The sequence below is a fragment of the Semicossyphus pulcher genome, unplaced genomic scaffold (assembly GCF_022749685.1).
Source record: "Semicossyphus pulcher isolate SPU_LCO1_2020_fin unplaced genomic scaffold, fSemPul1.0.p SCAF_11, whole genome shotgun sequence".
NCBI classification, from domain to species: Eukaryota; Metazoa; Chordata; class Actinopteri; order Labriformes; family Labridae; genus Semicossyphus; species Semicossyphus pulcher.
The window spans coordinates 18,369,917-18,425,393 of NW_027211615.1; the positions used below are offsets into that span (position 1 = coordinate 18,369,917).

Consider the following 55,477-nt stretch of genomic DNA (forward strand, 5'->3'; position numbering starts at 1 on the left):
GGGAATCCTGAAACAATCTACAATGTATAACTAAATGTACTTTGTTTAACATTTCCAACTTCCTATGCTTGGGATACTTTTCTTTATTTACGGGGTCAAGGTCAGCCGCTGTCAGAACATATATATATCAAACCCTTATGTATATATTTTTTCAACAAATTCTCAAGGTTGTTTCCCACCTTCAGAGCTGCACCAATGTCCCTCCTGTTCGTTCTCCATACATTTTATTGCGCCATGGAAAGTTTTATTTGCTTTTGAGCAATTTGCTCTGGAAACCCCCCATAGATCCTCTGAGTAATGTACGTTTGTACAAGTACATATGACATGCCCGCGCATGGATACACACGCATGCACACACACGCACGTACATAGGTCTGAACGGGGTTCCCCTTTAGACACCGGATAAATAACTAACTTCAAACAGTAAACTAGGTGCTAATGAACTGGATCCTGACAGGGTTTGCTTTCCGCCAGCGGAGACCCAGCCCACAATGGATCCTTTCACAGGATCTCAGCCATGGAAAGTGTTGGTAAAGTAATCCCGCTAGAGTTTATGCGACCTTTTCTAACTCTCAGTACGTCTTTCTCCCCTTGGGCCTTTAAGGTCTGGCCAAGAACAACACTGACCTGCATCAGCTGATACAGGCAGAGGCTACCCACATTTGCATGTTTCAAAATGGCACCCATTCACAACCAGTTGGCAAATTGATGTAGGGAGGAAAGGAACACAACGCCCGGCTTCCTCTTACGCTGTACCTGTGAGATCAGTCAAAGCAACTTCAAGGCCGGTGTCAAGAGTTGTTTCTTCCATGTCGCTCTGCAGCACAGGAGCTTCCGTGCTTATGTGGTCGGATCCAGACCCAACATCCTCTGACCTCTGCGTACAGGGAGCTGCAAGAAAAGGTGATATTTTATCTTCAGCAGGCCGTGAGCAGGGTTCTCACTGTAGCCCTTTTCCCACTGATCAAAAAACCCAGTAATATCTGCTAACATCCGTCTTTTTTGCTTAGTAGGAAAGGCTGCAATTGGCATTCAGACCCGGGTTAAATGACCTTATCACCTCGGCTCCGATTGGCACGCTAATCTCCGCCCTCTTTCGGCGCGATGCTATGCTCCGTCTGTAACTTCTGCAACTCCTTGTCATCTCAGCTACAAATTCAGCCCGTCTCCGTCCAAGCAGCGTGTGAACATTGTTCCAAATTTCTCTGCGCCGAGTTTGATAAACAGACTGAATGAGTCATAGATACAATAAAGGCCTCACCACCGTAACATCTTCACTGTTTACTAACCCTGTCTCAGGCGCGTTTGTGACGTCAGACTGTGAGGCAGCAGAAAAGAGACCGACAGGAGTATATTTCACTGGCAATGGAAAGAGACACCTGCTTATAGATCGGCATTGTCCTCCCGGGTCTGAAAAACCTGCATGAACGCGCTAGTTTCGGTGGGAAAGGGGTTTATGAATCTGTGCGCTCTGACAAACCTAACAAAAGCACAGCATTGCAGATGGCTTCATACAACACGCTTAACAGCCACACACAGGTACAATAATGTCAAGTACTTCAAACTTTCAATAACATCTGCTTAAACTGGCAGCAAGAGATAAAGTGAATTTGATTTAAGTGCCAGCATTTCATCGTAACATATGCCAGCAAAAAGGAAAGTTACGTCCATCTGTGTGTCAACCTTTCTTTAAGTTTCAGACTAGCAGATTGTCTCCCTGAGGTGAATGATCACCATTTATCCCTATGGCTGCGTTCATCTATACCTTTAATGTTTCTGGGCAGTGAGGGGATGAAATACTGCCGGTGACAGGTAAAGCGATACACTGTAATGGAAGTTGTTTTACAGTAGCCACTTTTCATGAAGAAGTGCAATATTTAAACATGTGATATCCTGTTCCAAAACCACAGTTCAGAACAGCCTCTCCTCTAGATGTGAGGGTCAGACTGCGCTGACAACCTGTATTTATGGCTATCTGACCTGACACCATGAAAAGTTTTATTTCTATCAGATGTTTCCATGCTAAGAGAGGTGAACATAAAAAAGGAATATCACTCTTGGCTGTGGCTTATGGAAAGTTCAGCTGTAATTGAAAATGGATGAACTTTCAGCATGTTCTAACTCTCTTTTTTAAAAACTTGCTTGGTAACATTTTTATAAGGGTGAATGGAAACATCCACAGGCAAGACACCATTTACCAAAGCAGCAATGGCTCCACCCATATAAATAAACAATTAATTATAGCAATAGAAGAGCCTTTATGCGGAGCCTTCACTGCTGTACGCGGATTATAGAGTCTATCTTAGGAGAGGGCTGTAATATTTGTGCACTTTTATCAACACATAGTCTGTATTTAGTCAATCACTCTGCTCTCAGTCATAGTTCCTGTCCTGACCATCACACCTGGGGTGCTTGACTCTCATCACGACAAAATTTCCCATCATACTGACATTTGTAAAACAAATAACCAGCCAGGTGCAGGTTGTCCTTTATTGAGTTTTATTTTTATATTCAGACGCAAACTGGTGTGGGGTTTCATGCCAGGTAAGGAGGCGTTAGAATAAATCTGTTCTAATAAAAAAAGAAAGTAAGAAAAAAACATGATTTTGAGAGCGCGTAAACAGTTCAGAGGTGTAACACTTTGCAGGCCACACAGCAGTGTAGCATTTGTTCCCCAGAGCCCTGTGCTGTCAAGAGCCTCTCTTCCAGAGCTGGTTCTCAGGCCTCCTGACCCCCTCAGCCCGAGTCCCACAGGATAAGACCCGAGGTTTTGTTGGGCTGTGGAGGTGGGAACGTCCAAGGGATGTAGGGGCTGAGGTGAAGGGGATGTGGAACGCCGAGGTTACCTTATGAAAACAACACCTTTGAACACTGTTTACCTCCGAAGCCGTCATGAATGAGTGCTCCATCGACACGTCAAAGACGGTGGTGAGGTAAGTTAGGTTCTTGTTGCATTCATTACTCCCTCTCGCCTATCCCACCTACCCGCTACATCCCTAGAAGAAGTACCCCTCCACCCTAAAAGCATGGGTCTCGGCAGCATGAATGGGGCATTGTGATGCGTCTCCGTCACGGCAGTGAATGTTTTCACTTCCATTTGATCCGTCGGCGAGGCTGCTAATTGGGTAAGCGTGTTCCCAGGTCACCAGAAGGTTTCTCTTTCCATAAATACAGAAAGCCGGCGAAGGCTTCTACAGATGTTATTTCCCACCCGCTTCCAAGTAGGTTCAGACCCGCTTCAGGCTCTAGATGTAATTTATTGTGTCTAAAACCGTGGTCCAAAATTTTTCCTTCCCTCTCTCTCCTCATCACTCTAAAGAGTACATTTTATCATTCTCCCAGGCACTGTAGTAAAGTTGATATTTGTCCTTGCCTTTAGCTTGGACTGTGCTTGCTAGGTTGCCATTAGGACCACAGGTGTCATGATGACATGGACTCGGTGTAACTTTGTCTGTACTCTGTCCAGGCCTGACAGGTCCAAATGATGTTATTTTCCATGTGTCTGTCCACCAATGACACAGTTTATGAGCCTCAGGGTTTATTTGTTTGTTTTTGTCATGGAATTACATTTCCTCTCTTACACAAGACGACCTTGTGTGCCAGCACTACACACTAAGCTGGAACAGAGAGTTTAAAGAGACTCACAGGCAATTTTGCTACTCTTAATCTGTATGTCTGGGTGTGGTCGAAATGGTCAAGCGGTCAAAGAAACTGTCCTTGAACTGGAGCGCCTACGTCTGAGCCCTAGTGTTGGCAAGTAAAAACCATGCTGAAGTGTCCTTACCAACTCTTTTGCTGTTCCTCCTCAGGCGACTCCGACATCTGTCCTCCCTGGGGGAGAAAAACAAAAAGACAAGTTTACCACTTAATCAATATGTATATAATCAGTGTGACACCACGCTATCAAAAAAGTGATGGTTTGTGGAAGTTTTTATGGCATAATTTCGTAATCACAACCTAGAAAGCCTTGGCAGCAAGACAAATGACAATAATTGAGAGTGACTCAAAAACACTCTTTTATTGGTTTTCACCATGTTGCTTTAAATAGCGTTTTTATATTCTGATAACTTATGTGTAAATTGCCAGTTTCAGCTTTCTTCGAGTGATAAAAAAATATCGTGTGATGAAGGGAATTTTTAATTTGAATACAGGCTTAAATTTGACGATGACAGCAGCCTTATGGTTCTTAAACAGCTAACAGTTGCATTTTTCTACAGCAGCAGACAGCAGAGGCACCGTTCCCTTAAAACTGGTTCACAAACTTAGGACCTCTGGCTTTTCCAACTCCAGTACGGTCTAATGGCGCCACTATGTGGCAGCAAAAGGAATTTTACAGGACTCTGTTCACAAGCAGTCACAGGATTTTCTTTGTTGATCTGTCAGTGGATTTAAGAGAAAAATAGTCAAATAATTTTTACCTACAATATGTCTTACAACTAATAGCTTGTTGCCCATTCAGTGACCACAACAATGACAAATGAACAAAAAAGAAGCCCCCCCCCCCCCCCCCCCCAAATTAAGAAGGCCCCACCTTACCTACTTTTATATCACGTCTTAAAAGTTACTTTTATTCTTAAGCTTTTGACCCAGCATAAGAGTTGTGTGGTCTTTGTCTTTCTCCATAATTTTTATTGTCTTATTACTGTATTTTTTATGTGTTTTAATGCATTTTACTGATTTTATTTCTGCTTTTTAATTTCATTATGCAGCCCTTTGGTTTACTTTGAAGTTTTTTAAAATGTGCTATATATATAAAGTTGATTGGATTTGACTGGAAAAAAAATTTTTGGTCAAATTTTAAATGGCTTGAGTCAGAAAGGTGCAGCCACAATATCAAGGACATTAATAAAAGGTTCAAACATGTTTTCTGTTAGTTTCTCTTGCTGTTTGTTTCTCTTTCTCTTCTTTCTTGTGACTTAATCTATAATTCTAATCTGCGTTCAATCTGCTAAATCTTAATCATGCAATCTAATGATGTTTTCCATTACAATACATGAGGCTGAAGCCCTTTATCTAGTCATAGTATGCCTTTTTACTCAAGCAAAAGCCAAGCTAAAAACATGTAAAGTATCTTACCAATAGAAACCAGTGGGGGGCAGCCTTCACACACTGGTTCACCTCATGACCAGGAGGCTGTAACAGAAGAGATCCCATATCATGCACAGCCTGCTACACAAACACACCTACATTTAAAAAGATACAAAATGGCTTTAACTCAGTGTGGCTGGCTGATTGTCAGTATAGTACTATCTGTAATAAATAAAAAATGCTAACCATCAGTTTCACTGATTTGTTTTTGTTGTTTCATAAGCTCGCAATACTGTTCCTTGGAAAAGACAAACTCAAGTGATTCATCTTGATTTACTCATTGGGCGGGATGTGGGCACTACGGAAGGTGGGCCGATTCAATCAAGGTACACTATTATTCATCACGTTGTCTCTTTAAATACAGATAAACTAGGGCTACAGCCTTTATGTTCTTTTCCACAGTAACTATACCTCCTTTGAGTGTACCAACTTCATTCCTTTAGGTTATATTGTCACTTTTGGTCCTTGTAAACAGGCCAATTTCAGTAAATGTTAAAATTAACTTCCCCGTTTTGAAACACAGGAAAACCTTGTGTGAGTGAATGGCATTCATTTTTTGCTGTCTGTTAATTAGGTAAGGATTCCTACTGTCTTTGAGGGGTTTTTCCTATTGTTTGTAAGGAGTATTGTAACAGGTAGTAGGCATCCCAGTAAGTGTTTCTGACTTCAGCAAGTCATCCCTGATAATGACATCACCAGGGTTTTTTCATTTTTACTCTATAAAGCTTGCAAGGACACAGCAACCACTACTATTCCCAACAGCCAAGTAATACTCCAAATAATCAGTAAATTGAATTTTATAAGCACATTTGGTGGCCAACTCTAAATTATGCCTAACTTTAATTAACATTTTAAATTGTGTAAGGCTAATACGGCAAGTTTTCAATCAGTTAATGATTCAAGGACACGCCTGTAAAAGCCCTAACCAAATACAATTATACTTACTGTTGTAACTAAATTAGGCCTACATATATTTGGTGATGTCACATCATGTGCCATAATTAAAAAAGAACAAAATAGTTCAATTTGTAAAGAAAAACTATACTTTGGGCCAACTGTCCATAATTTTCTGGTGGTCCATTTTACATTTGGGTTCATTTAAAATGTATAGTACACTAAAAGCACTCTCATACAGAACATCTAGTTTCTGTTAAGAGTAGCATTAGCTCACCGCTATGCCGTCAAACTGGAACAAAAGAGAGTTAGCATAAACACGGTAACGGTATGTTGGACATGTTTATGCTAGCTAAGTTTGGGGAAACTTACTCCTGAGCTTACAGAGTCGCTCTGTCTGTCACATAACTAAAAGATAGATATTCGTCTGAATTGCTCATATTTTTCACTGTAATATATTAGCCCCGCACATTTTGGTCGAATTAATTAAATCCCAAACATTACACACCGTGTGAACACCGCTTGTGAACAGACCCACCTCTGCTTTGCTGACTTCCGGTAACGGTCCCGCCTCCTCTCCTCTCCTCTCTACCTGTTTGATGTCTCAACGGGGCGTGTTTTACTCCCGAAGGAGCCTCATTCCGGGTTCAATCCACCTCCCAAGATATTTCTAGGAATAACTCACCGAAAAGAAAACTTTTAACCAAGGTAAGAGTGGTTTCAGATTCTTGACTTCAACATAAGATAGTTTTATGGGCCATTAGTCAGCAAGATAAGAATGAAGTAGACTGATATTCCTGACTAAAATATCACATCACCTGATTCGGAAGGGTCCAGTTCGGACCTGTGTCAATCCTTCTGTGTCATATCTACAAGTTAAGAAGTTAATGGATAATTTTTATAACTTTATTATACCATTCTAGCTTTACTAAGGCTGGGCTTACAGTGTAGGCTACTGTCCTCTCTGAACACTGTAACATATCAATAGTGTTGTTTATGGGTTAATGGAAAGGCCTGATACTTGATACTAGTTGCCAAAGGGGTTCAATGTCAATTGTTTTAATTCAGACCATTAACCATAACTAAAGGTGTTGCTTTTGGATATAGTCACGTATTTGTGGAGTTGTATTGTAACGAAGCAGTTGTTGCATTTTTAATGGAGGGTTGATTTCTATTCCTGGTGTTGCATTTGTCTGGTTGTACCAATACTGGTTGTATATATATAATACCACTTTGGAAATTAAACATTAAAATGCAAACATTAAATACCCTAAACACAGTTCATGCTTCTGTTTCTGTTAAGGAGTTGGAGCTCTTTAAAACATTGCTCATTTCATATGAAAAACTTGATTTGGCATTTTCAATGAGCTCCACATTTTCGTAATCACTTTCAGGTCTTTTTTGCATCTAGTTTAATATTGTTGGAGTAAATTCATCACTCTCAAACACATCCCAACAAGCCTTCCCTCTGCAGAAATGCAAGCTTCGACTCAAACTTTTAACTGTAGCCTACAGCTGCATAGGGCGGGAGCAGCACAAAGAAACCAGAGCGTGTTCATTAAACCTAGGCTCCCGGCAACACAGTTTCACACAGTATACATTTCCACTGACCGCTGGAAACAGGTGTTTTTATTGATAGCCCCAGTATGGATTGGTGTATACTAGTTTGCATATATTATTCACCACATTTCAGATGTGAAAATAAATCAGACTGGTGCAGTGTGTGAGTGTGTGTGTGTGTGTGTGTGCGTGGAGACTGACGTTTTTGCATGGTCTCTCCTGCACCAGAGTCGTGTCCCTGCTCGTCACACATTCCACAGCTGTACCCACCCTGCACCTCCTCCGCTCTTCTCCCCTTTCTTACCTGCACGATTTCTTTCATCCACTAACTCTTTTTCATAATTTAAAATCAAACAATCCTCCATCTTCTCTGTGTGGAGCTGCTGTGTTATGCCTGCTGTGTGCTCTGCAGTATCATCATATTCTTCCTGCTGGCACCAGCGAGTTCATCTGCCAGCCTGTGAGTTCACTGATATCTTATTTATAAATGTTTCGGCTGAGCAGAGAACTTCAGGGGCTGCAGTATCATTGCAGAGATACTGCAGAAGAAGCGGGCTGAGAATCTGTTTATTGGAGGAAAAGAAGCGCTGAGATTACATTAGGATGTTCCCACAGGATGTTGAGAAACACTTAATTTGACTGACTCATGTTTTCATCCCAGGTGTTTCCTAATCTTCCAAACAAATAAAGCAACAGAATAATCAACATATTTAGTTGGAATTCCCCCAACATGTGATTAATTTACAGTAAGCTAACAGCAGTAGTTTTTCCCCTCCAATACTCCCTGTGGTGTGCCTCTGTGACTGCGATATAAGCCTTGGAGCATCCTGTCTATAATCCATATACCTTTTCACCTCTGTCTCTTTAGAGCATGGCCACGCTCACAGCTGCAGAATATGGAGAAACTTCATGGGAGCTGTCCGTGCAGGTGGATCAAAAAGCTGGAGACGAATCTATGAAATTTAAGCTGAGGGTGAAGGGAGACTTGCACATTGGAGGCCTCATGCTTAAGCTGGTGGAGAAGATCAGTAAGTGTCAGTCGACTGTGAGGGTGATATTGCATTCATGGTACATAGCATCTCATTCATGTAACATTTAAGCTAGGTGCAAAATCCAAAAACTTCTCCAGGGACGCTGCATACAAATTTCAATTGCCTCTACACACTCAGCCTCCCCCTGCTGCCGTAAGACGTCTGTGAGTCAGGCCACACCCATGTTTGCCCTGCATTTTTCTACACTGCAGTTCTATTGTCTTACCACAATACCTCGGCTTTTGTAGCCCTTAGGGGCCAAAGTTCAGCCGGGATGTGATCTGATATCTCTTTACGGTTGCCTGTAAACACTGAAGAGCTAATATAATATGAAGGTAACTTGAGGTGGTTTTTAAAGAGCATGAGACATAATAGATGACTAAGTAGCTTGTCATCAACAGACGGATTTCAGCCCAGCACCATAATATGATGTCAGGTAGACTCATAAAACCACACTTGAATCATGCTCAGCCGCCCACACATCAGTGGGTACGGGAAGTGTTTGTGTTGGTAGTGGTTGTTTTTGATATATTTTAACTACAAAGCCAGAGCCAGACCCCTATAAATCTGACTTGTAAATGTTTGCAATGCAATACAAACTTGTGATATGACGGTAATGTGGTAGTAAAAATGGTTGTAATTTTTATTCCTTCATGTGTCTGTGTGCAGAGGCCCCTCAGGACTGGTCAGATCATGCTCTGTGGTGGGAGCAGAGGAAATGCTGGCTGCTCAAGACCCACTGGACCTTGGACAAATATGGAATTCAGGTAATCTATACATGCCGAAGTGATTTAGTCATTTTTTTATAATTGAAGTAAACCTTAGTAGTCCATATTAATGGATTTCTACAAAGGTCAAAGACAATAGAATGAGTGTATACCCCATTGAAAGCCATAGCAATTAAGTTCTCTGTGCTTGCAGCTCCAAAAGCCAGAGGCAGAGAGCCATTCAGTGGTGATATTGCTACATCCCAGCCTGTAGCGTTTGTTGGGTCTATAATTTAAACACATCTTGTACAGCAAAACATTTTAAAGCCCCAAAAATGTTTAAAATGTAGAGAAAAGTATTGTGTGTTCCAAGTGTATTGTGAAAACAATCAGCAAAATATGGACAAACTGAGTACAATGCACAGTTATGATTCAAAGTTCCCCCTCTAAAATAGGCTCACCCTCAATTCTTGGTGTCAGTTACCTACATTGCATGTGTAGATATGACTTTATACATAATACCCTTTGTGTACACATTCCAAAGGTATTAAAAGAATTTCAATATGATATCATTGGACATAAAGGGACAGGGGAAATTCCCAAAATAAAGCGGCAAAAGTCTCTAAATCAAAACAAGAAAGAAAAGCTGTATGGATTTTCCAGGCGTGGTTCATTGTATTAATAAACATAAATTCTACACAGGCTGATGCTGACCTGCGATATACACCTCAGCACAAACCCCTGTTGCTGCAGCTCCCCAACATGAAAACTGTCAAAATGACTGTCAGCTTCTCCAATGTGGTCTTCAAGGCGGTGGCAGAGATCTGTCGAGTACTCAGTGAGTTTCTCTGTCGTTTCTTTGCATTGTCCCATTGTTGTTGCTACTTTTGTCATGTTTTTGTGTGTCTAAGACAGAAAAATCCTAAACTTTATCATCTTCCTTCTATATTCTGATCCCTCACATCGTCTCATGTTTGCTCCCTCTCAGACATCAGACGATCAGAGGAACTGTCCCTGTTGAAGCCTCCGGATGATCCCTCCAAGAAGAAGAAGAAGAAAGACAAGAACTCGGCTCATGATGACATCTGGGACATTGATTTACTCAGCGGGGGACCAGGAGGCACAGGTACTGAGAAACACGGGGCTGTTTTTAACAATGCTAAAAAACAAATCTTTCCCTGACAGCACACAAGATGCTGATCTAGTTTCATAAAAGGTATCCCTGCAGTATCTTCAGAAAGATTCAGGCTAAGACTTACATAATGAAAAGATAAAGATGCATCGGCTGGAAAGAAATAGGAATGTTTCCAATTATTAAACATGTCACAACAGTGGTATCATTTTTGCCCTATTTTGTTATATATATTACATAACATATATATTTATATGGTGCTATGTGTTGGGCGTGGCTGCTGAGGTGTATCAGTTTTATTATTTCATCTGCAGTCTATGGCAGCTTTATGGCATATAAGTAATTGTAAAAGAAAACATACAAAGCACAAAATACTCACAGAGGATGCTCTTATTTTGAAGGATTCATTTATTTAAAACAATGGACCCCAGCATATAATGGATTTTATTGATCCATAAAGGGATTCAACTGGTTTATTTATAGGTTATAATCTGGAAGATCTCAGTTTCGTTCTCTTTGGCGGCACCTATGGCGATAAACAGTAATTGTGGGAGCACACTTCCCAGATATCCAGACAGTGTTGCACGTGTGACGTCCACGGTTGGCTCTGGTTGTAACTCTTGATTTTCCTCGCTGACGGTCGCTTTCCTTTTTAGACTGTTTGCCTTCATCTGAGCGTCTAATTTGTTTCTTTTTTTTTGGATTTTCACTTATTTTTGAAGTTGTATCTGTAGTCATCGATCTTTTGTTTGTTTGTTCAGCCATAGTAGATTACTGTTTACTCGCAACACTTGCAGAGACCAGAAAAGCAGCCGCTTAGCTCCGCCTACCCTCTCTGGCAGACCAACCACTGCTGGCTGATGGAAAATGCGTCACTAACTGGGCGCCGCTTGTGATTTTTTCCGCGAAAGTCGCCACAGACACCCAGTCCATAATAATACTATATAGTGCAAAATCAGTGGGCCATTGGCTCTATCACTATTGTGTTAACTCATTCAGTGATAGATAGTGCCTTAACAGACATTTATTTACATGAAAATCTTGGAGATTATTATTAAAAGAAAAACATAACATCTTTGACCCACATGAGAAAAGGACGGAGGAGTTCTTTGCTTCCATTTTAAAAGGATCAAATGTCTCGCAGGAAGTGTTGTAAAAGCTATTACTACATGGGCTTTATCTGGCAAGAGAGAACGGGATTCTTGAAGTTAAGCCAAAGAGTGTGCCGCCTGAGTCAGGATCAAATGGCATCTCACTAAAAGCTTTAAATACTTATCCAGAAGGTGGCCAGGTACAGACACAGCCGGAACATGTACATGAGGTCAGCTGGCTAGGCATAGTCAATCAATGTTGGGATAAATCTTTGCCAATTTAGCTTTAGTGAAATGAACCCTGTGCACCACTTTCAGTTTTTTAAGCCAAGTTTAGTAGATGTGGATGATGTGTGTATCAAGTTTAAAATAGAGTCCCATTGGTCGTCTGTTAGAACGACTCCTAGATCAGAGTCCCAGGCCATTTTTAACTTTCCAACGGAGTTTGGAGTAATATTACTGATAAGCTGATAAATCTGGGATGTTCAAAATACGTGGTCGACGGGGGAGATGCTCTTATTTTTAAGGATTCACTTATTCTAACCAATGGACTCCAGTATGTAATAGATTTATTTAATCTATTAAGGAATTAAACTTGATTATTTACATTGTTTAACATTGGGGCAGTTCAGCCTGGGAGAGCAAAGATCCAGTTTAGGAGATAGAAGATAATTTCTCTGCATTTGTCCAGCACATATAAATAACTTAGCTGACTGCTGCATGCATTGTATTAAAAGCTGGTACAGAGCCATCGTTAATGATATTAGTTCCACCTGTCCTTTTCCTGCAAGTCTAAATATTTAATGTGAAACAATGTGTCTGAGTCTGGTGGATGTCCTGATTTGTTTCTCTATTAAGGTTTTACCGTAGGAACCTCTGATCTGGGATAACCTACTGTTTTGCTAAACAATATGACAAAATTTATAGCGTAGCATGTTACCAAAACATTTTCCTTCCTCCTATTGGCTTGTTTTTTATTTATTTGTCCTTATTAATTACACTATGACCGGTTAAAGATTTGACTCCTCTTGACAGGGCCGCAGGCTGGCTAGTTGGTTGATTTATAATTAGATGGGATTGACAATTTCTGTACCAATAATCGGCTAGAGCTAAATATAGAGAACGAGAAAGAGATTCATACTGTCTGTGATTAGATTTCTTCAGATTATTGTCCAGCCCTAGAAGGGATATAATGTTTTTTCTATGAGTTACCTCTTCTGCTGGAGGAGGAGAAGAAATGAGAAATATATTTAGTGCTGCTGAGATCTGACAGGTTGAAGTTTTCATCAGTGAGATCTGAAAGAATTGTTCAGTATGCTGCCGTGTTCTTCAGGGATTCCCCAACACGCACTCTCCTTCTTACACTGAGTATGCAGCACGGATTTCACACCAACCTCAAAATAACTTTCAATAAAGACTTTTGATCTCCTCCTTTAATGTGGTCCTAGTTATTACCTCTCAAGTTTCACCATGCATCATTTTGTCATTTTGAAGTCAAAGACTTCCTGCTAAAACTTTTATTCTTACTGTTGATTCTACTTTGAAAAATGTTCTTGGTTTGATTACCTTTCTCTTTTAAAAAGGTCCCATGTACAGTAAGACCATGACAGCCACCTACGACCCAGAGAACGGGATGCCGGTGTCGGCCACGAGCCTCTGGTTTGGAGACAACCCTCTCGCCGAGTCCCAGCCAAACCTACCGCCTGCTGAGCTGGCCAAGATGTTCCAGCCGCTCTCGCTAGTGGACAAAGCAATCAACAACGCAGGGTAAAATACAGAAAAAGAAATGTCACTTTTAAAGATATATTGATTTAACTTGCGGTGTTATAAGTGGGATAATATGTGGTTGTTTCTATGATTGACAGGTGGTTGGACTCGTCTCGTTCTCTAATGGAGCAGGACATTCAAGATGAAGAAAAGCTGTTGCTTCGCTTCAAGTACAACGTCTTCTTCGACCTCAATCCTAAAGTAAGAGACCCAGAAAAGTGAGAGACCTTTGGAAAGTTATCTTTAAACCCTCTGACATACTATTAGGGAAGGTTTGGGTGAAGGTTTTTAATTTAATTTGCTAATATTTTTGTGTCTGTCCATGTGCTTGTGCTTTAGTATGACGCTGTCAGAATAACTCAGCTGTATGAACAAGCCCGCTGGTCCATCCTGCTGGAGGAGATCGATTGCACCGAGGAGGAAATGCTGATGTTTGCTTCATTACAGGTGAACAGCATCTCATTAGCTATATCATACCTAACAGATGATTTTTTTTCATATTTAATGCCATTTACTTCCCAGCTTGGGGCAATTTAAAGACTGAAACCCCCTTGTCAAGTGTAAGAACATATAATTCAGTATATAGACATTATTATACCTATACCAAAATATATATAAGACATGCTCAGTATGTTGCAGAAGGCAGAGTACTTTAAAAGGTAGCTAACGTCAGAGGTAACCGCGTTTTTTTTTATCAATGAATAATAACCAATGACTGTGTATAAAGATAGACGATGCATGTCCATCTGCTTTCATTTTACAAAATTGATGCCGAAATAGCCCCTGTGATAGGCGCTGCCATCTTGCGATGGTGACATCATTTGGAGCCAGAGTCTGCGCAGTAGAGATCACAGGGTGGAGCCGCTGCAGCCACTTCCGCTAACCAAAACTCACACTTCACATACCGGAAAAAAAACAGCAAAGATCCCATGCGTTGGTGTATTTTACAGCAAACAGCTTCTTGTGCTGGTCTGAAGCAGACGTTCACAGATATGGAAACTTAAATGACTGTATTGATTATTTTATAGTTATGTCTCCTCTCGCCGTTCCTCCTCTACTCTGCTAATCCAGAACAGATCGGCTGCAGGAGCCGTATTTGTCAACAGAGCTGTCAATCATCATTTTTACAGCTTCAAATAACTAATTAAAAATAAACTTGTCAGAAAAATGAACACTTGGACGTTAATCAGCATGATAAGAACTAAATATAATGACAGAAACCATGTTAGAGAAACGTGTATTTGGCGTGTATTCTGATTTTATAGTTTGACCCATGTCCCATCTGATAACATGGAGGAGGCGGGCTTTATGACTTAATACTGCAGCCAGTCAGCAGGGGGTGATGTTTTCTTTTCGGGAGTTGTTGTGTCGTCCATCTTTTTATACAGTCTATGATAGTTACTAAGTCACTAAGTTATAAAAGTAACTTATCATCACTGTAACTTAATTTAGGGAAGTTTCAACCTGGATCGTCAGTATAATACTACTAATGAAAACACATTTATAAAAATACTTACATCTTTGACAGTAACATGCATTTTCTGTCTGAGAACTAAACCAGCTAATGGTAAATTATCCAAATCCTGATTTAAATTACATTGCAGTCATGACCCACAGTTTTAAAAAGGGGGCCATCATGTGCCCTGATTAGTTTTAAATACAGTTTATGTGTGTTTTGTAGCTAAGAATATTATCCAGCCAGGAGAGTGGTGTCTTACCCCATTCAGGGACGTGTCAGGACACGAGGAAAATCCACTGCGGAGGGGAGACAGGAGGGCGTTTGAGAGACAGAGATGTGTAGAAAGAGAGATTGAGTCACCGTTGAAGTATAATATCAAGAGTTATAGCTCCCCATCAGACAAATTTCTCATAGGAACCATAATAACAGTAGCAACGTTTTAGCTGTTACATTCTCAGCCCGTCTCTGATCTCTTCAGCTGTTATTGAGCAACTGTTGGGACAGTGATTCAGAAATCTCGGTGATTCAAAAGGAGATCAGTGTTGCACTCACCTACACACTGGTGCAATGGCTGGCACACAAGGCTGTGCTCAAACCTCCCTCTGACTCATGCCAGCCTTGCATAACCTCTTAAGTCATGTCGGAGAACTTCATAATGAGTGATACTTGAAGAAGTAAATATTTAATTATTGCTAAGTCACTTAAGGGTTTTCTACTTATAGAGTCAAATGTTTTTTTTGTTTCAGTATCACATTTGTAAACTGACCATATCAAGTGAACCACTGGACCACTCCAACGAGCCAGAAATAGATGAAGTAGAGGCCGCTCTGTCCAACCTGGAGGTGACGCTTGAAGGCGGACACACAGACAAAATTCTGGTAAACAGATTTTTTTTAGACACTCAAGTTAATATTTACTGTAATTTTCAGGTTTTCAGGCCTGTAACAGTAGAACACCTGTTTTTAGAGCAGGAGTGATAGGCAGGCCTCTCATGATTGCATGTCTTAACATGGTGATGTCAGGAGAAGACACGGGATAATTGACAGTTGTTTGTCCCGCCCCCAGGAAGACATTACAGACATTCCAGAGCTGGCAGATTCCCTCCGCCTGTTTAGGTAAGCCCACCTTTATTTCTATCACATGAAGATGCCACTGTCCTTTAAACCTTCTCCTGTCAGGTGCCATTAAATCAACCTAAGTTAGGGGCTAAATTCAGACCTGCTATGAGGTTATTAATAGGACAGGGGTGAAATATTCTCTATACAAATTCATAACCTTTATTTATGTCTCTGATCATTTGCTTTAATTATCTCTAGGTTGTTAATCAGACTCAAGGTTGTTTAAGAATTTATTAAAGGAAACAATTATTGGGCTGCTCACTGCTTTTCAAAGCCTGTGCACTTAAAAAATGGAGCTCATGAAACCCATGAAAGATTAATGTTGTTTTGCTCACAGTCCTCAGTTTTTTCCTTACATAAGGTCATAAACTTTTTTGCAGGCAGAAAAAAAAAAAAGATTTGTATTTCTTCTTTTTCTGGAATCAGGCCCAAAAGACTAACGCTGCGGCCGTACAAAGAGTACTGGTTTGTATTCAAGGACACGACCATCTCCTACTACAAAAACAAGGAAACCTCCAGTGGAGAACCCTTAGAGCAGTTTCACCTGCGAGGTGAGTGCAAAGCAATGATGTGAAAACACTACTGTAATGTTTCAAATAAATTACCCTCATTTAAAGCGTCCTGTTGTGTTTGATTATGAGCATCCCTCTGAGCAGGAGCAATCCTCCACAAAGGCCTGAAAACAGAGAAACCAGATACTCTCATTTTTGAATAATAAAAAAGTGTTATTGTTAATTATTTCATTGAAATGTACTATTTGGATATGGTGCCCCCATCATCTGTGATCATAATTCAGTCTTTTAATTTGAAAGGTTGTGAGGTGGTTCCTGATGTCAACGTGACAGACAAGAAGTTTGGCATCAAGCTTCTGCTTCCAGTCGCAGACGGGATGAATGAGGTGTACATCCGATGTGATAATGTAAGACATAGCTTAACGTTCCCATTCATTATGAGCATTTGATCGCATGATGATCAGCTATTCTGCCTCTTTTTTTCAGTTGGGCAAATATTGTAACTTCCACTGTTTTGTGATCTCGCTGCAGGAAACACAGTACGCCAAATGGAAAGCTGCATGTATCCTGGCCTCCAAGGGCAAGACGATGGCCTACAGCTCCTACAAGTCAGAGGTGAAGAACATCCAGTCCTTCTTGCAAATGAAGAACCTGGCGCCCCCTCCTGGTCAGGCCGCTCCTGACATTGATGCGATGGAGATGAATGCCGAGTGTTTTGTTTCCCCGCGCTACGCCAAGAAGCACAAGACCAAACAGGTTTGTTCAAGGGCCACATGAGATATTTCTTGACGTCAGCTATCAGCATTACATCACAGGCATTACTTAATGTTGTTCCTTAATCTGCCTTTTTTGATTGTTTGAAGCTCACAGCACGTATCCTGGAGGCCCATCAGAACATAGCCCGGCTGTCACTAGTGGAGGCCAAGATGCGATTCATCCAGGCCTGGCAGACACTTCCAGAGTTTGGTATCAACTACTACATCGTCAGGTACAGGGAATATAATAAGTGTACAAATTATGACTCATTTGAACATCTAAATTTTATTCCTGAAGGATAATTTGAGAGGTTTTGCTTTTATATGTTTCAGGTTCAAAGGCGGTAAGAAGGACGAGATTCTGGGGATCTCATACAACCGTATGATTCGAATCGACATGTCCTCTGGTCTGACTGTCACCACATGGAGGTTTGCCAACATGAAGCAGTGGAATGTAAACTGGGAGATAAGACAGGTGAGAGATCATTGTTATCAGTTTTTTGGTGCTGTTCCCTATATGACGTTTCACAATCCTTTGTATGCATGTACTTTCAGGTGACCATAGAGTTCGACCAGAATGTGTCCATAGCCTTCTGCTGCTTGAGTTGCGACTGCAAAGTGGTCCATGAGTTCATCGGCGGCTACATCTTCCTCTCCACAAGATCAAAAGACCAGAACGAGACACTAGACGAAGACCTGTTCCATAAACTTACAGGAGGACAAGAATGAGCAGAGATTAAAAACAGTCCTTATAGTACATCTGCTGTTCATGTTACAATGTGAAAATACAGAATGATCCTACTGTAGCAGTGGTAAACTTGAATACAAATCACTGTCATAGAAAATGTAAACTGCATAACAGTCAGAGAAATTACACATCTTCATGTATCCTGCTGTTAACATTTATAGCAATGTACCCTGCACTAGAAAAGTAATGGTGTTGATGTAAATATGTAGTCCAGATTTGTCCTCCTCTAAAAACCTGGATGAACTGATATTTGTAAGATTGTTTAAGTGAAGAGATGCCCTCTTTTTAAAATGAAAAAACAGTTGTAAAGATCATTAAAGGGTGTTTTTACATTGAAATGGTTTATTTTTCTTCAATCCAAGCTGACTTATCCTTTGTCTTTTTAATGCAATGGCATGACAGCTGATCCATATTGGGAGCGCAGGTGTGCAAAAGCTAAACTTTTGTTCAACGTTGTTTTAATACATTTCCTTTGAGTGGAAGTGCAGAAGATCGTGTGCTGGAGTTATTTTTTTCCAGACTACACTATTTTAAATTGCACTTGAATATTAATAAAAAAGTTAGCACAAACTGCCCTGGCCTGTACTGACCTGCTGCCAGGAATCCACTCAACCCACAGTCATCATTTGGACAAAGAAGCAGCAGCAAAGAACGAAAGTACATTTAATTTTAGTTTAACTGTAATAGAACTATAGGTTGGACTAAAGTTACTGTGACTCAGTGGCTGTGTGTAGTTGGATCAGTTGAAAATAGGTCGAGACTTTCCCAGTGACTCAAGTTGTCTCCAGGATTCCATCATTTCTTCAAATTTCACCGTATTATTTTATTTCTCGAGCAGTGTAGGATGCTTTCTTCTGCTCTTTCAATGCCTCACTGCTACACTGCTGTGCACTAGTAGTGGGCAGGTGGAGTTGGCACACCAATAAAAAGCAGTTATAAAACACCAGATTGGGGCCCCATGCTGGGAAATAAAACACACCCACCCAGGCTGGGAAATGACGTAGTGACACATCTGCCATGTTTGCACACTAAAAAATGGAAACTGTGTTGGAATGTTATCCAGCATTGTCAGCTCCCATGTTGATAGGCAAGCTGTTAAGTTTATTATTTTATGTAACAGTGCATAATACAGCTTGTATTCGGTATAGTGTTCAGAAACAACATAAAAGTTTGTATTTCCCACATGAAACTCAGGTCAACGTAAACACCACCATAAAACACCATCATCCATTTACAAATTATTGAGATATTTAAGTTAAACAGAGTGAGTAAAATGTAAACAAACTAAAAAGTGTTTTTATGATAAAAGTCCACAATAATTATATTGATTATACATAAGCATAACCACAATGTTATAAAAACACGGTGACATTATCAAAAGAAATACAAAATCCTAGAATTCTTTGTGGTCCACACACATTTCGTGCACCCTTCTTTTTCATTAGAACATGAGCTGTAATAAACATTGCCTATTTGTAATCGCCAGTGCACCTTCATCGATAAATCTCCTCCGTTTTAGCGCCCCCTCTCTCTCGTAGGTATCTCTGACCGACGATGTCAGCTTTATCGATGATTCTGAAATCTACATTTCAGTCTTGTCACCGCATTTTGCTGCTATTGGCTAGCGAGATCAGCGAGTCATATTTTAGCCAATCACAGACGACTACGCTGAGTTACAGCCAAAGCTACAAACTCTGCAGTCGTTTGGTCGTCCTGAGAAGCTAGGGAAATGAAAGCTAACACGTGGGAATAGTCATTTACCGTGTTTTGCTTTTACTTCAGGGTGATTTAGTGCCTTCATTAAACCGTGCCTTGTCAACTGCGACTCCGTATACATCTCTGGAGGTGACAGTTCGCTCTAAGCTGTCCGGTGAGCTGTTTTATCTGCCTTATTATGGCGGAAAAAGGAGACGATGATGCTGATTACAGAATTAAAGAGGGTGACTACGTTGTGTTGAAACGAGGAGATATCTTCAAAGCTGTGCAAATTCAACCGAAGAAGTAAGTCTTAATATGTAAAACACAAATTACACATATTATCTAGCTACACAAAAGCCCCAGTTTGATATGTGCCTGAATTTCATAACAGGCAAAAACAGGGTCCAACTAAACCTCATCTCACTAGTGATAGATTATGAACGACATCAACAAGCATATTGGCACTGATAATAAATAATGTTTAAAAACGAAATACGAAAAAAAACCGAATGAACCTTTATAAGATATCGTTACATTTAGTGTGTGAGGGCTATGAAGACGCGCTTCCATGTGTAATCAATATCATTATTATTAATTTGATTGATTTCTGTCTGGTATTTTCACAGGAAGGTGATTTTTGAGAAGCAGTGGTTCTTCTTGGATAATGCTGTGGGAAATTTATACAGCACCACATTTGAAATTTTGTCCGGAGGACTGCAGCCACGGAAGCCCAAGGATACAGAGAGCTCTACCGGTGTGTAATCTGCTGTTTAACAACACACTAGTCACATTCATGTTTGACACTTATTATGCCTAGTATGGCATTTGAATTTGTATAACTATGTGTTTATTTACAGACTTCATATAGGAAAATACTTATTTTTTGTGCAAACTGTTATTCTTTCGTTTTCACTTTGTGTAATCTGTGTGTGCGTGTTCTTTCCAGATGCAAAGGAGGTGGGCACAGACAACAGAAACATTGTAGACGATGGAAAATCCCAGAAACTGACCAGGGATGACATTGAGGCGCTCAAAGAGCAAGGTCTGAAGGGGCAGGTACCAATAATCTTTGAATTACAAACATGAATGGGATAGTATCACAGCACTGCAAGTTGTTTGTTCAGCTTATTGAAGAAAATACCCTGGCAATATTTTGTGTTTCAATATGGCCATCAAATTTCATCACAAGCCAAAACCAACAATGAAAGACGTCTTTATAAACACACTAAAGAGCCACACTGTAGCTTTAATTGAGTCAATCCACATACACAGTCCAGGCACCATTAATACTCACATGTGCACACATTTGTTTTAATTCTTAGCTGAGTATAGTACTTGATATTAACACCATTTACTCTTCTTTGAATAGTTATAGCCCGCCCAGCTATTTTAAGTAATTAATCAGCCTTTTGTGTAACTTTTGTGACCCACTTCTAAAGATTTGCGTACAAGATAGGTCCAATGGGTTCTGTGCTTAGTGCCGCAGGCAGGAATTATAGAAATGTGCCAATGATGCATTGTTGGTTTCTGTAATGTCATGGGAACTTTATCTTTTAAATGATGAGATAAAATGTTGAAGTATAACAAGAGATGAGGCAGTGTGTGTATCTGCTCCACAGGAAATCATCCAGCAGCTTATAGAGAACAGCTCAACGTTCAGAGATAAGACTGAATATGCCCAGGATAAGTACATCAAGAAGAAAAAGAAGAAGTGAGTCACTTTTGATGACACACACACAATCTGTTTCAGCCTTTAAATAATGAACGGTGCTGCAATTAGTGTTATCACTTGTTCCTATCTTGTGCTTTTCCAGGTATGAAAACACTGTGATGATTCTAAAACCGTCCTGTCGCATCCTGGCAATGATGTACCATGGCCGGGAACCAGGGAAGATCTGGTGAGTCAGCACATGGATTAGTAGGATGTGTGAAATGTGTCTTTTCCAGAGCAGAATGAGATGAATATGCGCGTGTTTTCGTGTGTTACAGCCACCTGCGGTATGACACACTCGCCCAGATGTTAACTCTGGCAAACATCCACGCGGGCAGTAAAGTTCTGGTGTTTGAGACGTGTGCTGGCCTCGTGCTGGGAGCCGTCATGGAAAGAATGGGGGGTACGTCAGTCCTGTGAATTGGTTTTTTGTTTTTTTGTTCAGTAATTTTTAAACAAATCCGTTATCTTCCCTTTGTACAGTATAATTGCCCTCTTTTATCTCCTCCTTATCCAGGCTACGGCTCAGTGATCCAAATGTACCCCGGAGGTGAGCCTGTCCGGGCTGGTGTGGAGAGCTTTGGCTTCCCACCACATTTCCACGATATGCTGCATGACTTTCCCATCTGCCGTGTCAATGCTCTTCTGGCAGGCACCCTGGACACCACTGCCAAAGATCCCAGTGCCGGTAGAGGTAGCCTTTTTGTTATTATTTTTTATTAAAGACCCTCTCCAAGATGTTCATAGCCTTGTTTAAAGAGGATACAGACTAGCTACTAGCTGGTGCTAAAATGCCAAAGAAAACAAAACCTGGTTACTACTTTAACATGCTTGTGTTCCTCTGATGGTCATTTGATCTTTACAATCGTTTCCAATCAGAAGTACAAAAATCAGTCAATTATCATGATGCAGATCTATTCTATGGCATTCCTCTGATATAGATTATCTCCTTCAACATTACAGATTCAAAGCAGTCCAACATGGCTGCAGAGGAGACGCAAAACCAACCTGAGGCAGAGCAGCAGGGCAGTCCAGCGGAACAGAGCATGGAGACAAACAGTGCTGCAGATGGCAGCCATGATCAGGAGAAAGAAGAGAGGGAGAAACGCAGAGAAGCCAAAGTACGTCCACTGTATAGTTAAATCAACATCCATTATGTTTATGTTTTCATGCCTTCGTGTTTGTAAGTAGCAGGAACGCGCCTGCAGTATCAGAGTTGGATGTGACAGAGGTAGACAATGCCCGGACTCCATGTTGTGTTTTGTTTTTTTCTAGGCTCAGGAAAAAAAGGTGAAGCTGGAGGAGAAACGGAAGAAGCTGGCAGCTGCTGCTGCCCTGCTGGAAGGCAGGAACGCCGACGGGTTGGTGTCAGATTCAGTTTCTGCTTTCCAATTTCTGTTTCTCTGCACCACTCGGCTCCTCTCACCGTCAGCCTCTCCTCCTCCTCCTGCTCTGAGTAATAAACAACAGTAATTAAAATAGATCTACAGGAGCGAAAAGCCGATGATGATTAAAGTATGGTTGAGTCTGTCAATGGAAGGCATGATAGACGGTTAGCCTTCCTATGAGCTCACATGCAACGATTAGCACAAAACGTCCCTACAAGGTGAACAATGTGATTGCGCTGCAGTTTCCTGTCATATACAATGATGAACCTGCTTTATAGCTTTTCTGCGAGGGCGACGCGTGAGCCAGAAGTATTGATCTGGTTAGCCTATTGACTTTCTCCTGAGTCTCCACTACACCACAGCAGCTAGATCATAAGCAGCACCTCAGAGCACGATTTTCCACGCTGTCCTAAATCAGCCTCTTTTACTGACTCTCATCCTGCTTCGTAAAACAGGAAATGGATGACGATAATACGCACTCAATCTATAAGCCTACCTACCATAACTCGCATAAAAGCACTGATAAGCTAAATTGCTATACTGCCCACCTACAGTACAGCTTTCCAATGTGTATGGATTACAGTGTATTTGATATTTGACAGTTTGCTGGATCATCTGTTTGTTTCCTATGTGCAGGTTGGTCATAGCCGGCCGCTTTCACCCCTCTCCAGTGCTAATGGGCCTGCTAAAATTCCTCTCCCCCTCCAGGCCTTTTGTCGTCTACTCCCAATACAAAGAGGTAAGATCACCACTGGTATTTACTAGATTACAGCACTGTTTTCCCACTCTGAGTGAGCATTATTAGTCATCTTAGATCTCTTTTTAGCTGCCGCTGTGCACATATTTTTTATTGCCTTAAGGTCCAGCGGGCAATGTTTTTATTGCATTACTACAACCAACATCCCCCTCACTGCCAAGGAGTTACAATGCCTGTCACGTCCCAGAGCTCGTATACACACGCTCTGTTGTGCTTATGCTGCTAAAAAAGATCACTGTGTGTGTGAGAGTGTGTCGACTCATTGACTCTGCAGTCGTGCTCTTTAATGCGTCTGTTTTCATCTCTCTGCTTCAGCCTCTCATCGAGTGCTACACAAAACTCAAGGAACAAGGCGGTGCAGTGAGCCTCAGGCTGACGGACACCTGGCTCAGACATTACCAGGTAAAGTTCAAACTTTCAGTCACTACTTAACTACAGTTTTTGTTTCACTTATAAAGTTAAAGCTGCTCAAATCAATATTTTATATTAAAGTTGTTTCACATGACGTCTGTATTGGTAAAAGTGTTGCACATAACGGTGACTCCACACAGAATTATCACCATACTCTGTAGTTCCGTTCAGCCTCCTCAGCTCCACTGTCTTTAGTCAGGCTCCCCATTCTCATGGCGTTTTTTTCATCTGAATCTAGCATCAGCAAAAACATGTTACAGTATCTACTCAACACCAAACATCAGACAGACAAAGTTAGTGGCTAGCTGCTTAACATGGTCAAGCATTTAGCATCTAAAGAGCTTTATTTTCACTTGGGAGAAAGCAAAACAGAGAAACAGGAGTGTGTATAAATCCTTAACTTGTCATATGAATAGGTTTTGAAATGCCAACTTTACAAGGTAGTAATTGATCTGTTTTTACAGAGTTTATCACTGGTTGAAAAATCTATCAATCTAGATTTGATGCTAAATAAAGACGACGATTATATAAATCATTAAAAAAAAACATCATTTTTTTTTAAATTAAACTTTTGTCTATATAATATTAGGAAATAAACAAAATAAAACAATATCCCCCAACACAGGTTGACGTCATTAAACTGGTTGCTGGTTCAAACCAATGACTATAAATAAAGATGGATGACGCGTCTCCATCTGCTCTCATTGTACAAAATTGAAGCCAAAACAGCCCCCGTGATGGGTGCTGCCATCTTGCGCACACTTAACTTCCCGAAAACGAAACAGCTTCTTGTGTTGGTCTGAAGCAGACGTTTACAGATATGGAAACTTCAATGACTGTAGTGATTGTTTTAGTTACGTCTCCTCTCACCGTTCCTCCTCTACTCTGCTAATCCTGAACAGATCGGCTGCAGGAGCTGTATTTGTCAACAGAGCTGTCAATCATCCTTTTTACAGCATCAAAAACTAATTAAGAATGAACTTGTCAGAAAAATAAACACTTAAATCACGTAAATCAGCATGATAAGAACTAACTATATTGACAGAAACCATGTTTGAGAAGAATGTAGTTGGACTATTTGCATACATACATACAGTATATAACAAAGCAAAAGAAACAAACCTCCCAGTTTAGAAGCTGAAGCCATTTAATGGATTACAGAATCAAAAGTGCTGCTGATTAACTCCATGTAAATCCTCTTATTGTTTTAGCCCAAATAAATTTTAAGCCACATATATTAGTTGAGCAGTGTTGCTGATATTCCACATTTTGCAGCATCAATTCTTTGCAGTGAGATCCATGTCACTGCCCCTGATCCATTATTCCACAGACTCCCACCATTGCCTCTAGTTGCCCACTCTTTTCTGAGTTTTTTTCTTGTACTTTGTGAACTTTGCAGCAAACGCCTGAAAACAATCTATTTGCATACTCTCAGAGATCAGATCTTCCCCTCACGACCGAAGTGTTATTTCCCCCAGCTCTATCTTAAGAATTAATGTCTCCTGACTGTATGCGTTTCCCCAGGTGTTGCCTAACAGGACGCATCCTCTGCTGCTGATGAGCGGGGGTGGGGGCTACCTCCTCTCAGGAACAACGGTTGCCACGGAACGCTCCAAACCTGCAGGCACCCAGCGTGCTGAGGAACCGGCACCAAAGAGACTGAAACTGACAGACACCGAAGGATAAACGCATACAGACGAATCTTTTGAGGGCACATCACTGATGACCTACAGGGAATCTCCTCCAGCATCGACCTCTCTGATTTGACAAATCGGATTTGACACATCTGGAATAAGGCAGATGGAGTGTCTGTTTTGCATTCATCAGCACACTTTCTCCCCCGTCTTGTGTATTCAGATCAGTGCAGACTAAGGCTAATGCTGAGGAGTTAACTGTAAGCCAGTGTGAGCTCAGTGTGTGTGTTATGTAAGGAACTGCAAAAATAATGTTATGTGTTGAGAGTTTGTGGCAGGTTTGTGTTTTATGCCTTAAAAACAGGTGTGCAAACATTTTTTCCCCGAGTTAATGCTCTCCAGCTTCTAGGTTATGACTTTTTAATTTTGTTATCCCCGCAGGAAGTGCCATTTGTTATATGAGCGTCGTGTCGGTTACATCTGTGTCTGCACAGAATTAAAAAGCAGTACAAGAGAGGCTGATGTGTGAACAGTTTTTTCATCAAGAAATGATTTAGAGATTTATGTTTGGTCCCAGAATAATTTCTTTTATTGAGTGCAAACTGAACAAACTTTTCAGAAGACAGTATTTTGAATCATTTGTCTCAGATATATAGTATTTTCATGGTTTCTCTCACTATATATATATTTATATAAACATCAAAACCATTCCCATGCGGATTAATTTGATGACATCAAAATATCACAAAAACGATGATATACAAGTTGGTAAAATGTTTTTGGCAAGCTCCAGGGTTCTTTGTCTTATTTTTTTGTCTTTTTCAACACTGTAAGCACACTGAAAATGGCGGACATACAGTTAGACAGCAGCGTTTATCCACTGATAGTGAAATGAAATGCTGGCTTATGCGCTGTTGTCATGCAGCTTTGCAGCGATTTTCTGCAGCTCCAAGTCCATGGCTGCCAGGTTTTCCAGCTCTTTCTCCTGAAAAACATTAAAATGTATCGTCAGCAACTAAACTCCATCAGTCTGTTGGGCTTATCTTCCCCAGCCTGCACCAATCTTTACATAATATGCTGAACAAGTGATTTTGGTTAAACATTTTCTTATTACCCGTTGAGTTCTGGTGCGGCAGAGCGCCTTCTCCTCCCTGATTTGTTTTTCTGCTTCAAAGTATGTTACATGAAGTCTCTGCAGGCCGTAGCTCTCTTTTTAATGGGATAAATTTGACTCTGATTGCTCTGGGAGGCGATAATTACGAAGTTCTTGGCGCGATTACTGCAGCTGTCATTAAAAGCTGGTGCAGAAAGTGCAAATATAAACAAGGGGACAAACGAGCCGAGAGAACTAGTGCTGAAAAGATTTGAGCGAGGCAATACAAACAACTTAAATGTATGCCAGAGTTGAGGAACGAGTCACTGCCCATGAATACACTGGTGGAAATTTCATCTGTTTTCAGGACATGCTCGTGGTGGATGGTTCTTGATGTGTATTTGCACAGATGCATATTCACTGATGCTCTGTGGCTCTAAAGGCTAAATGCTGACATGTCCATGCAGACAAGAGAAACAGTGTGTTGGAGGCACTGGATGTGCTCCATGGTTTTACAGGGTCAGCTGAATATATTTTCATTTAAAAGCCTGCAGAATAAAGTGTTTTTACAGGCTGGATCACGGGCGCTTCAACCTGTGAAACATGCATCTATTTGTAAGGATATTTCTGGGTAGATTTTTGGGACTTAAAATGTAAGATTTGCATGAATTCTAAAATATCCTCTTCTTTACTAAGTTTCAGTAACAGACATGATTGTCGGTCAACTATAGTCCACACTTAAGGTTAAATAATACATTTTCTAGACTTCAGTTTGAGGGTCTAGTTTGTGCAGTTAGCGAAAGCAGTTTTTACCTCTTGTGCCGCAAGTGCTTTCTGCTGCGTGCTCCTCTTTGCCTCCTCTTGATTGGAGTGGTTGGCCAGATGGTTTATTTTATAACTCAGCAACTTGGCCAGTTCATTCATCTAAACACATCAAAAGCACATCCAGATTATGTCTAGAAAATACGATGCAGGCCAAAATAACGATCTGCTGATCCAAATAGAAAACTGACTGATGTTTGGTCAGTGCATTACAATTTTGCATACAGATGCAAAGGATATATTTTGGAAGCTTTTTGGAAAGTGAAAGCTAAAAAGGTTAAGTCTTAAAGTCTCAAACAATTTGCAAGTACATTATTTCTGTTTATATGCATCATGCCTACCTTTGTTGAGGTGGCGGCGTGCTCATCTGAATCCCTTTTAAACCAGGCAGGATGGTAGTAGCCTCTGAAAATCCAAGGATTGCGCTTCTCTGCCAGATACCTGAAAAACAGCCTCAATTAGATGTTGCAATTTTTTTCTACCATCAATTTGAGCAGCACATGAACACTGCTCAAAGGGTTTGTTCATCTCTGCTGCAAAATTTAGTTTGGATCTCTGTCTATTGGAGACTCTAGAGTGTTTGGTGCTCCAGGCTGCGAGGGAATCAAGTTGCAGAATTAAAGAGCAGAAGTCGTTAGATATGATGAAAGTACCTCAGAGCGTCGTCCCTGTCCTTTGCCGCCTCCTCATTTTCCTCTTTGCCATGTCTTTTGTCGAAGCCCCAGTATTCCTGGCTGCGCTCCCCCTCCGGCTCTTCTCTCTCCTCTTCCCCACGTTTTTGTCTCCTCTGGTGGGGCCTTCTGGACCTCCACTCCCTCTTGTCTCTTCCAGTGTCAAAGTCCCAGTACTCTTGGCTGCGTTCTTCATCAGGTTCTTCCCTGGCTTCCTCCGAGAGCTCTTCATCACGTTTGTGTCTCCTCTGGTGGTGTCTGCCAGCTCTCCACTCTCTTTTGTCTCTTCCAGTGTCAAAGTCCCAGTACTCTTGGCTGCGTTCTTCGTCTGGCTCTTCTCTTGCTTCTTCTGAGAGCTCCTCATCACGTTTGTGTCTTGTCTGATGAATCCTGCCAGGCCTCCAGCTCCTCTTGTCAAGGCCCCAAGATTCCTGGCTGCGTTCTTCCTCTGGTTCCTCTCGTGCCTCCTCTGCAAGTTCTTCGTCACGTTTGTGTCTCGTCTGATGAATCCTGCCAGGCCTCCAGCTCCTCTTTTCAAGACCCCAAGATTCCTGGCTGCGTTCTTCTTCAGGCTCTTCCCTGGCTTCCTCTGAGAGCTCCTCATCACGTCTGTGTCTCGTCTGGTGAATCCTGCCAGGCCTCCAGCTCCTCTTTTCAAGACCCCAAGATTCCTGACTGCGTTCTTCTTCAGGCTCTTCCCTGGCTTCCTCTGAGAGCTCTTCATCGCGTTTGTGTCTCGTCTGGTGAATCCTGCCGGGCCTCCAGCTCCTCTTGTCAAGACCCCAAGATTCCTGGCTGCGTTCTTCTTCAGGCTCATCCCTGGCTTCCTCTGAGAGCTCCTCATCGCGTTTGTGTCTCGTCTGGTGAATCCTGCCGGGCCTCCAGCTCCTCTTGTCAAGACCCCAAGATTCCTGGCTGCGTTCTTCTTCAGGCTCATCCCTGGCTTCCTCTGAGAGCTCCTCATCGCGTTTGTGTCTCGTCTGGTGAACCCTGCCAGGCCTCCAGCTCCTCTTTTCAAGACCCCATGATTCTTGGCTGCGTTCCCCGTCTTCCTCCCCATCATCCCCACGTTTGCTGAGCTGCTTGTAGTGGTAGCGTTGTAAGTTGCCATGCCTTTTGTCTACATCCCAGGACTCTTGGCTGCGTTCCTCCTCTGGCTCCTCCCTCTCGTCCCCTAAAGGTTCCTCATCTCGTTTGTGTTTCCTTTGGTGGTGTCTCCCAGGCCTCCAGCTCCTCTTGTCTCTGTCTTCTTCTTCATCTTCTGATCGCTTTTCCAACCCCCAACTCTCCTGACTGCGCTCGCCGTCCTCTTCTTCTTCTTCTCCTCGTTTGTGTTTCCTTTGGTGGTGCCGTCCGGGCCTCCAGCCGCTCCTCTTCTCCCGCTCTGTTTCTTCTTCTTCCTCTTCGTTTTCATGTCTCTTCTCCTTCTCGTCGCCAAAGCTCCAGGATTCTTGGCTGCGCTCGTCTTCTGGTGTGTCTCTTTTTTCCTCCACGGTTTTCAGGAGAGCCTCAATGTCTTTGACATCTGCTTCCTTTGCCCCAGGCACCTCTGGTTGACCTTTGACCTCCTCGGCAGTTTTCTTGTCCAGTGGGGCATGTTTAACCCCTGTGAAAGAACAAAGGAAGATCAAAAGAGGTGTAAAGATTCATTTTTATAGGTCATAGGTTCAGGTCGTCATTGATTTTTGCATTAAATTCAGCCTTTAGGTTAAATCCAATATTTAGTTTCAGTTAAGCTACAATTTATTGGAGAATAAGGACCTTGGCTGATGAGAATTGATGTGAAAATGTAAATGATCTTAAACTGTAGGCTCTTTATGTCCCATGCCAAGATATTCAATTTCTTTAAATGTTTGAATCAGCTAAATGCCTGCAGGACGTGACAGCTCAAACGTGCTGCGTCAACAGTATCCTTGATGCTTCAAATTTGCTTCTTTACTATCTCCATTCACACGAAAACCCTGCTCGTGCTACAAACCTGCTTGGAGAATTTCTTTGCAGTCCTGATCCAGCTGGGAGTCCGGTTTGGAAAGAGCTTTGGACAGGACTTCAACCAGGCATCGTGTTACCTGAAAATAAACATTAAAAAAACATAAATATCTGCTGCAGCTTTTTGCTTCGTTTAATTTCTGCTCAGCTGCTACTTTAATCTTAATGATACAATAAAAATAGAAAGGCATACCACATCTTCTCTTTGCCCTTCTTTTCCTACTGGAAGCGCTAGATTTTCTGCATTACGAAAAAAAAAGTATTTGTTAGTGAAAAAGCACGAGGTGAAATAGCACGAAGAAAATGCTTACATATATTTAAGTGAAAGAACCGTCCGTGTCTCTGTCCATGGTCCTGAACCGCGCTCACTAACTTCCACTACTCTGCAAGAATTCAACTTCTTCACTTACCTGTCAAAAGACCCACAACCGCAACGAAAACAAAAGTAAGTCTCATCTTGGCGGGTTGAAGGTAAATCCAAGAGAATGTGTGAAGAAGCACCGACTCCCGTCCACTTCGCAGCGGCACGAGAGAGGTGCGCTGACTCGGCGCGTGCTGCTCTGAGGACTGGAGCCGAGGAGCGCCTCATATAAAGAGAGGAGTGGGCTGGAGGAGCGTGGGAGGAGGGCTTTAGGCTGTGTTAATGTCATGACTCATTAGACCTGCAAAGACGGTGTCCTGAGTGAGGTTTGATGCATGCACAATGTCGACATTTTGCGGAAAGTGGATTAGTAATCTAGTTAGTGTCACGGTTCTTTCAGGTGATAATTTAATAGATTCAAGAGACAGTGGGAGGGGTGTTTGTTTTTAATGCCATGAGGTGCCTGAGGACAGACAGACAGGTGCAGGGGTGGACACAACATCACGAAGCTACTTTGTAAAGATTTGTATCCTCAGACGAAGTTTAGTCCTCTCAGCCTGGGTTTAACCTGCTGCTGGTTGTATTATTCCAGAGGGACAAGGCTAGTTTCCTCCCATTCCGTTCATTGCATGTTTGCTGTATTGTATTGCATTGGATTGCAGACCTCCTCATAATATTTTGCCCTATTTTTTTTCCTTTTCCTTCTAGAAGAGGCTTCCCCCAGTCTGTGGCTGAAGTTATGTAATCCCTCCTTATTCTCAACTGCAATGTTGCCCTACATTTCTCGTGGGCTTAAATGATTCAATGTCGGCTAATATACAGTAAATGTAACAAGTTAAAGCACTGACACTGATAAACCATGAGTCAGAATTTGTGACTCTTCAATAATTTATTCAGCCTGCACCACATCCCAGCCACGGTTTCCCATGGGTGCTTATGGGCTTCAGCTTCAGTTGAGAAAAACTAGTTAATGGAGACACTTAGATCAATAGTTTTAGTGGTTGACACCGTGTTAGAAGGTTATGTTCATTGTTTTCTGTTATTCATTGTTCCAGTTGTAGTAGTTAGACATACAAACACTGTTGCTCTGATTAGGAGTAGACTATGTAAGAGCACAGCTACATAAAACATGAAAAAATATTGCATGGAAATGTGATCCAAACTTTTTCTTTTAATTCCCAGCTTCCCCTAAAACTAGGTTGTGCATGAATATGTGTATCTTAATCTGCGACTGCTGCTGTCTCCATAACAAAGTGAATGGATTGGGATGAGCTGACATGTGCAGCGACGGAGCTCAAACTCAGTCAGCTCGGCTCAGCACGACTCAGAACATCCAAACTGACAACTGCTGGCATCTTCTTTTTTGGCACTTTGCTTGATTTCTTGTTTTTCTTCCTTGTACTGCAATTTGTTCTACTCCAGAGAACATATTTTTTTCTTCTAATGCAAGAAAAACAAATCAAAAAGTGCCCCTTGTGTGACCTTTTGGAACGGGGTACCATACATTCTCATCTATAGGGCCTCTGTAGATGCATTAAATGTATGGTGATGACAATCTTTACATGAGATGTTTACACAGCAAGCGCTGACCTTTATGTATGGCAAAGTACGTTCAAATTCAATCATGTCTTGGAAACCATGCGCCCAGAAACTGCAACAGCTGCAAGCAAAATGAGAATATCGTGCTCCATAAATCTGCTCCCTCGCCTGTGCTTCTCGTACGTACATGGCCGGTTACTGACATCCATCTTCGTTACTGCAGACAAGCTCAATAATGGTAACTGAAATAATTACTAGTCAGAACATAAACGTCAGATATCCAAGCAAGATGCACTGATCCAAAGCAAACCAGTGAACCCAGTCCTTTGTGTGGGTGATAGATTATCACATGTTGTGCAGCAGCAGCAGCATCAGCAGCAGGGTAGCAGTGCTCTGCAGTTTCCTCTGCCATCCCCAGAGAGGAAGTCATGTCTGAGCCTTAGTTCTCCACTGTGAGCCATCCAGCCACTAGATATCAAAAGCACTGAAGCACTAAATTATACAAGTCCCATGCTCGGAACAATGTGTGTGTGTCCATGAATGCGGGTGCACTCACGTGTGATGCTGTGTATGTGTTTTTGTGGCCTTACTGCCACTGCTCCAGGCCTGATTAATATTTTAGTGAGCCATGAAGCTATAGGAGCTTAAAGGAAGTGAAGTGAGAGGAAAAGCTCGATGTATTCAGACAGGCTCTGCGAGCACGACTCCGTGAGATCGGCCCCTGTCTGCCAGAACACAACCCCCTTTCATCACGACCATTTACATGTATGAACAAAAGCGAGTGGCTCACGATGAGCACAATGCAGAGCGCCGCATGAAAGCCTCGGCTGGGCTTTGATCTCTGGTGGGGACAAGCTTTATGTTTGGCTCCAAACTACTGAGAGACTTTGATGATGGTCCAAGAACAATAGGGAAGTCTGTTTGTGGTCATTTGTGATCAAATGCACTTGATTTTAATTCTATCAGTTTAATGCATCATCATAGTCTGACTTTTTGTTGGGAAAGAGGAATTTTTATTTTCCACCACAAGTCCCTGAGTGCAATCTCATGGAAGATATAAAGCAAAGTTCTCACTTATTAGCAAACCATCCATCCCTAACTTGAAATAAATCATCTTGACAGCTGTTTACAGTCTGACAGCCCACTAATCAAAAAGTATTAACACAGAACTTAATAGCTTTAAAATGAAAACCCAAAAAACAAGAACTTCTGAGCTGCTTTAAAAGTCCAGCCAACAGGGAGCAAGTAGGGCCCCCTTGTGTGTGCTGCTGTTTTTGTGTTAATATCAGAAATAAAAACAGAAATAAAATGAATAAAATAAAATAAAATGTTAATTTATATTAAGAGCTATCAATTTTCAGTTATTTCTCAATCCCCATGGCCAACTTGCTGGAGAGCCCCAGGTTGAACTATTTTTTTAGCCACCCCAGTGGCATAGCTCTAGGGATGATAATCCTGTTGGTCGCAGTGAAATATCCCGGCAGCTATGTGATTCATTGCCATGAAGACCGATCCTGCTAATTTGAGTGATCCCCTGGCCCTGACTTCTATGCACTGCCACTACCATGAGGTTGGCATTTCTGGTCTTGAGTGAAGCGTCTCGACAACTGATACATTCATATCCCCCTCTGAGAATTTTGACAACTTTGGTGAAGCCTTTGTCATCTAACACACAATCATCCGGTCAAAATGTTGTATTTGTCCAATACTTTGATCGAATATCTACAAAGTTAATGACATGTTAGCATGTTAAATAAGATACTAACATAGTGAACATGGCAAGTATGATCTCCTAAACATCAAGCATTCTTATTGTTAGCATATTAACATGCTAACTTACATGCTAAGATGGTGCCAAGAGTGGCCCAAACATTACCTGCAAAACAAGAGCATATTAGCATTGTAGTTATGAGAATAGCGTATTAACTGGCATACGAAGATGATAAATGTGGAAAAGAGCATACCTCCTAAACTTCAACATGTTAGCGTTGTAATTGTGAGAATGCTAGCATGCTAGCTTGCATACTAAGATGATGAACGTGGTAAACATTACCTGTAAAACTTTGTCACTTGAGTATGTTAGCATGCTAACTTACAGATGGTGAACATAGTAGCCTAAATACTACCTGAAACATCAGCATATTAGCACTGTCACTGTGAGGATATTAGAATGCTAACTTACATACTAAGATGTGGTAAACATCAACAACTTAATGTCAGCATGTCAGCATCTTCATTGCAAGTATGTTAACATGCTAAGTTACATTCTAAGATGGTGCACATAGTAGCCCAAATATTACCTGCAAAACATCAGCATATTAGCATTGTAATTGTGAGCATGCTAATATACTAACTGACACACTATGATGATGAATGTGGATAAGAGAACCTTCTAAACTTCAACATGTTAGCATTGTAATTGTGAGAATATTAGCATGCTAGTTTGCATACTAAGGTGATGAACATTACCTGCTCAATTTCAACATATTAGCATCTTCATTGCGAGCATGTTAACACACGGTAAAAATTACATGCTAAACATTAACATGTTAGCATTGCCAATGTATTGTATTGCCAAGCAAGGCTGTACTTATGCACAGCCACACAGAGCTGCTAGCACGGCTGTAGACTCTTAGCATTGTATGTGAAGTAGGGCTGCACAAGAGAGGAGAACAGGCAGCACAGAATGGGAAGTGTGGTTCGAAATGATCCATGCAGGTGTCATTACAAAGCGGCCTGGTTGTTTATGCATTCATCATACAGAATGATAAAAGGCTCGTACGCTGTATGCCTGACTGTAATGCCACATAGCTGTTTGGTGCTTTATCTTTCTCAGTAGAACCCTGAATAGGACCCAAAAGGCCTGCACAGGATTGAAATGGCCCGTAAGAGGATTCAGCTCTGATTTATTGTGTAATACAGGCTTCGAACAATCCTCATTACCAGACAAGCAGGTGAGGGCTAATTATACCATTTAATAATCAGATTTTCATGTCAAATCATTTAAGCTAATATCACTTTCTCCTTTTGCTAGTTTCAAAAGAATTAAACTCTTTAACAAATATTCTGGACAAAACCATGAAATAAAGTAAAAGCCCACTCTAATTGTCAGGGACTAGGAAGTGTTGAAAAGTTAACTTGTTGTGTTTGCATGTGTGTGTGTGTGTGTGTGTGTGTGTGTGTGAAGTGCATACTGGAGTTCCTTTGCTATCACCCATGAGTATTTTTTATTAATGCAGACTGTTTAAGTAAAATAGTTTCAGTTCATGAGTAAAGGTAAAGATCCTAATGAGGTCTATGGGGAGGGAAAAGATGATGAGTCCAGCTGAAGAAAAATAAATGTGAATTAATTATGAATGAGGCAGAGCGGGCCAGTCATTATTAATATTGTGGCAACCCTAAAAGTATATTGTTCCTAGAAGAATAATGGCCATTAAGCCAGTTACACAAGCTGCAGAGGGGACTGAGTGTGGCACTACTTTTTTGGTGCAACTTGAGCTAAATAATGATGTAACCAGTCATGGGTCAGCTTTTTCGTGATAATATTTGGCTACGTACCTATTTCCCCTTCTTCTGTGACAGCTCCATATCCAGAATAAAATCAATTCTGGATGATGCCATGACACCGGTTGACATTTTGACAGGCCAGGCTGTGAGTCATGGAAGATGTCAACACCCATACATCCAGCCAACACCCCCGCAGCCTGCTTATGGATGTGACACCCGCAGCGCTTACAGTCTTGCAGAAGCGGCTCATTTTTAATGTGGTTTGCTGAAATGTTAGTCACACGCTAAAGGATGACTGCTCAACACAGCGCAGTTGGAAAAATATTGATACGTTTTGTATAACTTACAGCAATATGTTAAATACCAGCATGTGCTTTGTGTAATTCTGGAAGTTTACATGAGTTTTCTTCAATTGATTATATTAATTTATGAGGAATTATTCACATTTTAGCCTCTAACTTAGGCTGTTGCGGTAGTTCATGTTTTTGTTTTGCAATTTCAATTTCAGGTGAGAAACAAAGGATAGCTGAAGAAGGAAATATTAGGAGCAGAGAGTAGGGGGTGACATACAGCAAAGGTCTGAGGGCGAACCTGCAGCTGCTACATCAAGGACTGTAGCCTCTCTATTCGGGGCACCTGCTCTCCCCACTGAGGTAAACCAGCACCCTTACTTCCAATATTCCTATATTTGTAATATTTGTTGTATTTTTATTTTGACTTTAAGCTTGTTAGGCTCTATAACATTTCAGTCATTCTAAACCTAAATAAAAGAGAGGCGTCCTCTATGACAGTGGTTCTCAGCTGGTCTAGGCCTCAGGACCCACCACTGCCTCCTTAATGACAAATCGTGACCCAAATTTCCCAACCACTGAAATTCCTTTAAAGCTCCTGTGGGGAGTTTTTCACTGGTTATGAAACAGACTGAAATTAATATTGATTACTCTATATGAGCTACAAAAGCAAACAAAACCATCAACGACAAGATTGATTATTTCCATATAGTTATTCTTAATGCCTGAAACTGCTGGCCGGGGGTTGGTGACAGATGAAGCGATTGACTGCAAGCTGCCTTTGTTTTCATCTTCTAGGGCAGAAATTTAAAAACAACTTAAGCATGAACAGGACAAAATCAACAAAGAGATAAGAGGTACAACTTTGTCCACAGGGGGCACCAAAATCAACAGAAACTGAAAGTAACTCAAAGAAGCGTTAATTAAAAATGGTGCAGTTTGGACCTGAGACAGCTACCTGACCAGCAGGTAGCAGTGTGAGGAAAATATTTCCTCTACAATTCATTTAATTAGCAGCCTTTTTTTCCCAGAGAAATAAGCTAAAAAAAGTGCAACATAAATGCAACAACTGTAGGGTTCATCAAGTTTCAACAATGTATATGTAACAGTAGCTGGGATTACGCAATCAGTGGATACATGGAGTGTGAATAACAACACTTCTACTGCGTGCAACGCATGTCAAAGGACACCTATTATAATGTGACTATCAAAACTAGGTTAGTCACTGAGAGGAGAAAGCAGGGCTCTGTCTGACACGTTGAGTCCAAGGAGGAAACATGAGGCCATTACTGCAGGTTGAGGGTGTATATTTTAACCCTTTCAATAAAAACATACATTTGAACATTTATGCAATGATGGACTTGTAGGACTAGACTATGATGGGAAATAGCTTTAGCGGTCAACAGAAATATGAGCACCCTACCTCTCCCTCTCTCTGTACCAAGCAAACACATTCACAGGTAGGTGCAGGTGATATCTGCTAGGCAATCATTCAGCCACAGTGATAAACCCACAGACACACAGCTCCAACCACGCACATATCCAAACACATCCACTACCCCTAGTGACCAGTGAGAACATATATCCCTGCCTCTACACATATGTCCTTCAAAATAAAAGCACAGCATAGACTTTTTGGCACAACTTTTTTTTTAAAGAACACATCCGTGACCCACTAAAAACAGCTCTGCGACCCACTTTTGGGTCCCTACCCACGAATTGAGAACCAGGGCTCTATGACTGTACATAATCTGTTGACAGGCACATTTTCTTCTTATGAAGGCTTAAACCTGTGCAGTGAGACAACATCGATATCAGTTTTTCTGCATTATTACATTTTGAATCGAAATGTTGCTAAACTCTTATCGGTTTATTGCTATCATGACATCACCAGTCTCTCCCACTTTAAGCAATAGAGAATCGTGGACAAAAGATGTGACATACACAAAAAATGTCCACACTGGCAGAATGTAGGACCTAACTGCTCAAAGTAGGAAGCCAGTTGAAAAAGAGTTTTAGGGCCTTTAATTTTGTAGTCATGGTAACCAAACAAGTCTCTTTAATTGAATCGTAATCCATAACAGAGATCCATAGTTTAAAGTAACATTAAAGTAGTTGGTAAACGAGTGTAGCATGAATCGGATTTTAATAATAAAAGTCTTCAGACACAATGCTCCTCTTTCCCAAATTATTGCTGCGGCTGTTTTTCATTCATATTTTATCTCCCTATAAACATAACAAAAGATATGAAGCCGCAGAATCGAGGATGTTTACCAACCTTTTGTACCAGACCTCTGCAGTGAATGAAAATTTAATGGGACAGCGTTGGTGCTCTGCTCTCCTGGGTTTTCATCACGAGTATTGATTTAGATGTGTTCATGCAAACGAGCCCCATTAAACAACTCAGCTGTGGAGATGCACGGCTGTGAGGAGGAGATCAATACGTACTATCCTCAGGATGCATCAAACAGTTTTATAACCTGTGAGGTCAAGCTGAAAAATTCATTCTTAAAGTAAAAGTTTTTTTACTTGGACTTGATTGTTTGATACACCGAATGGCCTGAGTCAGTGACCTCCCTATCTAATTATTGAGCTGTTGAGGCGGTTAGCCGCACCCACTGTGAACACGTGCATAAAATCCAGCACATAGCCAAGAAATTTGGAATTTAGAATGGGCCATAAAGAGCTTAGTCACTTTAAACTTTGCACCATCATAGAGTGCACCTTTGCTTAATAAATGGGTTTGCATGGCTGAGTAGCTGCACCGAGGCGTGATCTGCAGTGGTGAAAAGCAAGCAGAAACAGGACTCTGGAGCAGTGGAAGCACATACTTTGTGAACATGAAATATGCTTCTGTTTCTGGCTGTCTAATGGAGGATTTTTTAATTCAAAGTATGAATATGGTAGAGGAACGATCACAGTCTCAGGCTGTTTTTCAGGGTTTCAGCTAGGCCCCTTAATTCCAGTCAAATGGCTGAAGCAAAGAAAACATTGTAACCAATTGTGTGCTTCCAGTATGTCTGTGCCTCTGTGCACAAAGGGAAGCCCATAAAGACATAGATGAGTGGTGTGGAGGATCCGGATTGGTCTGCACAGCCCTGACCTTAACCCCACTAAACACCTTTGGGAGAAATTAAAACTCTGACTGTAAGCCAGGCCTTCTCATCCAACACCAGTGGCATGACCTCACAAATGCTCTTTTGGCTGAGAGGGAGTACTTTTCTTCAGACAAAAAAAAAATTGTTCTTCCTACTTTCCTTTGATTTTTGTTCATATCTCTTTGGTTACTGACTTCCTGGAGCTGCCTTAGTACAAAATGGCAAGATGACTTTAATATGTCACGAGAAAAAGCTCACCAGAGAGAGGAATTATTTAATTTCTCAGCCTGTTTCTTCTTCAAAGGCTGCTCTTCAAAAAGTCCCTCTGTATTGGAAACGTGGTGAGCTGTCCTATAAATCAAAATGCACATTTTTCTGGCTGCTTCCTGACTGCACAGACCGGTCGGTGTCTGTAAGAGCTTCAGACGCTGTTTTTAAAGAGCTCCCTTAAACACAAATTAGCAGAGGCTTCTCAAGTCATTGATTTTTTTTTCTCACTAATTGTAGCTGAAAAAAGGCCCAGACACATTGTTCTGCTGTTTACTGGTAACGATTCTAGTGGCCTTGGCTTGTTAAGGTCTTTGTTCAGTCACTGGGGACGAGCCTGCATTGCATAATTAGGACCAGGCAATTATGGATTAAGCACTTTAAAAACACTAACAAATACCTGCAGACACAACTTTAACTCCTCAGGCTGAATATTAAGGTGACAATTCAATAGACGGAGTGATTTAATTCCTTTAATAGTCCAAGTCTGTCATATTGACACAATATTAAAGATGATTGATGCTGCCTTGAAGCAGCCTTCCCCACTGTGACCTTCAGCACTTCAGCTAAACTGACACTGATTCTAAGCTTTGTTCACAGGCGCGATAACATCAAGCAGCATGGAGTCGGGATTGAGACAGCGAACACACAGAAACTAGATTATTTTGTTTTCATTCCTTCTCAGGTTCAAAAGTTTAAAGGTTGTCACTTGTTGCAAAGCTGCACTCTGAGTCTATTAGGCAGACTTTAGACAGAGGCCGAAGGGCGACTTCACAGTGACATTCACTGAGGCCTTTCGCTTTGATGGGTAACCTTTGTGCAGGATTTAAATAGCTAATCTTATTATGCAAACAGCAGCTCACAGTTTAACACTTCAGATTGGTTTAATTTAAGGTGGTTTTTGAGTCTCCTTGTGAAAATGATACACAAGACATCCACATATCCACAAAGAAATTCACTCTGCTTATCTAACAAATGCATGAACCTGCTCCTTGTTTTTGTTGTGTAAATTGATGTTGAATATTCAAGGCACATGAATGATGCTGCATCAATATGCGACTGTGTTTCGCCGATGCAGAATGACATGCAAACGACAGACGCCGGTTTACTGTATCTCGCTTGGACAGCGATTTAGTAATGGGAGGACATTTTCCTTGAAAATATGAGGGGATGATTTTGTGATGTTTCCAGGTATTTGAACCCATCATCCACACGTTTAAAAAGGAGTAAGGCGTTCTTGTGGCTGATGGGTTTAAAGGGAAAAGCTCACTCTTCTAAAGGTTTAGTTTGTACCATGAAAATCTAGCAAACTGCTCCAGTATAGACATAATACATAATAATAGGACTTGGATACGTTTCATTTTATTATTTCATTTTATTATTCATTCCATTCATGGTCTGTACAATTTCAACATTTAAAATCACAACACAGCTTTACATATTCCATGAACGTAAAGGAGCAGGGAGAAGAAGAGTCTTATTTCGCCTGCCCCTTACTCAAAACAAAAGTAAACAATAAATCTGGATGGTCTGTTACATTCACTTATAAACAACCAAAATTTGCAGTAACACTTCAAATCATTCTGTAAAGAATTCCACAGTTTAATGCCAACCACCGAAGTGCACATTAGCTTTAAAGTACTCTGTACAAACCAGTGGTGGACAAAGTATAGATACTCTTGAAGCTGTTTGTTTGCACTTACTGACTTCGTTCCCTCCTGTCCTGATCGTTGCTTTTGTTGTATTAACTCTCAGATGTACGTCGCTTTGGCCAAAAGCGTCTGCTAAATGAAATTGTAACATTGTGACATTGTAAATATTACCCCCCAATACAAGTGAAAGTTGCTCAGTCAAATTATAACTTGAGTTAAAGTACTGGAGTGTTTCCTTTTTAAAAAAAAGTATTTAAACTACTCTATAAAATAATCTCTAATAAAAGCATGAGTGCAGCCAAGAATACGCGGGTGAATCGTCCGCTCCGTCGTGCCGTAGCCATCATCACCAGCACTGTGAACCGCCTGATCTCTGCGTTCAACCATGGAGACGCGCGAGGTACAGGTACGACAACACCACTTCCAAATTCCAAAAATATATACAAAACTAAGTCATCTGCATTTAAGGACACTTTGTGGGTGACCCCACCTCTTGCAATACCCTGGAATCTTGCCTCACGATGAAGCCAGGTAGTCAAAGGTTCAATGGCAAACGCAAACAGCAGTGGGGATAAAGGGCAACCCTGTTTCATGCCAGGTTTGAAAGGAAAGAAACGTGAATGTAAGTCATTTGTATGACTGGAGCTACAGGGGCTGAACATAAAAGTTTAATCCATTAAATAAAATCTTTACGTAACCCCATTTTTCCCAGGACAAAGACAAGGTAGGTCCACTCCACCTATTGAAAGCCTTCTCTGTAACCAAAGAGGGGACAGTGATTTAAATTCTCATGTTTCCTTATAGTAAGCATGTCGCTCTTTGTTTTTAAAGTCTGTGCAGGATGTTGAACTCGATAGCACTGAGCCTGAACCTCTGCATGGACACACACTGGTGTCAAGGTCAATGGCAGTTTGAGAACAAAGTTGTGTTTTGTTTTTTTCCTTCACATTTGAATGGATAGGTTGTGGCACTTGTTTACTTTGAAAAGGTCTGGCTTCTCTGCTGGAGACGTATTTGCCAGTCATCCATTAATCAGATTTTACCCAGCTGGAGGAGTTTGGGCAAGAAACACATGCATGGTTTGATGCAAAACTTTGCAGATCCTTCTCAGGCGGAGTCGGTCTGAGCTGGCCTGTCTGAGGGAAGACGTTGTTGTCTCACTGCTCGCTATAATTCAAACAGAGATACATGTGATAGCATGACTTGAGGATAACATAAAATCTATGATAAGATAAAGACAGTTTACTATCCTCGCTGATTGCCGCAAAATAAAAATGGATACACCCATTTAAAACCTGTTTTGAGAGCTACCAGGGTTTAAAAGTTAACTCACATGCATTTCAGCGAGTTATAAAACAAGCTGCACAGTGTGTTTTAACACAGCGATGATTAGATACATAGCCTGCAGTGTATGCTGCAGCCACAGTGCCATATGTTACCTCAAAGGGCTTCTGAATATAGTGTTTTACTACTTTTCCCTCCGGCTCCGAGAAACAATGGCTCGTTGCTGGATGAGCAAATACTTTATGTGCTGTGACGTCTGCTGACTGAATGTTCTTTGCCGCGCTCAAACTCCAGTGTTTACATCTCTGCATCTTACCTTTCCCCTGTCAGAGTGTGTCACGATTAGTCTGCAGTGCCGCGCAACATGATGTGCGGATTTGCAACATGGATCTTAGTCACACTGAAACAAGAACTCTGCGTGTTTTGTAAGCACTTTTGGCAGTATTTTTCTTTCATGTACAGTTTGCGTTAGCAGGAGCACCTACTAATAGATGATTCCCACCCTTTATACTCTGAAAATAACTCATTACAGAGTGCAGACTTGGATTGATTGCTTCTTTAAACTCAAAACATGAAAAATTAACCTGCTGGGTCTCAAAATAATAAAGCAGCATTATGTGCAAAAACATCGCAGGGAGGTAATGATGTGCTACATCGCAGGCAATGACATTAAAGTTTGTTGTGTTGCAAAGAGCGTCCTTTAGAATATAAATGACTCCTAAAGTGCAGAGGCAAACTGCACTAATAAAACAGTATAGACAGCACATATTAGTATTATTATAATAGCAAAGTGTTTGTGATGCTCTGCTTCAGTCAGTTCCTCCTCACTTAGTGGCAGATAAGTGCTGTGTCAGTTCGACCTTGTTTCATCCTGTTTAGACTGCTTTTATTAATTTAACTCGCAAGGGGACGCATTGTGCTCATCCTCTCTATGGGTTTAACCGGCATGAGCCTTCAGGAGGTAAGTGAGCCTGGGTTTCTCTGACCTGACATCAAACCCCGGTCAACAACAAGTCACGATGGGAAGCACTTCTACTGAGCCCGTTTTTTAATTATTAGGATCCTTTCTGTTATAAAACTGGAGACTTGGAGTGTTTTCACATCACAATTTCCCAAAGCTGCTGCAGCTGCCTTGTCACATTTATCAGCATAACACAAAGAGATCTTATCAGTTCTCTTTCCTCTCTGAGCGAGGCAAACATCCCCTCTTTGAAGGCTTAAATCTCTTTATCTTACCATCCTCCCATTTTTGCCTTGTCAACTGATGCTGACAGTTTGAGGTAGGCGCTAAATGCAAACCTTGATCAAACGAACCATCCTGCAGAGACTGTCGGCGTTCTCTCTGAGCCCTCGGTTAATGGTTTTCTTGTGTTTTTATTTTTTTACCCTGAACAAGATTAAGTAAATTTATTTAAGAGAAGACGTCATTTTTAAACTATGAGCATAGAAAACTTTTCATCCCTCCTTGCTGTAATACTTCAGTAAAGTATAAAGCATGTATAGTATTTTTAAAGAGCAGCTCCCGTCATGTTTTAGGACATATAAAATGCTCTGCTTGAAATAATACATTGTGTCTGATATGTTTTTTCTACAAAAAAAGTTAAAAATTCCTGAATCTTCATAGTCCCCGCCCACTATGCACATTTCCAACCAGCCCCTCTGTTGCGAAAAACACAACCCATCTCTGTTTAGTGGCAACTTCTTGAAACTTAGCTAGCTTGAAATGTAGTAGTTAGTAGTGGTAATGTTAACGTTAGTAGTCAGTAGTTTGCAAAAATTACAATGACGGTTACAGCTGGCTTGCATGTCGCCGAAGTGGTTGCCATAGGTTACACATAACGATCAGAATCAGAATCAGAATCTGTGTTTATTGCCAAGTAGGTTTACACATACAAGGAATTTGTTTTGGTGATTTTGGTGCAGAACAATTAACACAGAACTAGAATACAATTAAGTAAAAGACTTAAATAGAATAAGATAAAAAATAGGAATAAGAATAATGATATTATGATATGCATAGCGTCACCCCGTCCATTAACGGGATTGGCTCCTTAGGTGTGTGACGTATCAAACCTGCCAATCTGAAAACGTGTTGTTCAGCCTGTCCTTGGTACACTGCAGGTTAAAAGCAGACAGGCCCAGCCATGGAGATGACTGCTCATGTTGTCCCTGAAATGTCTTGTAGCAGATGAGAAACACCACATGGAGATGTTTACAAGGTTAAACACTTGACTGTTCTTTAAAAACAGGGACACCTCCTTTCTCATATGAAAACTGACAGGAGATTTTGGTACAGGTACGTGGTAAGAATTGCATAGAAAAAGCAGTCCACATTGTCATAGTAATCAATAATTAACTTAGATACGTAATCAAGTCATTTGCAGGGTTAACTTTGTCCTGAGATGAATGCACACATGAGGCGTAAATGTGATGACTTAGTATAAAAGCAGTTCCAGCCAACATGTCGCCACTCTGCGTTCCCCCTCAAGTAACCAAAAAGGTTTTATTGTTATTAAAGCTATTTTGTGCTGGCTGTGGCTTCAGGGAAAAAAATGGTTGGCCTCGATAATCTTGCATTTGATGTAAGTACAACGACTTTTCTTCTCAAATATCAATGTAGGCATTTTTGGTAATCGTTATAAAATCTATAAGCATTTAAAAGGAACACTGCTTTTCTTTTTTGTATCCTGTTCAGTAGTTTGGATTGCACTTAACTGAGTTATAATTAGCTCTGCAACACGGTGGGCAAGGGTTTGTACAAGAGGGAGTGATGGTGGTTGAAAGTTTCTGAAAGTTGTGCAACATTTCCTGAAATTCTCTGAAAACTTACATGGCCTTTCCAAAGAGTGCACACGATGTTATTATGTTTTTGTGAGACTCATAAATTCTTGATATTTATTCAAAATGTATTCGGTCTAAAACTTTCCACATTTGCAACCACAGAGCAGAAACACAATCACAGAGATGTCTATCTTTTAGCAATGTTCCCTTTTAGCAAACTTGTACATCTGAAACGTTTCTTAAATTCCGTGTTAACTATGTCTCCAGGACAGCTTTTGATAGCGATTTGTTTATGCCTGTTTTGGCATCTGATGTTTTTTTGTGGTGCTCTAGATGGGCGAACAAGTCAATGATAAGCCCGGAAAAATGGAGGGAAAGACACGCAGGAGCAGCTGTGCAACAGAGGAAGACAGAAATAAACCAACCTATTGTGTGACTGATGTTCCCCCCTGGCACCTTTGTATTTTTCTTGCTATTCAGGTGGGTGTTATCTTACAAGTTGTGTATAATCTTTTGAATTTCCTTATTGTTAAGGCTGTTTAACCCACATTTCAATTGGAGCAACAAACTTGCCTTGAGTCATGGAGAAAGAAAACAGCATACTGTTTGTGGTATACACTAGTTTTGTTAATGTATTCAGTGTCAGAGACATCCTCAAGTCATCACTGTCGTCACTGTCCCTCTCCTGTGCAGCATTACCTGACAGCATTCGGTGGGATCCTCTCCATCCCTCTCATTCTGTCGGAGGGACTGTGTCTTCAGCACGACAGCCTGACTCAGAGTCGCCTCATTAACACCATTTTCTTCGTGTCTGGCCTGTGCACCCTGCTGCAGGTCACCTTCGGTGTCAGGTCAGACTTATGGTGCTAGTTCACTCCACCACTCACCTTCCTGTAAGGAAACATTGGCGATATAGTTAAGACAAACTTACATTAGTTCGACCATGAAAAGTTGAAAAGTGCACAGAGGAAACTGAGGACAAATCCCAGCAGTCTCAACTTTGGATTTAGTGTTAATAAGTAAATGTTGGCATGTTTACATTGTCATTTGAGCATATTAGCATGCTGCTTAGGTCAAATCACAGGTGTGTCTGCTGCAAGTATAGATGCTAGCTTTGTCACCATGTAGAAGAGATTTTCTTGGTCCTTATTGTGCTCATTATCAATTAAAATAACGGATACAATACAGATACGAATGTTCAGGAAACACAAGCTAACCTGTTGCATACTATACTACTTTGTATTCTTGCTCATCAGAATACATGTGACATCCTTTATCTGCCTAGTTTGGCCTGACTCTCATTAAATGATTTGTCTGACAGATATTTGTTTTTGTTTATGTCTCATGTAGGCTTCCCATCCTACAGGGTGGTACATTTGCTTTGCTAACACCTGCCATGGCTATGTTGTCCATGCCAGAGTGGAGTTGCCCAGCTTGGACCCAAAATGCCACTCTTGTCAACACCTCCTCACCTGTCTTCATAGAAGTGTGGCAGACCCGCATGAGAACAGTAAGCCAAAAAAAATACTGATTCTGCTTCTGATTAGAGCAAGCGAATTCATCATATTCACATGGCGGACATTTTCTTTTGGCATCACACTGAGGGTGGGAAACTCATATAAGTATTTGGGCATTCAGATGGATAACTTATTGAAGTGGAATGTTCATGTTGATTTCTTGTGTGCCAAACTGGCCCAAAGACTGCATTTTCTTCGCAGACTCAGATTGTTTGGTGTAAGTACGAGTGTGATGTTGACCTTCTATAATGCTGTCATGGGAAGTCTGATCAGATATGGGATGGCAGCCTGGTTTGGCTCTATATCTGTCAAATGTAAATCTAAGATTGATAAAATGCTTAAATGTGCCATGAAAGTGATTGGTATGAAAGAGTACCTGTCCCTTCAAACTATCTTTGGAAAAATTATTGTCAATCAGGCACAAAAAAACTTGAAGGACTCTTCTCATGTTCTCTACTAAGAATATGAACTATTGCCCTCTGGAAGACGATTTAGAGCTAGTAGATATAAAAGCAATCGCTTCAAGCTCTCCTTCCTCCCTACTTCCATCACTCTACTCAACAAACAGCCTGCAATAACATAATGTTTTAGTAGGAGGTTGTTCCACTCTTGCATAAATGCCATGTGGTATCTTACTGTATTTATTGACATTTGCTGTGTCACTGGTTTGCCAGAGTGATACAGTCTTTTTTATTTTTTGATAGTGGGCATGTTATTGTATGATTGGTATGATGAATGTATTGATTGTGAGCAGCACTGCACTTATGTCCATGACAAATTTCCCTCCGGGGACAATAAAGTTGATCTTACCTTATCTTATCTTAACTCAAATGTTGTTATAAAGTCGCATTGCTGTGTTCCAGGTTTGTACGAATATATCAAAATGTTTTCATTTCACTGCTTCACAATTGAACAGCCAACTGAAAAAAAGATCTGTCGGGATAACAGGCCATATTTCAAGTTAACACAACACATTCGATAGCTTATTAGCCGCTTTTTGGCTAACGTCAGCAGACAATCTCATCCTAGCTAACATTACCATATAATAGTGTAACACCATACAACAGGAAAGGCTCAACTTTATAGTTAATGCTAATTTAAGCTAATTAACTGTAATGTTAGCTAGGAATTATTACAATTTCTAATGTTAGCTGTCATGACTTAGCTGGCAAAAGCCTGGTAAGTTATCAAAACAACAATTTTTTTAACTCATAAGGACAGCTAGCTCAAGAGCTAACATTAGCATTCAACCAATTCATAGCTAACATTACCTTTAGCTTGCTAAACTCACTTGCTAGGAATTTACTTCTTTCCTGTGGTATCGTGTAACACTATCTAAAGCTAATATTAGCTTGGAAGTGGTTAATGCTAACATTAGCTGTTTTCTTACTGTAGCTAATATGTTCTAAAACTTTTTTTTAAACTTGAAATATGTACCAATGTCCGTCCAGATTTTTATTAGCCATTGTATTTGAAGTTGCTGGTCATTAAAGAAGCCGTGAAATGTTAATAATTAGTTTGATTCTCTGTGCAAACCTGGAAAACAGCCGTGTGACATTATAACAGCATTTGAGCTTCCTATCCTGAGCATGACGCAAAGGAAATGAATGTATGAATTTAGTGAATGGACGTGTAAAGCAGCACTTCTCTGGAGCTTGTTGTTATTTTATTTAGCTCCTGTGGTTTCCGCTGTGGGCAGCAATCATTCATACAGCCTTTCAGTCAGGCAGAGAAAGAGTATGTAAATGCCAATGATCTGTTATTGTGTTCCTGTCCGCAGCTGCAGGGCTCTGTCATGGTGGCCTCTCTCCTCCAGATCCTAGTCGGTTTCTCCGGTCTCATCGGCTTCCTCATGCGCTTCATTGGCCCCTTAACCATTGCTCCCACAGTGTCTCTCATAGGCCTGTCACTGTACGATTCAGCTGGAGACAAGTTAGGCAGCCACTGGGGCATCTCTGCGATGTACGTAACACAAGCCAGATCTTCCTTTAGTGGAAATGGTGTCATCACTGGGCTGTTTCGTGTATGATATCAGTAGCTTATTCAACTTTATCATGCTGCACACAGGACCACAGCGCTAATCATCCTGTTCTCCCAGTACCTCCGCCGCGTACCGATCCCTGTTCCTGCATACAGCAAAGAAAAGAAACTGCACACCTCAAGGTTCTATATCTTCCAGACAATGCCTGTATGTAACCACTCCTCATATCCTCCTGTTTACACTTAGAAACTGTGCGATAGTTTTATTGAACTATGTTATATATGGCAAAATACATGTTTTTAAAAAAAACATCTTTGTAACCGACACTGACAGTAATATCAGATATTGATTAGATTCTGCTGGGCATTGTGGTGTCCTGGTTAATCTGCTACCTCCTCACCATCTATGACGTCCTACCATCTGATCCAGCCCAATACGGCCACCTGGCCCGCACTGATGTGAAGGGGAACGTGGTGAACGAGGCTTCCTGGTTCTCGGTTCCTTATCCTGGTAAAAAACATCACTATCAACATTCCTTCATTTTTGTTTTCTTAAAGTAATTTGTTATATTTTTTTCTGCAATATATCAGTCAGTAGTCATATTGTAGTGCTTACAGGAAGATAACCATTGATCATTTTGATTCCTCCTTCAGGTCAGTGGGGCGTTCCCACTGTGAGCCTGGCAGGTGTGATGGGCATCATGGCAGGGATAATATGCTCCATGGCGGAGTCTGTCGGTGACTACCACGCATGTGCCAAGCTGTCCGGGGCCCCTCCTCCCCCCAAGCACGCCATCAGCAGGGGCATCGGTGTTGAAGGTCTTGGCTGTTTGATAGCGGGGGCCTTTGGCACGGGCAACGGCACTACATCATTCAGTGAGAATGTGGCTGCACTGGGTATCACGAAGGTAAGATACTTATTACCATATTGATGTCCAATCCTAAAGTTTATACTGTGTGATTTGAAGAACAGAACAGGCAAGTGTACAAACCTTTTCAATTTCAAAATGTTTGTGTGACAACAGGTGGGCAGCCGCACTGTGATTCTTCTGAGTGGAGTTTTCATGCTTTTGATGGGGATGCTGGGTAAAATTGGAGCCATCTTCTCAACCATCCCCACCCCTGTGCTTGGAGGGATGTTCCTGATCATGTTTGGAGTCATATCTGCAGCAGGAATATCTAATCTGCAGGTAAACAACGGCATAGGACATGTGTTAAAAATGATAGACTCTGAATATGTTTTAGATGTAGGTAATCATCTCATGTCAGATAGAAGTCCACATTCATCCATCGTGCATGAATGTATCTTACGCACAACGTATTTGCGATGAATTCTGGGTAAATTTTGACTCTTTTCCAAATGATGTAGCCTGGCTTACTCAACAGCATCAAACCCCTCAACTCCCTCCACTCCAATAGAAAATGTTTGTCCTCCAAAAGATTCAAAGACATTTAAACACATTTTAATTCAAGTCTCATTTGCACACTAATATAAGAGCAAAATTAAGATTGACCTCACAACCATCTGAAAAATTGTGGTTGGAGTGTTTCCAAATGCTTGCTACTATCCACAAAAATCACTGACACATGTCATGTTACAGTCCACAGACATGAACTCCTCAAGGAACATATTTGTTTTTGGGTTTTCCCTCTTTACTGCATTCGTCGTTCCCAACTGGATAATGAAGAATCCTGATTTCTTCAAAACAGGTATTATCCGTGAGGATTAAAGCAACAAGAAGCCAAAATGAACCTGTGTTGCAATTTATTATATTGCACTAATATTGTGTCTCTCCTGCCCTTTCTGTGTGACTCAGGCGTTGGTGAGTTGGACCAAGTGATCCACATATTGTTGTCCACACACATGTTCGTAGGAGGGTTTCTTGGCTTCTTCCTGGACAACACAATCCCCGGTAAGCCGAAGTGGAAGGAATTAAGTGAATCATAACTACATGTGCGTGATTAGAAAGAGAACTTTGGTGTTTGGCTCTCTTCTCATCGCCTTTCTAATACCCCTGTCTCAGGGACCAAACGTGAGCGTGGCCTCGTAGTCCTGGACGAATCACATCTTGAAGATTCAAGCAGCATGTTGGGAGCTGAGGAGGTGTACGACCTCCCCTTCGGCATAACCTCTTGCCTCTCGTCTCAGCCTTGTGTTCGTTACGTCCCTTTCTGTCCGTGGAAGGGCAACAGTACTGAGAACAAATCTGGAGAAAACCAGAAGTCATGGCTGTCAAATGGGACAGGGGTCACCGAGGAGTGTGCGTTTTAAGGTGTGAGCTAGAATGGGTGTAATAAAATGAGGAGATAGAATTGTATCTGCCTCTCTTTTTGGGTCACGCTGCTGAACTGTTCCATCAAGGGTCACAGAAATATTGTCAGGTTTCTCATGGGATATTTGATCACTGGATATTCTTTAGATAAAAGCATCACTTTTGTTTGACTGTATGTGTTCTTCCAGTGTATTTTGTAGAGCAGACATATTCTATTGGTGGCCTATGGTCCGAATCAGGCCTTATTAAAACTTCCGCCAGACTACGTAAAACGCGTCATCTGGCGGAGGCCAGGGAGCTCGCTAAACTACACTTCCTCAATCTAGGACGCCCGCCTCTGATGTCATGTCTCGTTCAAAATCGTCAGGTTTGAAATGTAGACTGCAGACCTGATCATTTTTTGGACAATCCAACGGTATATTCTCGTCATATTTTGGATCCTGCATCACTCTGAGCCATTACCTGCAGCGATCAATGTCCTTGACTGGAAAATGGTAGAATTTCAGGAGCGCAATGCACGCTGGGTGTTGTAGGAATGTAGAATGGGCGAAACCACAAGCTGTTTGTGCAACTTTCTCCACAGCTATGGCGCCAATTTCAAATATTATTGCTTCTATTGATTACAGAGAACACCACAGACAGTGACAGTGGCTTTTTGTGAAAGAATTGCTCCTTTAATCCGGCCCTTTAAATGTTAAAAAAGTGTAAATTTTTTGTCTTAAAATCCTCCATTAAAAGACCTCTGTTGATGCAGCCTTACAAAGCTAACTTCCATTCATTTGTCAGTACATTGTCTGATCACCTGTTTGTTAGCGGGACATTTAGCGCATAAATGCATGATTGTTTTAAATGTTTTAACCCAGGTTGTTTAAGCTGAGGGGATATATGAGAGTCAAACTGATTTTAAAGTATGTTAAATGTAATATTGTGGTTATTAAAAACAACAACATACTTCTCTTCTATGATTTTAAATGGGTGGTTAGCACATTTAAATACCTAGCTATACATGTCTGACCCCTAGGAGAACCAGCCCTTCAGAATAAGAAAATAACAGGCCTGCATTAGAGTGTTGATTCTCCTAAATGTAAGGTCTTCAAGTTTATCCATATTTACTGTCCCACATGTCGAAAAGCTGTCAGCAGAGTGTTTCATTTTGTTGTTTAAGTCATGTTTTCACTATTTGGGAGAAACAAAAGCCTCTGAGTGTGAACTTCAGCTCTCAATATCTGTCAACACCCATTAAAAGAGCTCCACTGAACGATCAAAGCGCTACTATGTCCCACCACTTCTCAGAACTCTTCCAATAACTCTCCGCGGGGTCACACACACACACAGACAGAAAACAGGAATAATGCGTTCTTCATTCTCCTCTTTCAAAGGAAATTAAATTTAGCCTGTGGATAAATTTGTTATCACACTCTATCTTCACACTGATGGAGGCAGCTGCTTAAAACCCCGCACTCGCAGCAGCCGCGGCCCTCGAGCTGTTATTGTGTTTCCTCCTGCAAAAAAGCAAACAGAGATAACACACCCTCTCCATCTTTCTTTTGGCCTTCATCTTCGTCTTCATCTGTATTCATTTCCTCACTGTGACAGACAGGTGGGATATGGTGTTACGCTTTGATCTGTGGAGTCATCAGTTTCCCCCCCAGGCCTGTTGTAACCACCGGTCATTGCTTGGCTGCACACGACAATGTTATTACAGGCTGGTGTAAATCTGCCTTTTTCCCCACACTTTGGATGTCTTCTCTTGCACCTCCCCAAGATCACATTACAGAATATTAAAATTTGTATGTTGGTCTTCTGAGAGGGGATTTTGCGCAGTAATTCTCTAAAGACTTTTATGTAACACTGTGCAAGAAATCTGCATTTCAATGGGAAATGATCAGCAACTCATTGTGAGGCTTCAGCCTGAAGGAACTGCTTTTATTCTCTCGTTTTGAAATGTGCAATATATCATCCGAGCTTTCAGGCACTTTGTGAGATATTGTAAGCTCTTAAAAGCTTTTAAACACGACGTTCATCTTTATTTTTGACATTAATATTACTGCAAACGGAGTGAGGAGAGCAGGGGGGGGAAACACACAGAGAAATTGAAAGAGAGAAAGATAAAGCGTCCACTTTGCCCGGCAGATGGGGATCATACTGCAGGCTAAAGAGAGAGACAAAATATCCAATGAGTGCACACATGGGTACGATTATTTCGGATGATGTCTCATTTACAGCTCCCACGTTCATTCATGTGACCGATTATATTTGAAAGCTAATCTGCATGAATGTGCTCTGGATTTGCTTCACATTACCTCCCGTCCTTGTGGGCTGGAGTTTCAATATTACCCGCTATCTTTCTATTCTTAGTAAATGCATTAAAGGATGATGGGAGAAAAATAAGAGGCAAGTACTTCTCATGGACTCACGACAATGAAATCTTTTACTATGCCAACAAGTGAGTGTTAAAACATCGATGAGACGGATCTTTCCATAAGTGTTTCCAAGTCACTTGTTTCATTTCATATATCAACTTGACATTTTTAACATATGACAATAACAATGGTAGACTATAATAATGTAAGGTTAAGTCTCTTTTGGTGAGGTCGGTCTGCTCATTTCATTCCATTGAGCACACCGGTGGATAAACAGCATGTGAAACTTCAGTGCTCAGAAATCCCGGATGAATCAGCTCACAGGCTGAAGTTAATCTGGCTCATAAACCCACCTGACAGAGGAAACTCAGACAAGGATTACAGACACTGGAAGCATCCTTGATATAATTAATCGACTGGTCTTGTTGGGAATATTTTTTAGCAGAGGTGTTCCTGCAACAACGGCTCTGTCTACTCATTTTACAACGTGCATTCTAATGTAGCGTCCTATATTACGTCGTATATAGACGTCATATTCACTATATGTACAATTTTAACTTTAATAAAAGTCATTCTGACATTAAATCTGATCCAGATTGAACATTTGCCTAACATTAACTTCTTAACTCTTTTTATTCACATTTTAAACTTACTTTTGCATTCTATTTACTTAACATGTTATGCTCATGCTTGTTCTTATTTCTATTATAGGAATATTGGCATTCAACTACAGATGTTCCCTGGTAATATCAATCCAATATCTTTACCGCTTATCCTGTTCAGGATCGCAGGGGGGCTGGAGCCTATCCCAGCTGTCATTGGGTGAGAGGCGGGGTACACCCTGGACTGATAGCCAGTCAATCACAGGGCTGACACATGGAGACAGACAACCTTTCACGCTCACACCCACACCTACAGGCAATTTAGAGTCACCAATGAACCTGACGAGCATGTCTTTGGACTGTAGGAGGGAGCTTGGATACCCAGAGGGAGTCCCCACATGCACGGGGAGAACATGCAAACTCCACACAGAAAAAGGCCCACTACGTCCAACCCGGGGTTTGAACTAGGAACCTTCTAGCTGCCCCTATAGTGACATCACAGACTCAACACTGTCCCAGCCTCCACCTATTAGAAAAGATGCTTCTATGACCCCCACCTTGTGATCAACACATACTGACTGCTTAAGCACATCTTGTTCATACCAATGGCAATTAAATTTGAGCTTTAGCAAACATACATGGATAAGAAGCTAATTAATGCTCCTCCCTTTCTTAGCACTGGAGACAGCAAAGCACACCTATATGGTAAATGCATTAGATGTAGTTATTGTTGTTTTGCCCCTCAGTGTTGCATAAGCTCCACATCTTGTAATTCAGCTCCATCCTCAGTGGACATTTCCTCCATAATTAACCCATTACAATAACAGACACGTGTTTTGAGTAACTACACATGTAAATGACTGAGCTTGGTTGTGACTGGTAAAAGTGATCTGTAATGAAAGCCCCGCTGGTTGCTGAGTATTAGCCTTAAATATTCATAAAGCTGCAGTCTCTCTTCACTCATCAAGATTTCTCTCTGTTTCCCTTCCTCCTTTCGCCAAGGCCTCACACGCCTCTCTCTTTCTCCCTTTATTGTTGTCTCAAACCACTTTTCTGCACTGAGGCAGAGTTTCAGACACCAGAGCAGCAAGGCAGCGAGTTAGCACTCCAAACTTTTCATGCTTGAAATATCCAGAGCAAAGATCTTTAACATTTTTCCCGGATAATTCTCTCTCCCACCCTGAGACCTGCCCCTGCCTCATCAAAGATGGCTCCCATTGGTGTTCATTAACAAAGAGGAGAAATGAAAACAGCCTGCTTTAACAGTTCATCCAAAAAAGAGTACTCTCGCTCTTCTTATTGGACTCATTAGTATTCTGCGGTGTCTGCCTCATCCAGCACTGTAGAAATCCCTGATTACTTTGTTTCACATACTTTATTTGCTTAAATAAACATGTTGCCCTTATACTTTAAATTGCATATTAGAGATGAGGCATTGCATAGTGGAATGCTAAAGTCTCAATAAGTATTTTTTGTGATTTTCTTGACTCTAGCTGCAATTTTTTCCTTGCTGTTTTATGGCATGGTGTACTGTTTCCATTTGAACACTGGAGGGGGCTACAGGCCACACTTTGGTTTTTCCTTAACCAGACACTTTATGCAAATATGCACTCGGCTCAGAAACATTCTCACATCAGTCTTTCGTTGGATTATTAGCAAATGATTGGCGGATAGCAAGCACACCAAGCTTGCTATAGACATGGTAGTCGACTAAAGCTTCCTCATTCACAGAATTATGACTTTTTTCACCTTAAAGGGGTTTTGATTATGTGCCTCGTGTAGTCAAAACAAACAAATGCATTATGTAAAAGACATTTTAATCAGAAGCCCAGGCTTGTTGACCTGTCTTGCAGCAAATTACAGCAGTACAACTTTTCCTGAAGACTAAAATAACTATCCTCTTGACCCAAAGTGATAGCCTTCACTG

General features: G+C 41.2%; 4 protein-coding genes across 4 annotated transcripts; 3 read left to right on the top strand and 1 right to left on the bottom strand.

Moving 5' to 3' along the window:
- The first annotated feature begins 6,617 nt into the window (after positions 1-6,617).
- fermt1 (FERM domain containing kindlin 1) lies at positions 6,618-18,175 on the top strand. Its single transcript, XM_069687279.1, has 16 exons — positions 6,618-6,690; positions 8,411-8,570; positions 9,243-9,340; positions 9,983-10,118; positions 10,269-10,406; positions 13,087-13,270; positions 13,369-13,471; positions 13,610-13,717; positions 15,476-15,607; positions 15,795-15,844; positions 16,274-16,398; positions 16,660-16,766; positions 16,891-17,115; positions 17,223-17,347; positions 17,448-17,589; positions 17,670-18,175. Exons 2-16 carry the CDS (start codon positions 8,414-8,416, stop codon positions 17,841-17,843), a joined length of 2,004 nt encoding a protein of 667 aa, XP_069543380.1. The 5' UTR covers positions 6,618-6,690; positions 8,411-8,413; the 3' UTR covers positions 17,844-18,175.
- A 1,417-nt stretch (positions 18,176-19,592) lies between these two features.
- Positions 19,593-26,310, top strand: trmt6 (tRNA methyltransferase 6 non-catalytic subunit). The gene is made up of 12 exons (XM_069685597.1): positions 19,593-19,863; positions 20,187-20,314; positions 20,507-20,616; positions 21,180-21,271; positions 21,375-21,458; positions 21,550-21,674; positions 21,789-21,965; positions 22,235-22,392; positions 22,547-22,632; positions 23,296-23,398; positions 23,732-23,818; positions 25,352-26,310. Exons 1-12 carry the CDS (start codon positions 19,757-19,759, stop codon positions 25,511-25,513), a joined length of 1,419 nt encoding a protein of 472 aa, XP_069541698.1. The 5' UTR covers positions 19,593-19,756; the 3' UTR covers positions 25,514-26,310.
- On the bottom strand, positions 26,022-30,584 carry chgb (chromogranin B). Its single transcript, XM_069685596.1, has 7 exons — positions 30,447-30,584; positions 30,230-30,276; positions 30,026-30,116; positions 28,030-29,653; positions 27,718-27,817; positions 27,368-27,478; positions 26,022-26,446 (listed from the first exon to the last, which is right to left on the bottom strand). Exons 1-7 carry the CDS (start codon positions 30,490-30,492, stop codon positions 26,366-26,368), a joined length of 2,100 nt encoding a protein of 699 aa, XP_069541697.1. The 5' UTR covers positions 30,493-30,584; the 3' UTR covers positions 26,022-26,365.
- Positions 30,585-41,038: 10,454 nt separating this feature from the next.
- On the top strand, positions 41,039-50,584 carry LOC138611688 (solute carrier family 23 member 1-like). The gene is made up of 14 exons (XM_069684884.1): positions 41,039-41,156; positions 44,220-44,253; positions 44,553-44,616; positions 45,149-45,295; positions 45,509-45,666; positions 46,166-46,325; positions 48,113-48,294; positions 48,400-48,520; positions 48,667-48,823; positions 48,967-49,220; positions 49,338-49,502; positions 49,914-50,022; positions 50,130-50,225; positions 50,337-50,584. The coding sequence occupies exons 1-14, from the start codon at positions 41,039-41,041 to the stop codon at positions 50,582-50,584; spliced, it is 2,013 nt and encodes a 670-aa protein (XP_069540985.1).
- The last annotated feature ends 4,893 nt before the right edge of the window (positions 50,585-55,477 follow it).

What these genes read in the sequence shown, in the direction of transcription:
- fermt1 (XM_069687279.1), top strand. Translation starts at nt 8,414, where the DNA reads ATGGCCACGCTCACAGCTGCAGAATATGGAGAAACTTCATGGGAGCTG. An exon ending in TAAGCTGGTGGAGAAGATCA is followed by an intron (nt 8,571 to 9,242) that starts GTAAGTGTCAGT and finishes GTCTGTGTGCAG; the next exon opens with AGGCCCCTCAGGACTGGTCA. An exon ending in TAAACTGGGAGATAAGACAG is followed by an intron (nt 17,590 to 17,669) that starts GTGAGAGATCAT and finishes ATGTACTTTCAG; the next exon opens with GTGACCATAGAGTTCGACCA.
- trmt6 (XM_069685597.1), top strand. Translation starts at nt 19,757, where the DNA reads ATGGCGGAAAAAGGAGACGATGATGCTGATTACAGAATTAAAGAGGGT. An exon ending in AGCAAGGTCTGAAGGGGCAG is followed by an intron (nt 20,617 to 21,179) that starts GTACCAATAATC and finishes TCTGCTCCACAG; the next exon opens with GAAATCATCCAGCAGCTTAT. An exon ending in AGAAACGCAGAGAAGCCAAA is followed by an intron (nt 22,393 to 22,546) that starts GTACGTCCACTG and finishes GTTTTTTTCTAG; the next exon opens with GCTCAGGAAAAAAAGGTGAA.
- chgb (XM_069685596.1), bottom strand. Translation starts at nt 30,492, where the DNA reads ATGAGACTTACTTTTGTTTTCGTTGCGGTTGTGGGTCTTTTGACAG. An exon ending in GGTTGTGGGTCTTTTGACAG is followed by an intron (nt 30,277 to 30,446) that starts GTAAGTGAAGAA and finishes TTCGTAATGCAG; the next exon opens with AAAATCTAGCGCTTCCAGTA. An exon ending in CAAAGAAATTCTCCAAGCAG is followed by an intron (nt 29,654 to 30,025) that starts GTTTGTAGCACG and finishes GTTCTTTCACAG; the next exon opens with GGGTTAAACATGCCCCACTG.
- LOC138611688 (XM_069684884.1), top strand. Translation starts at nt 41,039, where the DNA reads ATGAGTGCAGCCAAGAATACGCGGGTGAATCGTCCGCTCCGTCGTGCC. An exon ending in GGCAGACCCGCATGAGAACA is followed by an intron (nt 46,326 to 48,112) that starts GTAAGCCAAAAA and finishes TCCTGTCCGCAG; the next exon opens with CTGCAGGGCTCTGTCATGGT. An exon ending in TCCTGATTTCTTCAAAACAG is followed by an intron (nt 50,023 to 50,129) that starts GTATTATCCGTG and finishes TGTGTGACTCAG; the next exon opens with GCGTTGGTGAGTTGGACCAA.